The sequence below is a fragment of the Micropterus salmoides genome, unplaced genomic scaffold, assembly GCF_014851395.1.
Source record: "Micropterus salmoides isolate LMB-PRFRI ecotype aquatic unplaced genomic scaffold, ASM1485139v1 Ms_hic_scaffold_21, whole genome shotgun sequence".
In the NCBI taxonomy this organism is placed as follows: Eukaryota; Metazoa; Chordata; class Actinopteri; order Centrarchiformes; family Centrarchidae; genus Micropterus; species Micropterus salmoides.
The window spans coordinates 15,784,840-15,856,342 of NW_024041262.1; the positions used below are offsets into that span (position 1 = coordinate 15,784,840).

Genomic DNA, 71,503 nt, shown 5'->3' on the forward strand with positions numbered 1-71,503 from the left:
TTAGCCTCCATCTTTGGGAAAAACGGGGTTAATCTCATAGAGAAGGTTTAGGAAAACAATCCCCTTACCAGAAATAATTAAAGCAATCCTATAATTATCAGTTTTAGAATGATATCATTCATTTATTGGATTGTTAAAGGATTGCTTATAGGGTAATGATTTTGTTGGATAAGGGAATAAATAGCTGATGAATAAACCAACAAAAAATACAAATAAACCCTTTAGGGAAATTTATTAAATTACACGATTAGGGCTAGTAGAAAATGCCCCAAATAGGCCAATAGGCACAACTAAATCCCAATAGAAATGTTATAAGGCAAAGCTGAGTTTCCAACAGGAAACTGACAAGACAGAAAACACTACTGCCTTCACACAAAGGCCTGGGATAAATAAGGGACCCGCCATAAAGATCAGAGTCAGGGTGCAATTGCCTAAACGAGTCAATTGAACTGAGCCAAGCAGAGCGTCTTGGTTTGGGTTGCCAGGCTTGGCACCGGTGCCGGTGGGCGGGCTGGTGCCAAAGGTGGCAGAGGCACAGATTGCAGAGAAGGGCCAGAAGATGGAGCAGGACAAGAGAGAAAGAGAGGGGCAATATAAGAATGAAAAAATAGAACTGGAAGGCTTCGCCATAACGTTGCTGAAGTACACTTTATTGGCTCACCGTTTCCATTTTCAGTGAAGCAAACCAAATTGTCTGAATGGCTAGATCAAAATGTTTCTGCTCATGGTTGTCCAGCCCTGTCCTCTGCTGATGAAGACTGGCTGTAGGGTCACACCCCAACACGGTGCCCCTGTGTAATCATCCTGAGGGACACAAATGTGAAGAACTGAAGAACATTATATTTGACTAATTTGGTGGTTTTAGTGAAAAATACCCTCATCATTTTCAAATTGTGATTACATAGAGGTTCCTTTTTAGTCTTTTTCCATGCTGTAATCACATTTATAACAATTTTAAAAATTTAAAGACAAAAAACTTAGCATTTCATTTCAAAGGACGATATGTCATTAATACAATGATACACTTCAAATTGAAATTTGACTAATAAGGAGCTGAAGATGCGTATCTGTTTCCCAACAAAATAATGATTTAATTATGTTGATTTCAGTCTATTATTTCGAGGTGTCCTATATCATTATGTCGTGGGTTACAAACCACTATGCAATTACTTCCACAGTTCAATGGGAATACTGAAGTAACCAAATGAATGCATGAATGGCAAAAACTGAGTTTTAAAAATGAGCTTAAATAAATTTAAACCTAGATGAGAGTCTGGTTCATTGTGCTGTTTTATTCGGACTGACTTTTAGTGGTTTAATTTAAAGCGGAACATGTGGAGGTCAAAAGGAGTATTCAGCTTAGAAACAAGGGTGATTCCTGCAACTGCTTGTTCTTTGGTTTTACAAGTAACCTTAAAATAAAGCTGTTCTCTGCACATTGTCAGTCAGTTGGATGGTTGAGTTCACACAGGAGCCTCAGTTCATGTGCTTTCTCATGCTACATGTGGGTGACATCTACTGGTAATTAAAGGCTTGTGCATGTCTGGAGCAAAATATTGAAAGTGATGTCATCATTTTGCTCAACACTAAACAGGACATGGAGTCAGTTTATTTTTTAGTAAGGTGTCATAGATGTTGTTTTGCTAATGATAAATTTTGACTTTCTAGAAATGAATGTGTGACAACAACACGTGTCACTATGCTCATCTTCCAAAGATGCTTTGAACCTAATGTCTGTATGTATTCCATGCATTTATATTCTGATTCTGAAATCATGATGTTGTTATCTGAAATGTCCAGCTTGTCTCAGTCAAATGCAAATCATGTTTAACCCTTTTTTTTGGAGTGACCTGAATGGTTCATACTTTCATTCAGAATCAGAATCAGCTTTATTCTGTTCTTTTTGGTGGCAGATCCAAATCAGACAGTGATGGATGTGCAGAGAACAGGCTGTTTAAAAGTTGATCAGCAGCTCCTTAGGAAGGTTGAGCTTCCTCAGCTGGCGCAGGAAGTACATCCTCTGCTGGGTTTTCTTGATGATAGCGTCAGTGTTGGGCTCCCACTTTAGCTCCTGGAATATAGCTGAACCCAGAAACCTGAAGGATTCCAGGAGGGCTGAAGTCCATGATCTCCACAGTTTTGAGCGTGTCAAGCTCCAGGTTCTTCTGACTGCACCAGAGAGCAGGCTGATCAACCTCCCGTCTGTAGGCCGACTCATCACCATCCGAGGCCGATGACCGTTGTGTCGTCAGTTTGACAGATGGGTGTCCTGAGGTGCAGTGTTGGTGTAGAGGCAGAAGAGCAGTGGGGAGAGCACACACCCCTGGGGGGCGCCAGTGCCAATAGTCCAGGTACTGGATGTGATGTTCCCCAGCCTCACCTGCTGACTCCTGCCAGTCAGGAAGTTTGTGATCCACTGACAGGTGGAGGCTGGCACAGTGAGCTGGTTGAGTTGTCCGGGATGATGGTGTTGAACGCCGAGCTGAAGTCCATGAACAGGATCCTTGCATATGTCCCTGGAAAGTTGAGGTGTTGCAGGATGTAATGCAGTCCCAAGTTGACTGCATTACTTCCTGCAATATCAAATCTACTTGAAATATTTCCAGACTAAATAAAACATGTGTTTATCACATATTGTGTTCATCACACAAACAGCAGAAGTCATAAGACACCTCCTAGTGGTGGTATGAAAAAAGACAACAATGCTCACCGCATCACTGATATTGACACTGATGAAATGCACATTACAGTTATCTTTTGTGGTCATAATACTATAATCCTATACAGTATTTCTCTGCAGCTCTGTGTATTTTAATGCTGTGTGGTTGTAACATGTGATGTTGTGTATTTCCATGCATGTCTTCTCTTTTTGAAAATATTTCTTCTGTTTTAAACATTAGATGACACAAACAAATGCTCGTGTTCACTTTTCAAGGGTAACAGTTTGAACTGTAAGAGAACTGAGCCACAGACGGGCTGTTTTAAATTTCCAAGGTGCAAGTTCTATTTTTCATCTGAAGACCTCTGAGTTTGCTGTCAGCAGCAACTTTCTCCGGAGCTGGCAGAGATCCAGAGCCTCTCTCAAGTTCATGTCAGTACAGGGTGAACCTGTGGGAACCGGGATCAAACAGGCGGCGCCCTTGTTACAGGACAGTCTGCTATACTTCTCCAGTCCAACTGCATGAGAGCTGAGAGGAAGTATTTACCAAGCCAAGAGGAAAATCAACAATTAGTCTGATAACATAAATGTGTGAAACACTCAGTGAGCAAAGATTATATCCACAAAAGAAAGCGTCTTTCTCTCACCTCACACAGATTCCGTGGTTGTTGTTCTATGTTTTTCTTCGTCCTTGTGTCACCCCTTTATTTTTATCTTTAAATGCACAATAATTTACAAAACTATGGAGCAGTTGTTTGTGTTTCCATGGTCAGGAATGATATGGTCTCCTGATTTATTGACATTAATTGAAAAGAAGTTCTGTCTTTCTCTCTTTTTGTTATACATTTGCACATGAATTTCTGTCTCTCCTCGAACTTACTCTGAAGCACTTCCACACACTGACACAATGCTTACTGACTGCCAACACTCAACACTGTGAAGAGAAACTGTTGCCATGGCAATGCATTTCCCAGTGGTCTACCATTTACAGTATATATGATATAGCCTAAATAGCTATCTGAAAAACAGCAGTTTGATTTTTGACTCTACTTTGAGAAGCATTTCACGGGATTTCATGATGACTTGGTGACAAGCGTGAGAGATCCAGCTGATTGCAACCATCTTTCAGCTCCTCATCAAAAAATGAGAATGTACTACTGCACATTGTGCATGAACAGTAGCTTACAATTGCAAATAATGTGGTTTGCTGACAAAGGGGACTTTGAATTGCTGTGTTCTCAACTTTCTTAGATACTGTGCATGAAATATCTTGTTTTAAGTCACATCCAGTTTGTGCCAAGAAAATGAAGAACAGCCACCAGTAGATGATAAATAGAGAGATAAAATAGAACTTTATTCATCCCGAGGGAAATTGTCATGCAGCATTACTGCAAATATAAAATAACCAATAAACACATTTCCTGAAGTTGCTTCTTAGTGAGTTGCATATAGCTATGTGTGTACGAAAATCTCAAGTGCAGATATACTACATATGGTTGATATTTATATGTATATGGCTGATCTATATCCATGATATTGCACGCAATGTCCCTTTTGTCAGAAAATAATTAATATAATAATCTCTTCTAATTCTCTCTTATAACTGAATATAGTAATTAAGTAGTTGCTATTGTTATTATAATAGTTACTTGGTTAAACTTTATTCAGTTTTACTCAATGGCCCCTTCTTTTGCTCTGTTAATAGTTTATTATTATTTTAAGTAGGCGATCATTTTTTATTTTTTTTTATTTTACAAGACAGTCTTGTGGAGGTCGCAGTTTTAAAAAAAAATACACGTTCTCCCTGCAATAAATGCCATTACTAATAGGCCCTATGTAAAATTCAAAGAAAGTGTTTTGAACTTCTGTAACACAGATGACATCTTGACAGTTTTAGAAACGTCTTATTTCCTGCCGATCTCAGGGGAAATTGCTTTCTGGGCCACTTTTTTTAAATTCCAGTTGCAGACATTTTCCGACGGCAACTGAAAGCATCACCCCCCGCACCCCCGCCCCTCCACCTTCACTCCTAAACGGACAGTGTGTAAGAGAGGGAGGGAGGGAGAAAGAGACGTGAGAGAGGAGGAAGCAGGCAAAGCTGTCAAACGCAACTCAAGAGTCCAAAGAGACCAGAGGACTGGTGGGACAGAGGAATGCCGCTGGTCACTAACAGATACATTATTTTAAACCTATCTTTTTATACATTGCAGAACCATACAGCTTACACAGGCTGTTAAATCGGACTTTTAGTTGAACATTTGTACGCCTGGCTGTGGAGGTGACAGGCTAGATGCCATGAACCCGCTGCTGCCCGCAGACACGGAGGTGATGGAGCGAGAGGCAGACAAGGATGCGAGGAGGAAGATCCAGTTCTCCGTGCCTTCCGCCGTGCCCACCCAGTTGGACCCGCGGCAGGTGGAGATGGTGAGAGCATATAGGGGAGTGTGGTGTGAAGCCTATGATGATGATGATGATGATGGTCATCATAGTGGTGGTGGTGGTGTATGTGTCCGTCTGTTTGTGTGTGTGTGTGTGTGTGTGTGCGCGCGCGTGTGTGGAAGAATGAGGTCAGACCTGGGTCATATACCAAACCCATTTCAGGATCACCAGTGTGTTGTGTCCCTTTTTTGTGCAGCCTAAAACATAATCTCTAATCACATAAGCACTACTTTTAGACTGTGAGGTTCAAGAGCACATTGTCAGCTTTATTCTATAGACTATTTAAGAAGGTAAATGGACACAGAGGACCATGGTTTTAGCCTACCTGGCAAAAGCGGTAAAAGTACAAAGATACAAATCTGAAACATGCGTGCTTCCAACTTTCATCCTGACTTTTAAGTATCCACAAAGTGAGCATTGCCCTCCTCTGTGGCTTCTGAAGCATCAGGACTTGCCATTGAGGTTGACAGACAGTTACATAACCAGTCTAGCACTAGACTTTGCAGAACTCTGTAGTTTGTACATTGGGTATTTCTCTGTGGGCAGCAGGGTATGGGCAGCACTAGGATTAAGCTGAGCTGTGCAGCCTTAGGTTTTTTGGGGGGGGGGTTGGATCCCCTAAAAGTGATGAGGCATCTCTGCCCTTCAATAAGCATGCATGAGGAGGAAGAAGAGTAGGAGGAGGAGGAAGTGAGGGATAAAGGCACCGTTAGTAATATTAAAAATGAGATTACGTGCCTGAGTAATAATGCATTCACCACATCTGTAAAGCAAAAGATAGGTTACATTGTTAGTCATGTTAGAAGGAGGTGGTGAGTGCATTATGTAAAATAAATCAAGCATAACTCAGTTTTCTGTAGGTTATGCTGAACTTTTCCAAAGTAAATGTAGCTGAAACATGCTGAGCTGGTACTGTAGACATTATGTTAGAAAAATAGTGCAGCATGCAACAGGAATAATGTTTGCTGGTGCAGTATGGATATAGACCAGCATTTAGTCTGGTAATGGCCGCCCATAAATGTCATCAAGGTAACTCCAACTCCATTCCTCCATTAAATTCTGCTTTATTGATTTCTTCCGCTTTTAAGACAAAAGGCGTTATTGTCTTAAGAGCCTGCTGCTCCCTATTGGTGGGAATCTCATTGGAGACCAGGTGCAATGTCCAGAATCCTCTTCCCAGTAGAAGATTTTGAGATTTCATGGCACATCTGCTTGGACAGCATGTTTCGCCTGGAAAGTAAAAATAAACTAATAAATCAATAATATAGGCACTCAGATATTTCTCACACCACTGCTGTTTACAGCCCAGCATGCAGTCTCTAAGGCTTTAGACTACTTTCTTTACCTAGTCATTTGCTTTTTTTTTAAAGCATCCTCATGTGGCAGATTTCATAAAAATCTCATCATAGTACTTTTGAAAAGCTAAGAACACTATTTGGGTTAAACTAGCTCCTCCTGATCTGATGTGTTAATTTCTTTTTCATGGTAAGTTGTTACTGGTCTGAAACAAACCATTACTACTACTGCTCATTACTTCCATAGTATTAAAAGACCCCTTCCTACATAAATTCCAACCCGTAAACGCTTATTGACAGCATCATGTGAGCTGAGTCAATTTTCTAAGACGCTCTGGCAGTTTGCTAGCACAGGACCAAGTAAGATTACTGCAAATCTTCCACAGTGGATCTATTGGGAATTAAAGCAGCAGCATTCCCTGGCAAAACATGCAAAAGGTTACAAGGTTCTTGTATCATAATACGTTTTCTTATAGCAACCAAAGCGCCCTAACTCTGGTGTTGCAATTTACAGGGGATTGGATCCTTATATCACCTGTTGCTGAGATTCATAGTGGAGAAAAATGAGCTGGCGATTTGAGGCATTTCTTCAATACTTAACATACCAGCAATCCAGCTGAAGGGATAAACAGTCACTCAGCTGCAAAATAAGTTTTATAATCCTTAATTTAGGCAGCACGCATGAGAACCCCCCTTCTATTTTCCTTCCTCTTCCTTATTTTCAAACTTAACTTTGCAGTACAGCCTGCCACTTTGTTAATTAGAAATACTGCCTGATGGTCCTGTCATGTGGGATGAGACTCAACTGTCCTTGAGACATGTGTGAATGCTGAAACCGCTACCCTCCTGGATAAGTGACCCCAGCATGCTTCTGGGAAATGGTTCTTTCTTCAAGGGACTTTGACCGTAGCTGACAGTTGTGGAGGAAGTATTCAGACGCTTTACTCAAGTAAAAGTACCAATACCACACAGTAAAAAGATTGCATTGAAAATTATACTTAAAACTATTGGCAATTTATTTCAGAAGCATTTTTTGTTGTGATACAATAAACAAAAAAACGATCTGTGGTTGTTTCAGGACTGTAAAAAGCACGGCCAAACATTATATGTAATCATTGGCTGATCTACCATACCTACCTACGCGCGATCCACCCATGCACTTAATGCACATGGAAATGTGGCTTTGGAGGGAAGCCTATAGGGAGGGGGTGGAATTGTTTCAGTTGGATACTTTCAAAATCTAGCTGTCTCTTGCTAGTTCTCCAACATTGCCTACCCCAGGTTTAAGAAAAATATGTAAGTATGATTAGGAAAAGGTGTTGAAAGTAAAAATACTCTGTGCAGAAAAATGTCTCCTGTGACTGTTATTCTATCACATGTGATAGCATTAGATTATTATTATTACTCATGCACTAATGTAAATGCAGGCTTTTACAGTTGAGTAGCTTGTTGAGGTGAAGTTTATTTAACTATTTTGTATAGTACTGCAACTGTTTGATTGTACGTTTTGTAGAAATTCTGAAATTCTGTCACAGTTACCCAGAGCCAAATATGATATGTTCACAGTGCTTTGTTTTGTCCAACCACAAGTAAAAAAAAAATCAAGATTATTAAACATATTTTTTTTAAAGAAGTGAATTCTCAAAATGCTGAAAACCAAAGCTGAAACCATTTAATTGCCAATTAATTTTCTCTAGATCAGCTAATAGATTCAGCTGTACTTGTATATACTGCTGGTAGTTCAATTTACAACAAAACATCTTATTTTATATGTTTTGTGTGCACAAATCTTGATTTGTAAAGTTGTAAATAGTAAAGCTGTCAAATAACTCTAGTGGAGTAAAAAGTACAATATTTCTATAATGTAGTGGAGAACAAGCAGAAAGTGGAATAAAAAAGAGAAATATCAAGTAAAGTACAAGGTCTTCAAATTTGTACTAAAGTATAGTAGTTGAATAAAGTCCTAATATTCCACCTCTGGTAGCTGATCAGGAGCTTTTATTGTTCCCCTTTTTGAAACCATGATAGAGATTTAACTTAACAATGCCACCTTTCCTGTAATCTACCATTGCCCTGCTTAGATTCTGAGGAATGGGGTAAATGTATTATTTTCTCAGCAATGACTGCTCAAGAGATAAAAGTGCAAAGTTGGTCATTGTCACACCAATAGATTTCTCATACAGCCCTTTGAGACTTGGTCAGGGTATATCATCCCTTGTTTCCCATGTGAAAGGCAGACCCTGCTGCCCTTTCCCACTGAGAGTGACTAAAACCTCTGCAAGTGTTATGGGGCTTCAAGAAGAATATGTGTGGGTCAGCTTGTGTACAACATTTCCAAAACACGACCATAACATTAGCACTGAAATGGCAAGCAGTAGCACGGATAAAGAGACAGACAGAGAGATGAGTAGAAAGAGTGGGAGGGAATAAATAAAAAGTCCTGAGTTGAGAAGGACGAGAGGGAGGGGGAAAAGGGAAAGATAACTGACAGAAGGCATGTACAAAAAGGGAAGAGAAAAATCACCAGCCAAGGAGATGACTGATTAAAACCAAAGAGATTAGCTGTGGATGACTGAGGCCTGAATCAAGGGCAAGGACAGCTAATGCTAAGAACAAATTTTCACAGCAGGACAGCCAAGAGCTCTAAACTCCAGTAGGGTCTTATTCAACAAACCTAGCCTACATTCTGCTACTGTTAACACATTATTCCTAAATTGGGTAGCAGGTAGCAGGAAAAACACATTTGCTTGCCATTGAAGAAGATACAGTAACTCCAGTTGAATGTACAGATGTGAAGTTCATTAATCAACTCTCATCTAATTTTTTCTTTCAAAATGTTCACTGGAAAACAAAAGGTCAAATGGCAGTAGTAGGTTTCACTGATCTTTTCTTGAACCTCAAATCAAGCTCAACACAGGATTATTCGCAGAATAAATTGAAAGCACGGCAAATGGACTTATGCTTCCAATGCATGGTAGATAGGATATTTCTGCATATGGGTTCTTTAGTAGCCTACACAACCCACCCAGTGCTGTCACTGCGCAATATAAACTTCCAGATTGAATGTTAGGTTACCCTGAAGATCATCCTACCTACCAAAAAATGAGGTGGGGGTTTAATGATTTACTATGTGAGCACTTAACAGAATTCCTGTGCTGTTTAAATTCTTCTTTCTGGCATTTTCTGTGGCAGTGTGGTTGTAGCTGCTGCATTTCAAACTTTGCTGCATAGTTCTCAAACAGGCAATAAAACCTGAAGCAGAAAAATGTATAAACACATCCGACATGCACAGTTGGTGCAGTGTTTGGTCCAGCTGTCCTTACTCTCATTGGCCACAGCATGGTGTATGACTGGTTGCATCAAGTTTATTTATATGATTTGTTATACAGCCTGTATGATGGTGTGTAAAACCTTGAGCGATATTTCAGTGAATGCACACATACCATTTGTGCACCTAACAACATAAAGCATTAGGTTCGTTTTTAAAGTTTTGTGTTTTCAAGATGTATAGTCTTATGCAAAATTTGTCAAAAATGACTTTCAGCTGTGTTTTAATTATTCTTTAAACACACCACACCGCCAAATGGTGGGGTGTTTAAAGGCCATTTTGCCCATTGAAACAGACATGTTAATACATGTTTTTTCATTTTCTACAGACTTAGCCATTTGTGTAGAAGACAGTTGTCATTGAGAAATTCAAATACCAAAAAAGTTTTACTGTAACCACTTTACTTGTAAAACAGCCTATTCTAGATTTGTAAAGCAGTCATATCTCATTCAGTCATTGCTACTGTCATCCCAAACAAAACTGAATCATTGAAACCTTATTGAACATTATAAAAATACAGTACTTGTCCAATAAGTCAGGATGACTAGTTAAATAAATGTTTAAAAACCAAAACTAACTCAACTCTGTAATGGCAGAGCTATTGTCAAAAATTATAAATCAAAAATCAAAACAAATCCTTAATAATAGCAAATTTCAGCAAACCAGTAGGTTACGTACTGCTCACACACACTGAAGATTGTTATATCCCACCATTTAGCCCAGTCAAGAGGATGACTAATATATTCTAATGTGCTAAAATGTTTCTTACAAACCCTGCTACTGTAGATGCACACGCTAAAAAATGTGAAACAAATCAGTTACAAATCAAAACAGGCACTTGCAGGCATTTCAGACATGCAAAAGGACTATGTTCCCTGTAGAGGCCTGACCTTCTGGCAAGTGTGTTAACAAAACACTCAGAAAAGGTCATTGTGTCTGAAAAGGCTCTCAGACAGGTGCTTCACCTGTGGCTTGGTCCTTTGACTGCACATGCTTTTTTCCTGAGAGATGTGCGTGTGTGTCAGTCAATGTGTGTGGAACTGCTCATGTTTGTTAGATTGCGGCATTTAAATGTTCATGTTCAACCTCTAATTGGATGCTTTGTAATTCATATTTAAATCTGTTCCTTCACAATGGCAGCATATTTAATTCTAGTGTCTGAGTGATGAATATGTATGAGCACGCAGAGTGAAGAAGAAGGAGAAAAGAGTTACTCCAGCGTGGAAACTGCCCACACATTTCGTGCCTACACTCTCACCCGTGATTGGCTTGGCAGCCGCTCGTATCTCACAACGATATTATTACCACAACACATTACAAAATAGAGAGAGTGATGCATCTATTGTTTATTTCATAACACTTTTAGTTATTCTTAGGCAGAAGACAGTGGTGTTTTTTTATTGTTTATTATTTTACTATAAATACTCAAACATTGGTGTAGCTTGGGCTTAACTCATAAAAACAGGTGAAGAAAACAACACACAAGTATTTAGTATGTAGCCCCTGTAGTGTTATATTATTGGATCATAATTATTAATACTTTAATAAGGAGTACTTTCAGGTTGTAGTTGGACATGGTAGAGCTCATTAACTAACTACTTTATATACTTTGTGTAGTTTTATTAGTAACAATGCATTATATTATATAAATAATAAATAAAATGTTTCCTATTTAAAATCTCAATATAAAAGTTCCGAGTTACTATAGGTGTAAAATAAATGTAGTACAGTAATAGTTCCATCTTAAATAGAGTGGTGTAAGTATAAGCATACAATGAAATTACTCCAATAAAGTACTAGTACTAGTTAGAAAACCCATTCAGATTGAATAACTGCATTGTTAAGTTGTTATGTAACAGTTTACATCAAGTAAAAGTCAAGTAAAGTATGAGCTCCTCAAAATATACACATATCAGACTGAAACTGACTTTAGATTTTAAAGTTATCTTTCAGCACATTTCCTATCAGTTGCATAACTGTTGCTTTCCATGACTCACTCTGCTCCACACATAGAACATGGGAAGATGAGGAATCAACAGGATGGCAGATGTAGAATATCGTTTTTGAGCCCACAGTTTGTGACCTGAGTGGAGACCTCAGGTAGTATCCAACACGTGCATTTAAAAATACATCAGTCGTGACAATAGCTGCAATAGCTGGAGATAATTTTATAATGATGCCTTATGTTCATTTTACTGATATAGTAACTGAAAAGATTGCAAAACTATTTGGACAGGACAAAAAACTGTCATGATGTTGAAAGGTGTAAAACCTAAGAAACAGAACACCGGTATTTATACTGTGAACAAGCCACCACCCAGCACCAATCAGTGAAGGCAAGAGGGCTTTTATATGGGAGAATGATGTGAGATTGTTCAAGAGGGCTTAAGTAGAATTCGACATCCATCTGATGATAAAATAACACACTGGGCGAATTGAAAAACATAAATGATTGCCACAAATAAAAGTAATCCAGCTGCCATCTACGACCAGATTTAATCTTCATTCAGAAGTCTGGACTACAATGTTTTGAATGTTGTTATGTAATAATATGCATTTTCTCATTGCAAGAAAATCCACAAGGCTAAATAAAAGCCTTTTCACATCAGTCACACCCTGTTCCTTGTTTTTATGGATGGGGCTGTTTGTGTCAGGGTTTTGCGTAGCTCATACATGCACAAATATATGCACATTCAAGTCTTCAATCTCTCTCTCTCTTTGCTAAGATTCGACGTCGGAGACCGACGCCAGCCACGCTCTTCAGATTGACGGACCCACCATCACCAGACGAAGAAATTGGCCCTCATCAGGTAGCTCAGCTGGTGTGCACTATTTTGGCCTTCAAAATCCACCAAAAACTTTCAGAATTAATGAGCAGAGATATGATTTTAGGCTGAAGAGATTCCAGCTCTGCCAGTTGCCTCAATACACCAGAACACAATGTAATGACAAGTCTGTGTGTTTTGAGTGAGGGGTGTGAGTTTAATGTTTTCCTGATTGTTAAACAATCACTTAAATTTTCTATATGTACACAAAGTGAATGCAGCATTCTCAGACTTGTTGCCTGGGGGTTGAAGAAAGGCATTCTAAGAAATGTTGCAAATTTGCATCAGAGGCAGGAGGTATATTCGGTGGGAGTGGGTGCACACCAAAAAAAAAATCCAATCTGAGCCAATTCTGTATCTGTCACGAGGCAATAGGACTCCAATGCAGACAAACAAACAAAAAAGGATGAAGGAAGATATAAAGGGTGGGAAGGGCCGAGGGCAGCTGGTGGACAGGTGGTGAATGGCAAGTCTTTAAATTGACTCTGGTTAAGTCCAAAACCAAAAAATTGGTTTCTTTTGAATACGGCTGACAGTTAAATGCAATTGTTTTGTGTCTCTTGGATCACACCTTTTCATCTTAAAGGAATGTCTCATCTTGGCTTCCTTTCTACCTTCATGCTAACATTTCAAAATTAACAAAATAATAGCCATTTTACTATATTTTCTAATTTATCTGAGTCTCCGGTATTTTAATGGACTCCCCTGATAAAACATGTAGGTTACTGTGCATATGTGCGTTACTGTATATGTAAACAATGATTTGGATGTTTTAATTCTGCAGTGGGTTCTGGGGGAAAATGGAGCATTGAAAGCCAAACTGGTTCACACGTCAGCCTACCAGCCACCCTCACTTAAAGGTAAACACACTGTCTTTAATGTGTCTGTGTAATGAATTACACAAAATGAGAGAATTTGGGAGACCTAATTCTGCTGTGGCAACTGCCATGTGGTCTATATCTGTTTGGAATATGCGCCTATCCAAGTGAGAACTGTGTGTGTGTGTGTGTGTGTGTGTGTGTGTGTGTGTGTGTGTGTGTGTGTGTGTGTGTGTGTGTGTGTGTGCGTGAGTTTATGTATGTGTGTGTTTGTGTGTGTATGTGTGTGTGAGAGACAATGTGTGTGTTATGTGAGATTAGGAGCAGAGACAGCTGTGAGTCTGTGCTGGATCATCCTGGATTATAGGATGGGCACACAGCTGCAACATGGTCTCACACACATACACCCAGAGTCACACGCATACAGACACAGAAAACATTTGATATAAATATGTATATTACTTATTATTATCTTCTGTTTTGTAGGCTTAAAATGTCTACATTGTTCTACTGAAAATGTTGGTGTGATAAATTATATTTTAACATCCTCATTACAAAATGCTATACCTTCTTTTTATTTTTTTACATAAACATAATCTATACCAAATATCATTACCAACATATTGTCAAAGACTAAATTAAAAAAAGGGGGAAAAAAACAAATAAACATCTGATTGTGTTGTGGTGTGGGGACAGAGTGGACCCAAATGCAACAATCGGGAAGAACAGGCTTTATTGAAGGGGAAAAGGGGTTGAGGGAGTGGAGGTGAGGGAATGGCGGACGCCGGGGAACCACGGGCACGGGGAACCGAGGAGACTGAGACAAGGGAGCCGGGGGCACTGGGGACCAAGGAAGCAAGGAGGCACGGGGAGGAGCTGGGAGGACGCCGGGGAAGAGGTCCGAGGGGAGAGGGCAGGGTGGCGAGCCCAACTGACGGCACGGAGGACGGAGGTGAGTGGACCGGGTAAGGAGCAACGACGATCAAGCAGGGGTTGACTGGAGAACCGGGGTAGAAGTACTGTCAGAGATGAGGCTGATTGCTGGCAGGTGTGAGTTCATGTGGGTGGCCTGAAGGCGGGACCAAGAGGGGGCAAGGAGCCTCGGGCGGACGTCCCAGGGGCAGGGCAGAGAGAGAACATGGGACCTGAGGTGTACGTCCCAGGGGCAGGGCAGTGAGAGAACATGGGACCTGAGGTGTACGTCCCAGGGGCAGGGCAGTGAGAGAACATGGGACCTGAGGCGGGCTTCCCAGATGCAGGGCAGAGAGGGAACATGGGAGGTCGAGAGCCTGAGCTGAGGTCCACAGGGGGCCGAGCAGAGGGTCGACGGCGAGGACCGGAGGCCCCTGGAGGCCGACCACGAGGCCGGCGGAGAAGGCGTAACCTCTCCGGAGGTCGGGCTAAGGGGCGACTGGTATGAAGGTGAGACCTCTCCAGAGGCCGGGGAGTGGGGCGAGACCAGAGGCCGGGGAGTAGGGCGAGACCTCTCCAGAGGCCGGGGAGTAGGGCTGAAGGCCGGCAGCGAGACAGCAGCAGGGGGAATCAGGGACGGGGCTGCTGGGCTGAGGGCCGGCGCCGAAGCAGGAGCAGGGGGAACCAGAGACGGGGTTGGAGGGTTGGGGACCGTGGACAGGGAACAAGGAGGTGGCGTGGTCTGGGCCGTGGGCTGGGTGACGGCCTTGGTGCAGGGGTCAGCCGGACCACTAACGGTGATGATGCCGATCAATCCGCCGACAGGGCACGAGGAGCAGGAGTCGGCTGGACCACCGATGGGGCTGAAGCCGATCTATCTGCCAACAGGGCACGAGGAGCAGGAGTCAGCCGGACCACCGACGGGGCTGAACCCGATCGGTCCCCAAACAAGGCACGAGGAGCAGGGGTTGGCCGGACCACTGACAGGGTTGAATCCGGTCGACCCACCAACAGAGCACGAGGAGCGGGAGTCGGCCGGACCACCGATGGGGCTGACTTCGGTCTGTTCTCCGACAAGGTATGGGGGGCCGGGGTTGGCCGGACTACCAACAGGGCACGAGGAGCAGGGGTGGGCCGGACCACCAACAGAGTAGGTTTTGGTCGGTCCACCGCCGGGGCATGAAGAGCAGGCAGGGGGCTAGAGGCCCTAGGAGGCCGGGAATCAGGAGGGACAGGCTGGAGGCTAGCGGTGCTAGCAGGCTGGGGATCAGGACCAGACTGGGGGCTAGCCGGCCGGGGATCAGGCTGGGGGCTAACGGCGCCAGCAGGTCGGGGATCGGGCTGGGGGCTAGCGGCACTAGCAGGCCGGGGAACAGGAGGGACAGGTTGGGGGTGAGCGGCAGGGGCCTGGCAGGACAGGAGGACGCTTCCCAGCCTGCAACTAGCAGGTCGGGAAGAAGTCCACTGGGGGCTAGCGGGTAGGTGGAAAAACCTGGCCAGCCACTCAGGGATGGAGTCTCTCAGCCACGGCCTCTGAGAGACTTTTACCTGGCCAAAAGTCAGAGGAGCCCTCTTGTCGCCATGACTCGAGTCCCTCCACATCTCCTCCAACTCCAACAACTCCATGCAGAGTTGATTCGCTGCCTCCTGGAAGACGGTTGCTGGGTCCATTTTGTGGCTTGATAGTTCTGTTGTGGTGTGGGGACAGAGTGGATCCAAATGCAACAATCGGGAAGAACAGGCTTTATTGAAGGGGAAAAGGGGTTGAGGGAGTGGAGGTGAGGGAGAGGCGGACGCTGGGGATACACGGGCACGGGGAACTGAGGAGACTGAGACAAGGGAGCCGGGGGCACTGGGGACCAAGGAAGCAAAGAGGCATGGGGAGGAGCCGGGAGGACGCCGTGGAAGAGGTCCAAGGGGAGAGGGCAGGGTGGCGAGCCCAGGTGACGGCACGGAGGACGGAGGTGAGTGGACCGGGTAAGGAGCAATGACGATCAAGCAGGGGTTGACTGGAGAACCGGGGTAGAAGTACTGTCAGAGATGAGGCTGATTGCTGGCAGGTGTGGCAGGCAGAGGAGGAGGCTGACGAGGTGCAGGTGCGGGTCGTTGGCTGGGCTCAGGAGCGGAGGGAGAGAGAGAGAGAGAGATGGAGAGCACATGCAGGGGGAAAGGAGGAGACACAACACCAGGGAAAAACAGAATCACAAGCAAAAAAACAGAAATAAACAGGACACTCACCGTCAGCCGGGCTGCTACCACAACAGATTGCTTGAAACACTTAAAATGTGACTGCCCAATCCTCCAGATTCTTTTAATATATCCATTTTGTGATACGTTATACCTCTTATAAACAATAACACAATTGCTGTTGAAATTATGTAGCTCAGTATAATGTAGCTCACTATATTATATATATTTTATCTGTCTGTCATGAAACTGCCACTGTACTGTACGTAAAGAGTGAGACTCCCTGAAAACTTCTGACCTCCAGTGGCATAACTTCGCACCTTGCAGCAGTGATGTACAAGTGTACTCCACGACTACATGCCATCACTGTTGGGTGTGGTTACAGGCCAATGAGAGGGCTGCCCCTTAACACCACTTTTATATAGTTTTACTGAACCAATGGCTCATCCTTTAAAGGTGCCGTAGAATGCTCATTTTCAGATTCATACTTGTATTTAGGGTTTCTACTAGAAAAGGTTTACATGCTTTAATGTTCAAAAAGCACATTTTATTTCTCATACTGTCCACTGCATCAGCACGTCATTTCCCCCTCTGTTTTGAACACTCAGTTTTAGCTCCATGCCTCCATTTTTGCCGATTTATAGTTTATATGTTACTGGTAACTTTAGCAGTTAACTACTGCTAACAGCAGCTGCTACTAAGGTAGCTACTCAGATAGCCATGCAGCTAGCCATCCTAGAAGTTTTGGACTGCTGGTTCAGAGCCAGCTGATAACAGGACCTACTGTTAGCAACAGCTAGTTGTAAAGGAAAGCTATCTGTCCATCAGGAAACTTCACAGGAAATCACAGAGTTGAAGCAGAGCAGCCAGAGGACATCAGAGGGAAATCCAGAATTTTATTTTTACTATTCCTTCATAACCGTAAAAGCACTTTCTGTGAGACACACTGCACTGCATAACCTACAGCTTTAAGTGAGTTTCAACTCATTCTATTTTTCTCTTCTGTGTTGGTTTGCTCTCACAACTCTCACAGCATCACAATAGGCCGTAGCAGGCAGCAGTTTTCAGAGAAAAAGCTCTACAAACCCTCTGCTCAAGACCAATATTTTAAAGACAAAATCAGAGCTAAAACAAGAGTGAATATTGGACTTCATCACCAGTTTATGTTGCTCGTTAACAACTGGATGTATTTTTGTTGCCTCCAAGTGGCCAAAAGATCTAAACACAGACATACAGTACATAATCTCTTATATCCACCTGTCAATTAATTCATCCATTATATGTTTTTTAAAGGCTTAAATTGATCTTTGTTTTTAAAATTGGCACAGTGCTACTTTATTCTATATATTGATCTGTATTTTCAGCTGTTCAGAGGATGGCCCAGGCCCACCTGTCCTCGCTAGACATGTCTTCTGTGGACAAAGAGGAACCCTCTTCTGGGGATGAAGAGGAGGAACATGAGACGGAGAGCCAGCAAACAATCTCAGCTACAGGTGGGTCAGACAGCACGGTCTTTCACATCTTATACTTGCATATGTACCCTACCACACATAGACATATTTTACACTTTGAAAACTCCCTTTCTTGCCAGATCTAAAGGAAGAAAGCAAACCACTGAAAGATCAGTGTGCTGCGCCCGACAGTTTGACAGGAAGTGCTGATCTCAGCCATCACCACAGAGACAAAAAGGAGGCAAAAGAAAGAGAGGAAAGAAAAGGAGAATGACAAAAGAAGAGGACTCCAATGGAGAACTGAGTGTTAGTGAGGAACAAACTTGCATAGCACACATATAGGCCATGTGTGTGCATGCATTGGTGTATGTATGAGTGTATGTTATTTTGGTCTGTGAGTATGTGCTTGCATGAGACAAAAGAGTTGAGGAAGAGTGTGGAAGAGAGAGAGAGAATGTGGAAAACAGACGGGCAATAAGGAAGGTCAGAATATTAATGAGCAGGTATGAGGAAACGTTTATCTGGAGACTTGTGAAGGACATCAGATTTAAGTCAACCAAGGATGCCAGGGCTAAATTCCAGTCAGCCAAGGACACTGCGCAAAAAATATGAGAACTGCTAAGAAAAGTGGCATTTTCTCAATACAAATAACTTTTTTTTTTAGGTTAAACAGGATTAAACAGAATTCTAAGAGTTGCTCAAAGTATATCCATGTGTGAAGAATCAGATTTTGAATCACCTTTATTCACATCATCTACAGGGCATGTCATGCAGTGATACTGGTGCTAAAACACACACCTTAAGAACAATTAGAAAGAGCAGATGATGCACACAGCTCAAGATAAAATTTCTATCTAATGCATACATGTAAACATGTAAGATTCAATCATATCTGTATTGATATGATCAAAGTGAAAAAATGTCTTAGGGCCCTGATGAGGTTCCTATTTTATAGTATGTGTCATACAGTTTGAGACTAAGGTCTTGCAGTTATTGTATGTGATACACAGATATGATACACTTTATTACATGATATACTACATTATAAAATACAGTAAAGAGTGATAAGATGACAAAATCCTATTGGAATGTAACCCAAAAACTATAAGGATGCTTTCAAACTGGTAAAAAGAAACTATTTCACTTTGCTTTCCTCAACCTTGTAGACATTTGAGCATTTGAGCGCCACCAAAGCCACAGCAGACCAGATCACATCATATCAGACTAATCTGACTAATCATGATAATGCAGGACAGTTTTTCTGGTTTGATTATGCACAGGCTTTTTGTAACATGGCGATTAGCATGCATGATCTGTTTGGGATGGCAGAGAGGATGTTTGGTAACTGAGAAAAGACCTATTTTTTCAAAAGCAACATATATTATAAGTTGACCTTGTAGATAAATTGTGTTTTGTGTTGGTTGCTAATAAAACACTTATATTGTGCAGTTGTTGTTCGTGTGATTGTATGTCTGTGGAGTTAATCTGCAGTAAGTTCAATGTTCCAATCATATTTCTTTTCTGAGAAAAGAAAGACAAAGTGCTTTACAAGTGCTTTATTTGGCATTTCAATACCCAAACGGAGTCATATGTTTGAATACAGTAAATGAGAGTGGGTTTTATTAAATAAGGGCCCTGAGCAAGTTTTTGCCCTTTTATGACATTTTTTCTTGTGCATTTGTAAAGCCTTGGATGTACACCACTATTTGTGTTCTTTACATTGTCCCTAAAGATGTCACAAGATCACTAAAATTTGAAAAAAAAAAAGCAGTTGAATTAAACACATTTAATATCTTTTAAGATAAGCCAAGAACCAATTTTGGTTATATTTTTGTCTTTGTCCACAGTATAAACTGTTTTGCCATTGTAAACTTAATTAAATCTATCAACAAAGTCTGGACAATCATTTATATCTGTTTTAGAGTCCTTGGCTAATATTTGATAAGCAACTCAAGATGCCCAATGTTCAGTACTTCTAATTACACATCATATTCTCAGATTCAGATCTACACTGATCAAAAATAACAAAAACACTGATACCATAGCAAATGTTAAGATTAACATGGAATTGCAACAATATGCGACGATGGATGATTTTGAAGCATTTTATACACATAGCTATTATTTACATTTACACTGCTTACACTCATCTCTGCCTCCATCTATTTCAATGTGAAAATAAGTCTATGTCAACATATTAATGTCAGTCTGAGATAAGAAAACATCATGAAATAAGCCTTGTTTTAGCATTGCTTCTTTATTCACATTATCACATTATACAAAACATAACAGGAAACTCAAACCTCTTAACTGAATAATAGTTAACTGAAAAGAAGTATATAGTATATCAAAATATACTGTTTGTAAACAGCTTGAAAATTGCTTTGTTTTGATATTATATGAAGTGTTGAAAGCAAAAATTGAAGCATTACATTCTTGGTGCTGTAGTTGCTGTGTTTGAACTGCAGGAGGCAATGTGCAATTACATTTAACACTGAGAGCTCTTCCAACAACAAAGGGGAAACTCATGTACATATTCACCCTCAGAAAAGACATCTACAGAACCAATACAATTAAAGGAAAAACATGAAATAGTTCATTCAATTGAAAGTCTGTTGGAATATTTGTAAAATGCATCACTGATAATCCCATTTTTATTTGAATTGTTTGTGTTTTTAACCATGCATTTACCTCACGTTAATCCATAATATTTTCATCTGGATAGTTACTGCCTTTTAATTCTTTCTTGCCTTTACGAAAAACACCCCAGTCACATCATCTACCCCCACTCTCATGTCCTGAGACAGTGTGTAAACCTCCAGCCTGATCAGGGTGTAGCCATTCTCCTTCAAACTATCACAGACCTGGGCCTCATTCAGTGGGACCACAGGGATCTTCACCCCAGGCCCCCCAAAATAGTAACTCTCTCCCAGGGCTCCAATGAGCAGGAGGTGGCCACCAGGCCGCAGGAGTCTCCCAATGTGGCCCAAAGCCCTGGTAAAGGCAGCCAGGTCAGGGCTGACACTCTCCAGGCAGAAGCAAGACACGAGACAGTCGGCCCCTGCTGAGGGAAGGGCATCATGGGCCAGAGGCTGAGGGCAGTGCACGTCAATGGGGAGGATGTCTGTGATGGCTTGACGTAGCTTTGCAGCTTTCTCTGTCCATGCTGAGGGCCTAGTAGAGACAATATCAGTGAAACAACAAATTACATAAAAAACCATATTGGTCCAGATTGAAATATCGCAACAACTATTGAGTGAATTGCTATGAACTTTTGTACAGACGTTTGTGGTTCTCAGAGGATAAATCCAAATAACTTTGTTGATCAACTGACTTTTCCTTCAGTGACACTGGCAGTTCAAAGCTAGTGAATTGGTACGAAATTTACTGCAGGCCTTCGTGGTTCCCAAATCATCATGTGTCCTACTGACTTTGGTGCCAAAATGAAGTTAGCAGGTGGTTTTATGTGAACTTTCTCAACAACTACTAGATGGAAAGCCATAACATTTGGTACAGACATTCATGTCCCCCCTCAAGATGAACTGTAATCACTTTGGTGATTCCCTGACTTCATCCATCATGAGTTACATTTGTCTAATACTTTAGTTGATGAACAAATACCTGCAAAACGAATGCCATTCTCATAAGCCTCAACTGTAGTTTTGTATTGAATACTAATTAGCAAATGTAACTAAGATCGCGTTGCATCTGCCTCTGGGACATGATCTGCCATGCACTCTACCTCTAATTTAGTGCCTCTCTAACCTGCTGCCACTTCCTCGCTCTCTCCATCTCTCTTCCTGTGTGTGTGTGTGTGTGTAGGTGGGTGATTGCTTGCTGGTGCGCCAAAGTCAGAGCAGAGCCACAGCAGCTGCATCTCATATCTGTAATCAAGCCTCCACAAATACTCAGCCCTACCACTTCCACTCTGTCAGGTTGTAGATTCTACTACTAGTTAGTGTTGCTACACGGCAAACTAATTAATTACCAGTTTTGCTATTCTGCATTTCGTACTTGTTGGCTGCTCTCCAGAACTCATCCTGCTCGCCGCTTCCCTTGTAGTCCAGCCTGTTCTGACTCCAGCCCCTGTTTCCTGCTTCTCCTCTGGTCAAGCTCTGCTGTTCTACCCTGTAACCCTGCATTACTCTGTCTACTTGGATCGTACTCTGGACCTGCTTCCTCTGTCCATAACTGCCCCTGCCCTAGCTTAAGCTTCCCCTAACCTGCTGCTCCTCTGCTTCATGCTTTTATATATATCTTTTTACATGATTCCTCTGTCCTCGTATTGTCTGCGACTGTGTTCACCTGTTCGGCAGCCCCGTGTAACAAACATTGTACTTGCTTAATGTCAGAATGCTACACCTAGTTTGGTTTGTGAATATGTCTTTGTATGCCTTCTTATCAAACTGACTTTCCAAAACCAGGCACTTATGTTATTGTTACATTAGGCACAGTACAATAATTACTCTTTGCTCAATGAGAGGGCCAGAATAAAACATGAGATCTTAGGACCTTTTAGAAGATGACTGATTAATTGTTGGGACAGTGAAACCAATTTTGAGGGAGAAATGGTGACATATTTCTCTAGAACATACTGAATTTACAAATATAAATAATTTCCTGATGTTAATGCTTGTCTAACACCCATCATAATTCATTAATTCTCAGGGATTAATATTTCAACATATCTCAAGTCTTTAAACAGAGTTTACAAGGACCTGGTCATACCGTCGTCCCTCCAGCTTGCAGACATGTTGCAGGTAGGGTGTCCAGTCCAGGCTGCAGCCTCCCTCATCTTGAAGCCAGTGCCTCAGCTCCTGCCTGTTGACCTCCAAGAAGTCTGTGAGGAGCACCTTGCTGAAAACCTCACAGCCACTCAGCACCTGGTATAAGGTGGGACCCGAACCTATGTCCACCAGCAGCTCACCACTCACATCACCTGGAAAGGTAGAGGAAGAAGTGAGACTTACAAAGAGCTAATTGAGACAGCTCAAAATACCTTGCTCTTTCTCAAATATCTCCATATCAGACACAATAATAGATTCAGAATATCAATTAAATAAAACTTATCAACAATAAATGAGGAATTAAATCAGATCCACATCAGAAAAAGATGATGAGATGAGACCAGAGAAGAAACAATAACCAGCATCTGGAACATTTGCCTGTTGCAGAAGTCGAAGTATTGATTAAGAATTAAACACAATATTATTATTGAAACCAACGAACTCTTTTATAATATAGCAGTTAAATAGTAGTCGTAGTAGATTATGACACTGTGTGTTTAATTTTTATAGCTTTTTATTAAGCATGGAGTGTTTTGGACAGAAGTTTCCACGATCCATCACCCTGTCTCCTTACCTTCATTGAAAGCTCTATGCAGACATGCCAGTTTCCACGGCACAATGCTGTCCTTTCTTTCAAAATCAGCCCGTGGTGGAGTGTAGTTATACTGCAGATATGCTGCAGGATCAAATCTCTGGTAGCAGGCTGCCATGTCTGCTACTCCATTCACTTTTCCCTTTTCTTCCATCCTTTTCTTTCTCTAAAGACTCTACCTAACACCTCTGTTTTGTCAGCCTTCAGGTGCACTGCTACCCCATCAGCTGCCTTTATATACCTGTGTATGTGGGTGTGTCTGTGTCAATATGTGTGTTTCTATGCTTTGGACTACTCGAGTTTCATGAGCAGAGATAGCAATCCTGTTTTTGGGTGCGTGTTGCTGCCTGATAGCATTTGTTCTGTTCACTTTCCCTGCCCTGAGGCACTGATACCATCAGATCAGGGGGCTTCCTCCAACACTAGACCCACTAATGGACTCCTCACATGGCTTTCAGGTCTTCCACCCACCTCTCAGAGGCCCTCCATATCTCCACAATCATTCCACAGGGCCTTTTACACACAAACAGTAGACAAGGTTTGTCTCAGGCAACCCTGTTTAAAAGGCACAAGTAGGTCTATCTCCGAGACAAACAGGCTTGTCTCTGTCTGCAATTTCACTTTGGTGATGTTATGCTGAAAAAAATAAATCTGAGAGGATATAAATGTTGGATAATTAAATCTATGAAGTTGAAGTTCGTATCTTTACATGAATATATCTAGTTTTGAAGTTAATCAGCACTTTTTTCAAAACCCAAAGCATTTTTCCTCTATCAGATGTATTTATGTAAGCCCAACCAGTCTTTTTAGGTACTCCCACACAACAAACAATGATCTTGATGTATTTACTCCACGGGTCGAGCCACGGGTTCCAGAATATTTCCTCCAATGTTTTTCCCAACTTGCAATTTAAAAAAGACCAAAGATGGTCTGGCTAAACCAGCTAAACCACAGAATTTGAATCTCAGTGACTGGCTGTTTCTTTGGGCATTGCACATGGGATTCGTATTTAATTTATCTTCTAACATTTTTATGTGCACAAACTTGTAGCTTTTTGCTACTGATGATTCAACTCAAGAGAGTGACCTTTCTGCCACCCTCAGTCCAAAATAGACAAACCCTATTTCCCCAGTACTTGCACTCCCCTGACAAATAACAGTAGTGGCCCACACACATTTTACCAAAGTGAATAATTAACTATTTGAATTGATATTTTTAGTATAATATAAGTTATACTCAGTTGCTAACTAGAAAATGTGAGTAAAAGTAATTTGGAAATGAAAAAATAAGTGGGTTACAAATAAAAATAGACATTAAAGTAAAACTTAACTTAAAACTTAAAAACTCTATAGTAGAAAAAATTACTTAAGAAATGCTAAAATTAAGGTGACTTTACTTGCAAATGTATTCTTGCTTGATCTACGTAATAATCAGATTTTTTTTTAAGTAGATCAAGCAGGATATTTTTATCAGTGTAGTATTGACTGTTAGTGAGATGGGGAATGGTGAAGGCAAGGGAAAGGAAAAGTCTCCCATGTTGACAGGCAATATTGGATTATTGCAAAATCAGAGATTGTCATAAGATGCAGAAAGAAGCTGTTATCAATCTGAGCAATAAATTTCAAACTATCAAAGGTTCCTTTAAGTCCATTAAAAAAAGGAGCCAGATGACAGCCAAGAAAAAATATGAGGAATGATAGATTTTTCTAAGAAGCTCATGTGAAATATTAAAAATCAGTCTTTCAATTTAACTAGGCTTTTATCTGGCCATGCAAAGTAGACCCCAGAATGAGGAAGGGCTTATACAGTATCCAACTCAGTCAGTTTTCGAATATCAAAAATATCTCTCTTGTAAAGAAATAAACCAGTTTTAAAGGGCTTTATAGTTTTATTGAATTAAATACAGAACCTTATAAATAATAAAGACTTCTGCTGTTTGTACACAGGTGGTTTACATTTAAGATGCATGTCAAACTTGATAGTGTTACATCTGTTCCACTACATGAATTTAGTGTTTGTGCAGACTAAGAATGTCTCAATCAACAAACTCCTCACATCACTGTTCAGAATTATGGTCATTTTATGCCATGGGATGGGACAAATCTTATTGCTCCTGTAAAATGTGTTGCTATATTTTGAAACCACTTGCCACAGTGGCCAGCTAACAAAACACTGAGCTTTATCCCCTGATTGAATTAATTTCCCATCTAGTCCCTGTGTATCCCAAGGCAGCAGCTGAACCAATGTGGAACATAGCCATGTAATGATCAAACGTCTTCTCCGCAGGAGTCTCTTAACACCTCGCTCATCCCTGGCAGCTGAACCAGAATACCAAATACACACACACGCTGACCCTCATCAGACATCCAAATATTACAGTGTCCAAGGCAGACAAGGTATTTGAGCTGGAATTCTGCCATGCAGGTGATAGTTAAAATTAGGATATTTGAAGATTAAAATGAGAGTCAGACTCAGTAAAACGGGTCGAGAGTTTTATTTTCCAGGAAAATGTTACAAAATTCCCTTTGGCATTACTTCTGAGTATGCAAACATTCAGTATTCATGGTTTTTGGACAGTAGTGTTATCATAAAAGCTGGAAAATGTAGCATTTGCAAATACAACTCCAGGAAGAAATTAAATATCTTACACTTAGAAATATAAGTATGTAATTTATTTTTATTTTTAATATAACAACACAAGCCTTAGTGAGCACCAATCTAAAAAGCTTTTCATGTTAATGATTAAATCCCTCTGCCACAGATAATGTTCTGAAAATAAAACTGCATAAAAGGTACAACACTGATTATGCATGGCATGCAACAAAAATACAACTTTGTGCTTCGTTTGCATTTGTTGCACATTTAGTAAGTTTTCCAACAAAAGATACTTTGTTATCTTCACCACAGTCTTCCTCTCACTTGTATCTAACATAGTGGTCTTCCTCCTCAATATGAGCTAGGCCTCGTTACACCTTCAGCCCAATGGCAGAGGTGTTGGAGATATGCGGATGGGGTTGTCTGATTGACAGTGTTTTGGGATGTGGGTAATTCTTGCCAATGGCCCCTGAGAGGAATCGCAGGAGGAGTCTCCTGGCCTCCCAGTATTTCGCTGGGCACTCTGCCTTCATCACTGTTGACCTGTAAGAGGATCACAAACCTCTGTCTTAGGAAGTTGGTTAAGTGTCATCACAAACAGGATTGCCCATAGGCTATCATCACATTTAAACCCTTCCTTCTTTTTATAATATTATTCCGTGTGAGTGACATTGTCACTAACCTGTGGTGATGCTGTGGTACGATGGTGAGGCTGTGCCAGTGAGCCATGTAGCTCTGTCCGCTCTGCCAGTCCTCCTCCAGGACGCTACAGTCCAGCTCAGCTGTAACTGCACCTCCCACACTGCACATCCCTGCTGCCTCCACCAACCAATCCTGTCTGGACCGGATCAGTCTGGAGGAGAAGTCTGAAAATTCTCACATTAAATGTACAGAGAGGTGCTCCCACACTGTGTATTGCTTCTATAATTGAGGACATAGCAACATTTGAAGTTCTTATCACGCCTTTGCCAGACACCCATACTTTTAATTAACATCTTTGCTGCATGTTATTTTTGTGACTAACAGGCTTATTCAAAAATAACTGAGAAGAGAAAAATATGGGCTATATAGCTGGAAGGTGCTATATTATATGTTGTAACATATCACTGTCCAGTTAAATTTTAATGTTACAACAGTCATTTTGAAATTACCATGCTCATGAGTAAATCAGTCCGTGGTCAATTAAATTTTCTTCTATCCTAACTTGCCATAATTTTCTCCTTTTTGACAGTTTTCCTCCTGTGTACTTGTGTTTTGTGCTTCTCCCTTTCTGTCCAACAGATCTTCTGTGAAATTTGTTCCATTTGCACCTGATGATTTAGTCTGGATGCTACTAATCATCTTGCTGACAGTGCCATTGATTTATGTAACATTGTTTTATAATGTTTTTCAAATTATTTAAAGTGCAATTTTGGGTATTTTATTTGACCAAAAAGGATGAAAGATGAGAACTATTAAAATGATTTAGAAATGTCTTAATGGATAGTAAAACAGCAAGGCAACTTACTTTTTCTCTTTATATTGCAAATTTTCTGTTTCCTTCTAGCAATCTTATCCTTTGTAGTTCGTCTTAGTCAAAACTTTTCACACAGAAAAATGTTTATCTTCAATGGAGACAGTAGGCTACAGCTCCTCTGATCTTTTCTGCTCTTCTAACTGGTCATTTTGACTATGTGGGTGGAGCATTATGGGGGTTACATTGTTAGAGTTATTTTAGAATGGCTCTAGCTACCACCTAGACATGCTGATATTTGAAACAATCCCCATGCTGCCACTTTGACCACAGAGATAATGAGAATGAGGCACAATGAATCAAGCACTCAACACAACATAACCCAATTACTGTATTATCACATAAAGTACCCTAAATAACCCTCAAATTCTATTTTTCTCATTTAGAAACCTATATGACAACAATACTAAAAGTCTGCAGCCATTCTAGTGGCTTTGTTAAACTGTACTTAGGCACAGTATAGATGCTTGGAGCTAAATGTTAGCATCAGCAGGCTAATATGCTTACAGTTACAATGCTAACACACTGATGTTAAGCAGGTACAATGTTTATGTTCAAGTTAGTTTAGCGTGTAAGCATGCTAGCATTTGCTGAGGATGACAGGAATGTCATCAGTCATAAACCAAAGTATTGGACAAAGTGTAATTTTGGCCTGATGGTGGCGCTATATGAAAAATCAGTGGGTTTAAGTTAACAATTCATTCTGATGGGGACACGCCGGCCCTACCAAATTTCATGACAACCCATGCAATAGTTGTTGAGATATTTCAGTCTGGACAAAGTGGTGGAACAACTGACCACCAGATTACCACTGTCATCCCTAACATGAGTCTAGCAGGGCTAAAAATATTAAAATGAATACACTATAATGATCTGTTACTATTTCAGCTGTCATCTGTGAATGCTGTAATCATTTTGTTCATGACCAATTCAAAAGGATCGAAATGACCAGAAGTGCAATAAGTTAAAAGTTTGTGCAGATAGACACACACACACACACACACACACACACACACACACACACACATACATATAGTTAGTGGATTAGTAGAGCCAGGAGTAAGGTATGGGTCAGTTTCTTCCCCTGAGCTTGATGGACAGATAAAAGAGCGAAGAGGAGCAGAAACACAACAGAACTGATAAAGGACAAAAGCAGACAACAGAGAAAAGAACAGGACAGACATAATAGAATAATACACATTTAGCCAGAGCTACAGGAGCCAATTTAGGTATGGTCCTAGGGGCAGTGGGACTCCGACAGTGTCAGTCAACTCTGCTCTGAGTTACTTTTCATTTTGTCACAGCAGGATCCTGCAGGTACAGAAAACCTCTATCACCTTGTGCTTTTTTAACCACATGGTGCAAATGAAAGTCGCACAGGTTAATGAAATAACTAAGTAGAAAAGTTGGTTCCCATAAACCCATGTGTTTCTAATAATTTCAGATTAACAAACTGACAATAATTACAAATGAAGAGTGAAGACTGTGGTGGCCCTGTATTTTGCCACATCCTGTAATGTAGTTAATTGTGAAAAAGCAATGTAAAATTTGAGAGTATTCTTATGTACAGGGTCTGGATTTTTATGTGAAGACCCTGGGCATCTGTCTGAAAATGAATTGATAACTGGACACTTGCCTTTTTCTTCCCTCTCTTTGTGTTTCTTTTTTTAACTGCTACTTGCTGACCAGCAAGTTATCATTATTTGATTACTGCCTCCATTAAATGCTGGTTTTCTCTTTGACACGTTCCTGAGAAAGATCTTGTAGAAATGTTGCCTTGAAAAGAGAGTTGAACTGTTTATTTGGAGTCTAGTAGTGTGCAGACCTTTCTCCTTGGTGCCCTGCAGTTATACAATTTTTTTTATCTTGCACCTGAATATTTTTGCCTGGACGTGCGCACAATTGGTCTCTTAAAGCTGGGGTAGACAACACTGGAGAAACTAGCAAAAGACAGCTATATTTTAAAGTATTCATCTGAAAAAATCCCAGGCCTCCCTCCAAAGCCACTCCCCCAAAACAAAATTTCATGCACAGAGTGCATGGGCAGAGGCGCAGGCAGGCAGGTAGGTTGTGGTAGGTGGGCAGGCAGGCAGGCCAGTCAGAATTAAATGATTGGCCGTGCTTATTACAGTCCTCTGACTGTGTCAGAGCATTTGATTTATTGATTGCTGTTGGGATATTGTGGTGTATAACATATGTGCATTTGATGTATAACAGTTTAACATAGCACTGTAGCAGCTGGATAGAGGATTAGTGACCTTTTAAGGGGAGAGCAGAGGTCAGTGGTTATGTGGAGACTCAGACCCTTATATGGTGTCTAACAGATGCCTACACATATCCTATAGAACTGTGCCCTTATATGGATTGGTGCCTTAGTTTGCAGACTCAGACCCTTATATGGTGTCTAACAGATGCCTAAACATGTCCTATATAAGCTATGTTTGAAGTACAGAGAGACAGAGTGGTCATCGGGCTGGGTCACTCTCCAAGCCGCTACAGAGCTTGTAATTGATGCTGAACTCCTTGATGTTTTATGATCAAGAACAGTGTCAAGCGGATTTCTTCTCAACACATCATCGCAGCATTATTGTTCGGACACCACAATATAAAGATAACAGCCATCATCCAGTCTGTCCTCTGTACATCCATCACTATCTGATTTGGATCTGACACCAAAAAGGACAGGGACAGACTACGGACAGTCAGGACTGCAGAAAAAATCATCGGTGACATCCTGCCCTCCATTCAGGACTTTCCTTACATTTCCAGAGTCAGGAAGCAGGCAGGAAACATCAGAGCAGATCCATCTCACCCCGGAACATTTCAGTCCCATTTCCCAAAATGACCTCACTGATGTGGTGGCCGGTATGAAATCCTCCTCAAGCCCTGTAGATATTTGACCCACCGCCTTACTCAAAAATGTGATTGGGACTGTTTGGGTCATGTTTGGTCTCTATCATTAACAGTTCCCTCAGCTCCGGTTTTGTTCCACTTTATTTCAAACATGTAATAATTCAACCTCTCCAAAAAAAAAACAATCTAGATCCATCCTGTCCAAAAATTATAGGCCTATTTCCAAGCTGCCATTCATCTCATACTAGAGAAAGTTGTTGCCAATCAGCTCACTGACACTCTCACTACCCACAATATACTTGACAAGTTCCAATCTGGTTTCCGTCACAATTATTCCACAGAAACAGCACTTCTTAGGATCTCAAATGACATAGTGATGTCTTCTGATGCAGGAAAGTGCTCTGTTTTGGTGCTGCTCGATCTTAGTGCAGCATTCAATACAATCAACCACAGTATCCTGATTGATAGGCTTAGGAAGTGGGTGGGTATCTCTGGGAGTGCTTTGGACTGATTTTCCTCCTACCTTCCTCCTACCTTTCCTCCTGCTTCTCTGTGTCACTGAGAACTCACATGTCCAAAACTGCTGCTCTATCCTGTGGTGTGCCACAGGGTTCGGTCTTGGGCCCGATTTTATTTATATTGTATATGCTCCCCTTAGGCAATATTATTAGTAATTTCAAGGGCATTTCTTATCACTGTTACGCTGATGACATCCAGCTGTATGTCTCTTTTGGGTCAGATGAGTATGACAAACTGACCACACTATGCAACTGCCTCACTGCCATTAAAAGTTGGATGGCTAAAAACTTCTTAGAACTGAACACAGACAAGACTGAAGTCCTTATTGTTGCACCCAATAGCATAGCTCCCTCGATCACTCAGCATATTGGATCACTTTCATCAGCAGTAAAATCAAATCTTAGAAATCTGGGTGTAATGTTTGACGCATCAATGCACTTTGATCGACATGTTAAAACTCTGACCAGGTTGTGTTTGTTTCATTTAAGAAACATTGCCAAGCTCAAATCTGTTGTCTCAAAACCAGAATTTGAGATAATAATCTATGCTTTTATTTCTTCCCACTTAGATTATTGCAACTCCCTTTTTACATCTCTTAGCAAGTCGTCCTTGGACCGTTTGAAAATGGTCCAAAATGCTGCTACAAGGCTGTTGACCAGGTCCAGTTGGAGAACTCATATTACTCCCATTCTGTCCTCTTTACATTGGCTCCCTGTTAAATTTAGGATTTAATTCAAAGTGCTTGTTTTAACATACAGAGCGCTGCATGATCAGGCACCCGGGTACATCTCAGACATGCTGCACCCGTATATTACCACTACCCCATACACATCTAAAAACTAGAGGTGACCGTGCTTTCCAAGTGGTTGCACCAACACTGTGGAATACTCTTCCGTCAGACCTACGCTCTGAGGTCTCAGTCGAAGCATTCAAAAATCAGCTGAAGACTTTTTTATTTAAACAGGCCTTTGTCTCCCTGTAAACTTTTAACTGTGAATAGTCATGTTCTCTTTCAAATACAAAATGCCTTAATTTTGATTATTTATGCACCTGTTAACATACACAAATACAATGATTATGTTGATTGATGCCTTTATAATGTTTGATGCTTATATATTACTGTCTGGTTGCTCCACTGTTTTATTGTTGCTTTTGTTATTATTATTATTATTGTTATTATTTTTGTAAAGCACTTTGTGACTTGCTCTGTGAAAGGTGCTATATTAAATAAATTTTACTTACTTACTTACACTGTACGCCAAAACCAACAGACTCAAGAACAGTTTCTTCCCACAAGCCATCACTCAGATGAACAGCTGACTCTGACTCACAATGTCAGGAACCATTCCTGTACAATAACCCAGTTACTCTGCCACCTATTTACTGGCTACCACTTACTATATATTCATCATTCTCTATTTCAGAGCTGTTATTACTGTTCATATTCATATTGTATATTGTATATACTGTATACCAAATCCGCCTACCTCATGTACATAACACCACACAATACTTATTTATTCCAGCGTTCTTTGCACTCATCACACTATGTACATGTATGCTTGTATGTGTACGTGCACCTGTATATCACATCCACCTCCGACATGTACATAATAATAAAAATGGTAATAATATTTTTTATCCTGCATCCTTTGCACCTTACACTGTTCATTGCACTACTGCACTGTTGTCTCTGTCTGTTGTTATTCATGTTCATGTTCACTGTAGCCTGTGTTTGATTATTATTGCCTTATTGTATTATTGTATAAGTAAGCACATCGTGAGCATTGTCCGGAGTCAAATTCCTCATATGTGTACACTTACCTGGCAATAAAGCTGATTCTGATTCTGATAATTTCAACAAATATAAGAAAAATGCTTTTGAAATAAATTGGCTAGCCTAGATTTAATCTAAAGTCAACATGCTAAATACAATACCTCAGTGCTTTTTATATTCTGCAAACATATATACATTTCACCTCATTGCAAAACTCAATCTAACCTTTTTTCTGGACTTTTATAGAAAGATACAGTAAAGGAAAAAGTAGCATGATGATAAAATAATTTTTTTGCACATGATCCTGGATAGACCTACACATTTGTAAACACATGTTCTAGTGGAAGTTTCCAATGATACCAAATATGTCAGGCTGAAATATATATACTACATACTGTAACGTGTGTGTGTGAGTGTGTGTGTGTGTGTAATCATAATATCTAATTACAATATTTTAGCAGAGATTTATTTTGAAATGTCAGACTTTAAACCACACTTCCGTTCTTTTTCCGCATTTCGCCGGCCGGCTGGCCTGACGCAAGATCCTGGCTACCACTTCACCGCCAATTTTCGAAGATTTCTCTGTAGAAACATTTTGTTTGAATGTCAACGTCAACAAAAGCGATGAATTAATTGTTATTCCTTTAACTGTAGCGGAAATTAATGGGTGTATGGTAACGTTAGCGTGACGGCCGGTTTTTAGTTCACAATTAACTTGGTGACAGTTTCATCAGCAGCTCTTTCAGTTAGGGGAGGAGCACATGTAGACTCCGAGTCCACCTCTGTTTAAGGATTTCTCTGATTAAAGATTAACTGGTTGAAGAAGATGAACACGACTCAATAGAAGACAGGACGGCATAAACTGGGACTTGAGGAAGTTAAGTAAGAACAATTATGCTCTTAATTGATTTACCATCTGGGGAACCAGTAGGATATTCTGACTGTACACTGGGAGACAAGGGACCAACCCTCATGTATCCATTTAAATATACTACTCATCTGTAATTTCTCAGGTAAATACCTCAATTTAATGTATTTTGATGATGATGATTTTTAATGTGTTTGTTTCTCACTCTCTGTATGTATCTTTGTGATGGGAAAGGCATTAAAGTAAACATGTTGCTGCAAAGGCTGACCCTGTATTCAAGAATGGATCTCCAAAGACAACTATGCCGGTCTCTCACCAGACCACTGACACAAGGCAAGCCATGCTACAGTACCACATTGTTATGCAATATATTCCATGTAAACACTGTATAGACTGCAGTCCATCATTCAGCATCCTGGATTACAGAAAGTAAGTTCTTACACCAGATCTTTCTTTGACAATTGACTGAATATTAAACAATTTTCCACATGTGATTAATTGTTTAAGTCAAACATTTTCTTATCCTGGCTTTTCAGTTTTGAAAGTTTTATGCTGTGTGACGGTAAACTGAATTTTTAGGGTTTGACAAAACAAGCCACTGGATGGCATCGTCTTCAGATACAGCAACCTTTCATAGACCCAACATTTCATTAATTGAAGAGTCTTGGTTCTTTTTGGCTACTGAAAAAGCAGATAGCACACATGATTGTGTCCATGACGGCAGGCACTTGATGAACTGCTGTTTATCAAACTGCAAACTTTGACTTAGATGTGCTTTCTGACCTACTCTGTACAAGATGTCATGCCCCCCCACCCCCCCTCATGCGCCTCATGCGCCTCATGCGCCTCATGCGCCTCATTGCTCCAGAGATGTGTAATGTCAGCACAGGCTTTTCTGCTGGCTCTGCTGATGTGGCAGTTTGAAGGCTGTGATTATCTAGTTTCCCAGGTTACAGATGGATGTCGGGGGGGGGGTTCTCTTTGTCACAGTCATGTACTCATTGAAACAAAAACCCAGCAAAACATGATTGTTTGCAGTTGTGTAAAGTTTGCTGTATTTTGTGTGGAATCTTATATATCATTACATTGGTACACCCACAAATTTGTTTGTATTTTTTTTTAAAGCATGTGTTGTAAACAACTACATTGCACATTTCTTCCTATTTTGCTTTTGTTTTCAGTAGATTTTAAAAAATAAAAATGGATCTCCTAACTAAGCATCCCTCATTGATTGATCTATGTTTTTTACTTTTTAGGCATCATTATGTTGCTCAAAGTTTTATCCTTCTGTTTTGCAGATGAGTTACATTGAACAAGCAATAAAACAATTCCTTTTATTTCAATGTAAAAATAACATCTTCTCCCTCTATACAGTTTCCCAGGGGAGGGCAAATGGCAGCTCCTTTGCACACCGCAGTGAACTGCGTCAGGCCAAGAGGATCGTAGTAAAGCTCGGCAGTGCTGTGGTCACCCGTGGCGATGAATGCGGCATGGCTCTGGGGAGGCTGGCCTCCATTGTGGAGCAGGTGAGAGACCAAATCCCCTGTAACCTTTCATTGTTAGAAAGAGGAGCAACAACTGAAAAGAAAATTCTGGATGACTTATGTCCAGTGGTGTCTCGTCCTGCAGATTGTTTTAGTTTTAGTTTCCCAGGTTTTGAGAAATCTTTTCACAACAATACATCTGGTAAATGGACTTTTGTTGTCATTTAAAAATGTAATATTCAGCACCAACATATTTCTCTGGAAACAATGTCCTTGCTACTATGGATAATCCACCAAACATGCTGTGAACAGTTTTATTAGTGATTGTTTTTTTCAGTAGACAGTAGCTCCAATAAAAAAAATACCACCACAAGCAGCACTATCTCAGGGACAGATGTCTGTAAAACATCGACAATTAAAGCAAAAAATAACATCATGGCTAGTTACCACTATGTGTAAGTAAGAAAAAAAAAATTTTCTTACTTTTTTAATTGGGGTGAACTGACCTTTTAAAGCTGAATCCTCAGTAAGTCTGGAAAAAATATATATATATTGGCCCAGCTGTGGTGTATGAGTCCTAATTGGGTGTATTGTCTTCCAGGTGGCCATGCTGCAGAATCAAGGAAGGGAGATGATGATTGTTACCAGTGGAGCAGTGGCCTTTGGCAAGCAAAGATTAAGACATGAGATCCTGCTGTCCCAGAGTGTCCGACAGGCACTGCACACGGGACACAATCAGCTCAAAGACATGGTAAGAAAAGGTGGAGGAATGTGTTGGCGGTGTTAAAGTATGAGCCAACACAGAGGGAAATAGAGAAGAATTTGCTGCTGCTGCTCTTTGTGGATTGAAACTTAGAGGTGACCTCGATGCTTTGGCACTAAGTCATTATCATGAAAACCAACACCAAATACATTTCTGCTGGAATATACTAAGAACAGATTCAGTACCAGTGACACCTGTCCAATATAATGCAAAACAATACAATAGCCTGCAATAAATAGTACATTTCTGAAGCTTGATGTTCAGTGTTTCTTGAGACTGTCAGCTTGATGTTGATCCAACTCTGTGGTAAGTTGTTTATGCTATTTATTGATTGCCCTGCAACATACAGTAGGTGTTCTATTTCTATTCTATTCTATATTCTTGTTAGACAGTTCATTCAACCAAATATTTGCCAAATGTGCGTGCTAGATATTATGATCATCAGGTAAGTCAGCTTTTAGATCGTAGCAGGTGTTCTCTCTCATACAGTAGGCCTATACCTTGTGTATAAATGATGCCACCACAGCCAGGGTATGTGGCTACATTTTTTAAAACTTTTTTTTTTGACACACCAGCTTACCTTGCCATACCTTACTGATAACCTAAAGGACACCTATGCTGGTGTGGCATAGTTTGATTGAAGTGTCTTTACTCTGAGAAATGATGTAACCAGACGTCTACTGCATTTATGTTGCAGTCTTTGCCAGTGCTGGAAGCCCGGGCCTGTGCTGCGGCTGGACAGAGTGGCCTAATGGCCCTATATGAGGCCATGTTCACCCAATATAGCACTTGCACTGCACAGGTACATATACTTAACAACAATAACAAAATACCAACTTTGAACTTCTCAAGAAGTGTATGTATTGCAGAGTAACTTTGTTCTGTGCTCTTTCCTCCCTCCTCTTTTGTCAGGTCCTGGTGACAAATCTGGATTTCCATGATGAAAAAAAGAGGCAGAACCTGAATAGCACACTGCAGGAGCTGCTGCACATGAACATTGTGCCCATCATCAACACCAATGACGCTGTGGTGCCCCCGCCGGAGCCCAACAGCGACCTCCAGGGGGTAAATGTGGGTACACACAGTAGGGGGGCTTTGCTGGTGATGGTGATGTGGCAGCAGGGGTGCTGAAGGATTTTGTAGAGACAGTGTTTATATACTGTCGACAGTCACTTTTCATTGGCTACACTATTTCCTTTTATCAACACATGCTGAAACACCTCTGCCACCCTGCCTCACATCATCAGTTCTGCCCTCAACCATTAAGCCATGTGCATGCAGTCACTGGGGAAGAGGTGCTGTCAGAAGGGCTCGGGACTAACTTCTGTAGGTTAGACGCCTACTTTACCTGTTCTTCTGCAGAAATAACTAATACGTTTTTCTTGGAGATAATTCTGCCTGAGATAGATATATATATATTATTTTTTTTTTAACTGCCCCCTCAATCACTTCATCCTGGCGCCGGTGTGTGGATGGATGGATAGATAGATAGATGTATGTATGTGTGTGTAATAGAGGAAAAAAATGTATATACATTAATGTTTAGGTATTTTCAACTTTCCTGTAGCACTTAAGAAAAGGCTCAGATGGGTAAATGGCAGATGGTTGACTCTGTGCCACTGGGTTTCTGTCTTTAAAAGCTTATATCAGCAATCTTGTGGTTCTGTAGGTGATCAGCATTAAGGACAACGACAGTCTGGCGGCCCGACTAGCTGTGGAGATGAAGGCTGACCTGCTCATCGCGCTGTCTGATGTCGAAGGTATGCGGGTTACCACAACAACAGTCCGTGTCAACTGTTGGGTAACAACACCATCTGTCTGGGTTCTTCACTGGGAGAGAAAAAACACCACTCTCAGGGTCAACTGAGAGTCATATCAGGGAGACAAACACAGACCTTCTGGCTTCATGTTTAAAATGAATGCTGATAGGGTTGCTGCAAGGTATTAGTGATGGGAAGTTCAAATCTTTTTACTGACTCGAATCTTCAAATCTAAGCTTTTTTTGAGTCATTTTGTTCATTTGAATTAGGCTGCTTATTGCGGCACTGCAGCTGTCTTGTGGGCGATTAAAAAACAGCGCAGTTCTCAAACACAGAATGCCTTGTTTGCTTTAATTGACAAAGTATAATGCCCAAATTCACCTCTTGATCATTCTCTATCATCTTTCTATAAAGCCCCATGGGGCCACAACCAAATTCAAACCATGTAAAAACCACAGAAATATGTTGCAATCGCCACAACTCCTGCTAAGTCCATTTTCACATTATTTCCTGAGTATACAACCAGACCAGCCATATATATATATATATATATATAAAAAATTATAATTACTAACTAAAGTGCACATTCATATAGTATTCTAACGTCCTTATCCATGAGTAAAATCTATATATTAACATCAGATTTGCTGGGAATATATTGAAGTAATAAGCTTCACACATTATATGAATAAAACACACCATTAATAAGATTTAACAAAATTAATAATAATCTGGATAAAGCCATCAAGTTCTTAAAAGGATTCCAGCACGGAGGAAGGAACAAAGAAATATTAACGCATAATATAAACGCAGCAGTTTGGCAGGTCTGGCCCCATCAGGTCCGGATTCTGCAGACAGAGAGAAACAAACATGAGCAAAACATTAACGTTGCTATGTGGCTGTGTTTTAATGTTTTAATGACCGGGTCCGTTTGTTTTGGCGAGAAGACTACCTCGGAGGTAGTTTAGCTCCCAGTAGAACTCTGTCAGGGCACTGAAGTGGAGCGGACCCAGAACAACTCTGATCAGCTGTTAGCTGTAAACACTAGCAAGACTAAAGTTACGGTACAGCTGTGTTAAAACTATTGCACAACATCATTGCATTGTAATAATGTTTTGCTTTATTAAATATAATTAACACATAATTAACAAAATAGATATATAATGTCAGTCTGTTAGCTGACAACCAACTTGCCTCTCATTCTCCGGTGCTGGCAGTAACTCAGGCTGCAGAATGAACAAAAGACTCTGAGGACCCATATGAGTGGTGAACGAATAGTTCATGTCTGCTCCACAGTGCCGAGCTGTCACGTGACAAATGAACAACTCAGATCCAGAGACTCACTGTTATGAGTTGCAAACTAATCAATTCTGTTTCCTGTGCTGAAGGAACCCATGCAGCTGCGAGTCCAAGAGTCCAAAGTCTAAGACTATTCACGCATGCGTGAAAATCAACAAACTACTCAGTCAAACTACTCGTTCCTCCTGAGTCATATACAAGATTAGGTCAAATGACAATTACAAGGTGTGTGCACATGTGAATGATGTCAGAGGGTCATTCAGTATCAGTTGAGTAGATTTAGAAGGATGACTGAGAATCATTATCATATCAATTTTATATGTATTTATTTGTCAGTTAAATGACCCATGTAATAGTGTACCTGCATAGTGTTTTTGGAATCATGCATGAGCAAGTAAGTTGTGTAATAATTGCTGATTTCTTAGGACTGTACAACAGTCCCCCTGGAACAGATGACGCCAAGCTCATTGACATTTTCTACCCTGGAGACCAGCAGTCCGTCACCTATGGTACAAAGTCCAGAGTTGGGATTGGAGGCATGGAGGCCAAGGCATGTTAAAATTACTCAATCAATCACTCTGTTAAAAAACTGTTTATTTACTTTCATGTTAAAAGCCTTGTCTTAGTAGATATTTATCAGGTGGTTAAAGTGCAAAGCTCTTGTACTATGGATTTTCTTTGTTCTACTACTCGTGTTTCGAGAACGCTCTGTTCCCAAGAATGATAATGAGAGATGTTAACATTGCATTTTAGATTTTAAACCTGATATTCTTTCTAGTCTCAGACCACTCTTGAGCCACAATCAGTGGTGGAAAGTAACAAGTACATTTACTCATGTACTGCATTTAAGTACTTTGGTATTTCCATTTTATGCTACTTTGTACTTTTTCTTCATTACATTTCAGATGGAAATACTTTTTACTCAACTGCATTTAATGTAGTAGTAAATGAATGCAGGACTTGTAATGGACTATTTTATACATTGTTGTACTGGTACTTTTACTTAAGTATCTCTGATTACTATTGCTATCCTGCTGAACCATACAAAGTCAGCTATACTGTTGCCAAGTGTTATTCATATAATGGATAACATGATAAATAATGTAATGTACGTAAAAGGTAACATGTGAATTTGACATTTGTGTTGAGATTGACTTTAACTAGACTTTTTAAAGTTGTGTGTTTGTGTTTTTCTGCAGGTCAAGGCTGCCCTCTGGGCCCTGCAAGGTGGCACCTCCGTGGTCATTGCAAATGGCACCAATCCCAAAGTAACTGGTCAAGTCATTACTGACATTGTGGAGGGCAAGAAGGTGGGAACCTTCTTCTCTAAGATCAAACCTGCTGGTGAGTTTACCTGCGCTGCATGTTTTCTCTCGCAACCTCTTCACACATTAGTATTATTGCAGCCATATTAAAGCTGCACCTTCTGTTAAAGTCAGTCAACAATTAATTGGGTTCACCTTGCTAAAATGAGCCCGGTCTAACAGTCCTGCAATAAATTCCACTTTCAGGAAGGTTATAATGTATGGTTGTGCTGCAACTATTTTAAAGAGGTGCTGATTCAGCTTTGCTGTAGTTTGTAGTACTGTTGAGTTGTTTCGCGTGTTTCTAATATTTTGTCTACCATGTTAATATCAATGAAGGTAGACTAAGCACATCATTATAACTCAATATAGTTGAACAGCACCACAAACTACAGCCTCTAAAATGATCATTAAGTTGAATCAACACCTCTCTAAAACTGAACATGAACCTTCATGACAGTATGATTTATTGCAGGGCTGTTTTGTTAAATTAATTAGTTTTATCTAAGTATACCTAATAATAAACTGGCACCTGATTGTACATTGAGTGAAGTCTGTCCTGTCCCTTCACCAGGTCCAACTGTAGAGCATCAGACAGAAATGGCACGTTGCTCTGGAAGAACCCTGGCATCGCTGCTCCCAGACCAGGTGGCACATTGTTTTAGGCACAAAATGTATACTCAGTTAGCATAAATAGTTTGTGTTGTTTAAGTTTATTTGTAGAAATATTTTAATATAGGTCATTAGCACTAGTTAGTCCTAAGCTTATCTTTAGCGATATGGAGAAACACTGACCCCTTGTGGATGGAGGTGCTGTATGTATGTTCATCCTGCCTGTTTGGTTAACTGTGTTGTCAGAGGAGTGAGATCATCTGCCGTCTAGCAGAGCTGTTGTACGAAAGGCAGGAAGAGATCCTGGACGCCAACAAGATGGACATGGATCTGGCTGTAAATGCAGGTAAAAGAGTGCCACATTCAGTCAGTTTGTTAGGTTTAGAGAGGATATAGCAGTGTGAAAACTGGAAAGTTTGAAGCAGTGGAAAGTGTGTGGACGTGTTTAAGGTCCTTCCAGAGAAATAGTAAGCTCATGTATCTAAAACAGATTTTAATCAACAGATTCTTCTCTAAAGGGAAATAATCTAATTTAATTGTCATTGCTTTCAAAAAGGTACACCAAACTTACCCACAGATCATTTTGTAAAAATGTCATATCTCTCCACCAGAGGGCGACTGTACCACTTTCCCTCTCTGTTGATTGCCTCAGTTAATGAGAGTTTGATCCCATATCGCCTGATAGCAAAGTGTAACCTTGCTCTCCCTCCTTTCAACAGGCCATTTGCCACAAACTATGCTTAAGCGTCTAAGCTTGTCACCAGCCAAACTCAACAGCTTGGCCTTAGGTCTGCGCCAGATAGCTGTGGCCGCCCAGGACGGTGTGCGTCGTGTGCTGCGCAGGACCAGGGTGGCTCACAACCTGGAGCTGGAGCAGATCACTGTGCCCATTGGAGTTCTTCTGGTTATCTTTGAGGCCCGACCTGACTGCCTGCCACAGGTATCCAGTCAGAGTTACCATAATACAGACTGACCTTCTTTAAATTTAAAGATTGTTGATATTTCATAGGTAAGTGTTTTTAGTTACATACAGTATTAGAAAATGCAAGCATAAATACATTAAGATGCCACATGGAAAACACTTTTTTTGTTTGGAAATGCATATACATACACATTGATTCTCATTCGCTCATTACAAACCCTTTGTGTTTTTCTCCAGGTGTCAGCATTGGCCATAGCCAGTGGCAATGCCCTCTTGCTGAAGGGAGGCAAGGAGGCAGCCAACACCAACCGTGTCCTCCACCAGCTCACACAGGAAGCCCTTTCCATTCATGGAGTCAGAGAGGCTGTGCAGCTGGTAAAATTTGTTTGTTAAGACAAACCTTATAAACTCAGAAGTCTGGATGAAAATTCATCACCTCAATCAGTCAATTAGAAATCAGCTCATGCAAGCATGTACAGCATGTACATGTAGCTATTGGGGTTAACAAACCTGTGTTTTGTTACAAGTTGAGCACTCGCGAGGAGGTGGCAGATCTTTGCCGACTGGACAAGATGATCGACTTGATTATCCCTCGAGGTTCATCCCAGCTGGTGAGGGAGATCCAGTGGGCAGCCAAAGGCATCCCAGTGCTTGGTCACAGCGAGGGAATCTGCCACGTCTACGTCGATGCAGAAGCCAGCGTTGACAAAGTCTTAAAAATTGGTTTGCATATATAAATCTCCCTGCTGACGACTACCTTAGAAGTTCATGTGTACATTACTCCTGTTTTTAGTCAATGAACATTAATTTACCAAATGTCAGTAAATTGTGGCTGTGGTACTGGTAGACCAGTTCTGCCAGACATGTATGTTAGATTCCAAACAACTATGAATATGTCAGTAACTGACAACTGATATTTTCCCATTCAGTCAGAGACTCAAAGTGTGACTACCCAGCTGCATGCAATGCCATGGAAAGTCTGCTGATTCACAGGGACATCCTCAGGACCCCAATGTTTGACCAGATCATTGACATGCTGCGCAGTGAACAGGTAAAGCACCAAATGCATGTAAATTTCACATAAATTCACATAAGCAAAATAACTCACCAAGAAACTCGATTATAGTTGACCTTTTACCAGAAAATAATATGGTATTCAAATTGATATACTTTAGTAGTCATCTAATTTTAAATGTACATTATTTTAATATATATTTTTCTACAGGATGATTTATTATCATTTTTTCATCTGTGTGGTGTCACTAGGTGAAAATTCATGCAGGCCCTCGGTTTGCCTCCTACCTGACATTCAGCCCATCAGAGGCAAAGTCCCTGCGGACAGAGTACGGTGACCTGGAGTGCTGCATGGAAGTGGTAGACAACATACAGGAGGCTATGGACCATATTCACAAGTATGGCAGCTCCCACACAGATGTTATCGTCACAGAAAATGGTAGGTTGCCCAATGTGTTAGTGCTAGTATTTTGTTGTTGTCTCTTTTCCTTTTTTCCCCCTTTTGTTAAACATTGTCTAACCATTTGCATTTTAAAATAGCAAACAATAATGACTCAGAAGATGCTGTCTATTATTTTGGTCATATCTTTGTACCCTCACACTTGTTGTTATCAGGATGAGTGAGTGACTCCACTGTAGGGGACACCCCATTTAAAATGTAGAACAGATACTAAAACACATTTTTAAAGACTTGTCCCCATCATAACTTTGGGTCACGTTTAAACATTTTTGTCTTTCAAGTGAGCCATCACACTGCATCTTTCTAACTCATGTTGACTGAAAGAATTCTGTGCGGTGTTCAGAGTATTTTCTGACTTAAAGGATGTGGCCATATTGCACGTGGGCACATTGCCATTTTTATGACATGTTCATTTGTCTGGCAACTTCATGAAATGTTGATGGGAACTGAAGCTGTCCCAAAAACATCAATGGGTGTCTTTTACTGCTCACATAAATAGTGGTGTTCGTAACATGGATAGACTGCAACGATAGGAACCTTTTTTAAGTAAAAAATCTGGTACATAATAAAAATGCACGCAAAGACCAAGGCACAAATCCCTCCATAAAAGGTTAAAATACAAATATGCAGAAGATTTCACATGTTTCTTTAGGTGATCAGAATAAAACAGTGAGCAACATTGGAGAGAAAGTGTTCTGTTCACATTTCTACATTGAGGATTAATCTCACCTGCAGTGGAGGATGTGCTGCTGCCATCTGGTGACCACAGAAGGTACCCCAATTCATTTAAATGCAGTTCTTTGTGTAAGCTAATGTGAAAGTAGAGAGAGATTTATAAGAATGATAGATACAATAGATAGAAAGATACAATAGATAAGTAGATAAACTGTATACACTATAGATAGATGGGTAGATAGATACTGTGTTTATTCAGTAATACAATATTTAAGTATTTACTTCTAAAAGACATAGATGATTTTAAAGCCAAATAGCAACTCAAGGATTTCTCCTGATGAAATTTAGACTTTAGACATAAACTTGCCCACATCATTCTGTCCAAGATGATGAAAATGAGATTTTGTAGCACTGGGTGTGTACTAAAATGACACTGGCAGAGGTATTTGTGATTGCAGTGGCGGCAATGTTATTGCCTGTTATTTTGTAATGAAATCCTCAGAACTGCAGATTTTCTTTCAGCTTTTGCTGTTATTTGGTGCATTAATGCATAATTTCAACTAAATTTCTATGGCATAACTACAATAAATAGTTTTTAGTGACACATACTTCATTTTAATGCCTGAAAGGTTATTGGATCGGAGATAAAAGGTTCTGAACCAGGAGCACCGATAAGCTGTCTTTCTCTTACAGTGGACACAGCGGAGCAGTTCCTGCAGCAGCTGGACAGCGCCTGTGTTTTCTGGAACGCAAGCACACGTTTTGCTGATGGCTACCGCTTTGGACTGGGTATGTCTTATTGCTATATCATCTGGCTTTTGTTGCTGCTCTTTCTGTTAAATCTTTTTCAACACCCTACATGTTCTTGGTTACATTCATTTGATGTTCTCTCTCAGAGAACTGCACACTTTTAACACGTGATGTGGAGGTTACCATTCTCACTTCTTGTCTTTCTTCCTCTGTATTTATTTATTTTTCCTAGGAGCAGAGGTAGGTATTAGCACGGCTCGTATCCATGCCCGGGGCCCTGTGGGCCTGGAGGGGCTGCTCACCACCAAGTGGGTCCTGAGAGGTGACGGGCACACAGTAGCTGACTTCTCTGAGAATGGTACAATGAAGTACCTCCATGAAAACCAGTCTGTCGGGCAGCCTCTTGCAGGGCTGAGGGACAGCAACTAGACTAGACTTTAACAACACTCGCTCGGCCTTAGCATTGGTCAATATGGTTTGCATTGCCCACCAGCAGCTGGATATTGGCTGATGTCACTGGTTTTAAACCTCTGAAGCACACAGCATAGAGAGAGACGCTTTACACACCAATGGTCCATTCTATCACCACAACCAGAAAGTTGTCCCTGTTCATACTATACTGTTCTTGTACTAAGAGTTTATAAATGCATTAAATTCTACCTCTGCTTATGATACTTTTATATGAGTTACATAAGACACCCTCATAGGCTCCTGTAGGAGGTATGATGTGGTGGTTACAACACATAATACCTCCACAATTAATTGGGGAAACTGTGAGCAAGAAGGGAGTTTAACAAAGATTACTTTAAGATACAAGTACACATAAGTACACAATTGATATCTGGACACTGAAGGGCTAGCCACAATGGTTCATACTGATTGTGCTGTAAGTGCTGTTGTTGTTCATGTAACATCAGTTTTTCTCTTGCTTTTCCAGGTTGAATTTTCTTTGTGTCTCTGAATGTACAGGTATTTTGAATAGATGAGTTGCTGGTGTAGGTAATATTAGACATGAACTAATGCCACAAGTTTGCATTCAATAGTAGAACTTTTTACTTTATTTAAGTTTAACCAAATCATGGTGTGTTACAGATTCTAACATGTCCTGTATTGGGGCTTGATTACATGATTAAAATGTATAGTATGACAAACGTATACAAAAGTATCTGAAATGGACCCCCTTTGTTTTAAAACAGTGCACTCCAGCTTGGATGCATCCATTGTATTTACCTTTTTTTTTTATTTGATCATTGTTACAAGTTGTGCTCATTTTTCCATGCTTTGTTGCTTTCCTGCTTGTTCCTAGTTGCGCCCAAAGCCTCTGTCAGAGCAGGAACAGTAATTGACAAGCTGCCTCCTTCAAGCTGGAGGGGAGAACGCAACTGCTTTTAAATTACACTCTGTAACATTCCAGCCTCTGAGCTCCTATCTGATGTCTTGCAATGCACACTTAAGGATTGGTTGGTTTGGGTTGTTTAATAGTATTGTAGAATAAAAAAAAAAAAGTTGAAAATAATATTTTTTTGTATATGCTTCATTCTTTCTTTGATTTATGTAGTTGAAATGTTGAGGATTTATACACATATGTTCTTCTCTGTCCTGGCACTAGTGTTTCTACTTTCACAAAGAACACAAATTAATGGGGAAAAAAGTCGTACTGATCTGAAAAACAGATGTCTAAAAAGGCCTTTTTAACGTTGCCCATAGGGGAATTACGCATTGCTGGAAGTGGGGCAAGGAAGATGGAAGACAATACTATAGAGGTTTAATTATCCAGCCATCAGAAATGAAAAGAGGGAGAAGGAGAACTGAGACTAATAATGGAATCACAGGCTTATGTTCTGGGTTTCTCTGTTTCTTTCGTTTTCTTTCTCTTTTCTAGCATCTAAAGAATTCATTCTCCAAAACGCACTACTTACCCTTCAATCAGCTTCCCATCACCAAGTCCAAAGGGTTCCGAGATGAATAGGGAGACAAAACTCGGATCTCACTCTTCTGTCCTTTTTATGTGTGAAGTGATTGAAAATCTCATCTAAATGACTTGAGGTAGAAAAGGAACGATCCAGGGACATTAATTATTGCCTGTCTGATGCATAGAATTGTATTTTACAGTATTGCATGCATCAAAGTTGTTTGATACAGTAACTATATACAGTAGCTATTCGGGCATATGTGTGTATACCCAGTTGCTGTATTAACACCAGTTTTCTACTTAATACATAATAACAGGACACTGAGAAGCATGTTGTCATGAAATTGGGGGCTTCCATTGCCAGGTCACTGATCGACATTCCTTTGTTTTATTTTAAAGCAGAGAAGCAGATTTTGCATTGAAATAATCATATTTTGGCAATAAACTGCCACCCTGTAAATCATATTATCAAAATTCCCAGCTAAACAGCAGAGAAACAAGAGAAAATTGCTTGGGCCATACATTTTTCTCGAAATCCTAGACAAATAACAAAAAACTGACCCCAGCTGAGACGGACCATGTCAATAGGAAATATATTTTGTTTGTTTTTGTTCACCCGATCTCTCTCCTCAACTGATGTACCAATTTTATTTATTTTAAAACTAAACTAAGTGCAGAATTCAATAATGTTATAAGTACAAACTGTAGTAGAACTCTGACTGAACGGAATATATAAGGCTGTTTGAAGAGGTTTCAGGTTATTTGCCTTTACTGATCTTTTTATGTGAAGTTTGGTTATGGTTATTACCATAAACTTTAAACACAAATGACCATAGACTTGTTTTCTGTACTTCTATATAAGTGTATAAGTACTTACTTTCTGAATTTGGTTAATATACGAAGCTATTGCCCCTTCATGACCTCAAATTAACTTTCAGTTATGGCTGAGGCCTGGCAGCCTGTACATTTTCTCTGATCTGTTATCTGACATTGCCCCCAGACCCCAGCTGATCAGATCCCATGTTGCACCCTGTTGATGTTGTGTTGTCTGCTGGGTATTGTTGTCCACAGATATAAAACGGATGATGAGGGCAAATCATTGGACTTGTACAGCAAGGCTGACAGTCCTTTAATTGGACATTACTCAAGGCCAAAACTCATATTTCTTGTTGTGCTTGATCTTAAGAGACTCTCAAATGCACTCCCTGCTGGGCTTCAATTTTTTTTGAATCAATAATTAATGGTCAGTTATTTATTCATGTGTATCGTTGCCAATTACGCAGCGTCTAATTAACAATTTCAATAATTGATATTTTTTTCTGAAAGGGTTCAGTATCTTGGGCTGATGAAAAATGTATGAGCGGGGATGTGGACTGGGTTTTGTTTTTTGTTCTGAGAGAGCTTGATGCTCGGGGCTAGTACCAGGCCACTTTGACTCCAACTCTTTGAGTTGGCGCTGGCCCTGTGATGTGGATCTAATATGGGCATCTTTCATGGACCCAACGCGCTTACTCTGTACCATGTGATCTCTTAAAGACTCCTACATGCTCATCCTCAGATACCCTTTTTTGGTCTTTAATATCAAACTTCAAAGAATAAGCTTCTGTTTCCTTGATAATTTTTCTTTGTGTATGTAGAATGACGATATCCTGGCAAACTGTAGAAACTCTTGGTCTGACTAGGACCTCAGTGGTTACACTTCTAAATCTAACTCTGTGGCCTGATGAAACTAAAGTTCAATCACTATACTAAAGATTTATGAGAAGCCATATCCCCTGATCTTTTTTATAGTGACAGCTGTAGTAGTCAATAGAAAATGAACAAAGGCTCCCTTTAGTTAACTTTCATCAAGTTTTCGTTTATTGTGATTCCAGTAGGACAAGAGGTTGGGGACCGGCGAGGCAAACCCTTTTGCTATGGGACGACCAAAGCAAAAAAGATCATCACTATTTATTGTGAGCATTGCTTGAGCACTGAGGTGGGAAGGAACTTAACCCAACAATGCGAAGCAACCCAACAAAACCGGAACCCAACATCAGACACACCAAAATCCCCATCATTAAATGTATAATTTCAGGTTTGGACACAACAGTGTTGAGACCACACTGAAACAGTGCTGGCATTAGGGGAACAAGAGGGTGGAAAGGTTAACGTGGGGCTCAGTAAGGTTAAAAAAGCTGTGAATCAGTTGCTCTCAGTGACACGTCTCAGAGATCCAAAGGTTGGGCTGGTGCTTCCCCACTCGCTGTGCCTCCTGTACTCTCCAGGATGCAAGAAGTACTGGCGTCCCCTGTAATTGGGGTGTTCATGCAGAATCCAGTAGCCCTCAATGACATTGACAGAGGAGATGTCACGGGTGTGGAAACGCTCATTCAGATCTGGGCAGTCTTCCATTAGCTCCAGATTCTGGCCCGCAAAGTCAGACCGCTCAAAGATCTTCATCCTGTAGTTCCCGGTATACTAAAGAAGAAATGATGAGAGACTAAGACGATACTGCCATATAATCTAAGCATTTGTTCAACTTTATATTACCACAGTCAAGTAGAACAATAAACAATTTGATTAACTTTTTTCCTTACTAAACTTGTCCTGATCCAATGACCCAGTTTATTTTTACTACAGTTATAGGTCAAGCTAAAAAGAGATCTTTTAAAATAGCTGCAGGTACTGGCACTGAGTGGTGAAATCAGTAGGACTAGGCTTGAGAACTAAATGATCCTAAAATGGCACTTCTTCAGAAGAACTTTTAGTGAGAACATTGCTGCAAACAGAGTAGGGCATCAGTTAAAACTCACAGGTGGCACCATACGGCAGGAGCGGATACAGTCATTGAAGCCTGCCCAGCGCTGGTAGTCCGGGTACTCGCCCTTGTGCAGCATGTACTGGTAGCCGCCATAATTGGGCTTCTCGTAGGCCACCCAACAGCCGCTCTCCACTCTTATCGAGTTACAGCGGCTGAAGTGACTTTGCATCTCAGGACAGTCACTGCTGCACTCATAGTGACGACCCTGGAAGTTCCTGTCTTCGTAGAAGATAATCTGCACATGATGGATAAGTGGACATCATCACCACAGCACTATGCCAAATACAAACTAACATACAGTTTATATGTATGACTAGTTCTCTGTTCTTCCACTGTTCAGACTCTTAAACAATAATAACTTTTAGTCTGCATGGTTTTCATCACCATACCATTTGATATGAGCCAGGTTTGCAAATTAGCTTCATCCAACAAAGTTCTTGTTACTGAAGAATTGTAAGTGAAGAATTTTTGAATAGAGAAGTTTAAGGGAGTACGAAAACATTTCCCAAATGATTTACTAGAAGCAAAGTTAAATAAAATATAGACAAAAAGTCTTGGCCTAGTTTTTACAGGAATTAAGACTCTTGACAGAGTTGGATTAATTGCAATTTTACTATCCTCAACAGATGACAAAGGCATAATTTAACTATAGTTATAACTTACTAAGTCTTATTTTGCATGTTGTTTGCTTTCATTAATTCAAAAATTTACCACTAATATCTAGCATTTTGTTACATCCCTGCATATGTTTTGAAAACATGGTAAACTTTAGAGCTACTGACCATAACACTTCTACCCACAAAAGCTTGAGTTAACATTAAATGAAGGTCTTAAGCATTTTATGTGAAAAAAATAAATTCTTTTTGAGTGTGTGTTTGCAGCATTTATCATGTCAACTGCCATTTTAGATGCAAATTATCAATATATCACACATCAAACATTCAAGCTGCTTTTACTATATAGATTTTAAATTGCACGCTTACCTTGCCCATTGTAACTGTGTTAAGTTCACAGCAGACCAGACATCGGGCTGTACCAGACCTCTTTATAGACCCTGCTGGGATCAGGGCTTTGCAAATGTGAAACAAAGCTTTGTCGTGTCAGCAATGTACGCTCTATAGACTGCAGAACACTATACTGTTGGACTGGTGAGCTGCAGCAGCCCTTTTGTCTCTGTCAAATCTCTGTCTATGGAAAATACTGTACAACTGCACTTTCTCAGAAGGCTACAATAAGAGTTGCAGCATCTGCCTTTATTGGCATGAATGACAGAAATCTACATGCAGACTGTGAGCATTGGCAGGTCAGCAAAGAGAAAAGGTTTGCTTTCTTTCAATAGGTATTTGACAGTGACAGATCATTAAGCAGCCGGCTTTTAACGGGGGAAGATTTACGCTAAGCAGGAAGCAAATGTCCTGCTTGACCAAAGAGTGTTATTGTGTTGCATGGATTTGTTCAAATAAGCTCAGAAAGGACATTGTTTTTTTATCAAGTGTTTAATTTGAGTTGTGCATAGTTTACATGAGAGTCCTCATCCTCCTGAATGAGCCCACCATGGGGTTGTGGCAGCCCCAGTCACCACAGGCCCTGTACTCTCCAGGGCGCAGGAAATACTGGCGTCCCCTGTAGTTAGGGTGCTCGTAGAAGATCCAGAAACCCTCCATGATGTTACAGGAGTAAATGTCACGGTAGTGGAAACGCTCATACACGTTAGGGCAGTCATCCATGAATTCCATCATCTGTCCCATCATGTCAGGCCTGTTGTAGATCCTCATCTTGTAGGATCCTCTATACTGTATGTGACAGAAACCAGAACATGATTATTATGCTAATTTGGTAGAGAGCACTTTGGTAGAGCTTTCTGTCCTGAGCTTTTTTCTTATTTCTTCAACTTTGAATTCAAGTAAGTACTTGTGCTACTTTCTTTAAGTAAATAACTACAGATGAGAAAGAGCAACAACTATTCTGCAGCATGACAGAATTTGATATTCCCCCCCCCCCCCCCCCCCCCCCCCCCCCTCCCTAAACTGCCAGAAACACTCAATGTGACTAAGAGAATTAGAATGAAGGCACCAAATCTTATGTGGGTGTATTATATTCCTTTTAAAGGCTGACTGTGTCTCCTTGTGGGCCTTCCAACAGAGACTTTATTGCTATGACCTGCCTGAGTATCTGTAAATGACATCAAAAGGCCAGTGATTGACATCCATTTCTAAAACAGCATTTGATGTACAAGGTGAGCGGTGGGGGTTGGCGGGACTACCACTTCTATCTTTCTGTTTGATTGACTTACAGGGGCGAACATCTGGCAGGAGCGGATGCAGTTGTTGAAGCCCATCCAGGTGTGGTAGTCAGAGTACTCGCCAGGGCCAAGGATGTACTGGTAACCCATGTAGTGAGGCTTTTCATAGGCCACCCAGTGACCGCCGCTGACACGGATGGAGTTGCAGCAGTTGAAATGCCTGTAGGTGTCCATGCAGTCACTGCTGCACTCCCAGTGGCGGCCCTGGAAGTTGCGGCCTTCATAAAAGATAATCTTGGGAAAAGAGAGAGAAGCATGTATCACTTAAGTTAATGTTAGGTGTGTACATTTACTAGTTGCAATACTCATGAATGCACTGTAGGGGACACTGCTCTCCCTTGAACAAAATTGCTTTTTCAAGAGTCCTTTGAGTGTACAAGCCTCTCCAGTCTGCTGTTCTTGTATATTATTTTCTGTGCTTGACAGGTGAAAATCAAGGCAATTGAAAGTTGTGTTATAGCTGACTTTTATTTAAAGAACAACTCATTGTATGCTCGCCCAATCTGAACACTGTCAACTTCTCAAAATTAAGGAGCCAGAAATTGTTGCTGTCATACAGATGCAATGAATATGTCATCTACGGATGCCACGTAATTGTTGATCTCCACAGAGGCTTCCCTTTTAAACACCTATATGTGGGTTTTTCCACCCCAAAATAAGTCATTCTGTTTTTTTGTAGTTATTATCTTTACTTGAATGACTACTTTTGCATCCTCTCCTCCTCTCTGCTGCATTTTCTATATTTGACACATGTTCCCAAATCATGCCATTTTCCTTCTTCACCTCCTCGTCAAAGCGTTTGCCATATTGCATGTGAGCTCACCTTTCCCATGGTTGCAGGGCTGTGGATGTTTTGCGCACCATGGACACACTTACAGGTCCTTTTATACTCTCCCACTGATGATGAGGCCTCTGACACGTCAGGGACTACTACTCTTTACCTTTTCAAACTACTGTTCCCTTTTGTCTGACAGCCCGCGGGTAACTTATCTGTCTGCTAGAGTTTACCTATAGAATTGACAACCCCCCCCTCCCAAAAACGCCACACAATGCTATATGCTATTCTGTGTTTGTATGACCCTTGTTCCGTCATGACCTTGTGATGCAGCCTTTTGAAATGTCACACAAAGGCCCTTTAGGTATGTGGCCCCCAACAACAAAGCCTTTAAAGTGTACATTGGGTTAGGTCATTTTTGGGGGGCTCGTTCTAAAAAAGTACTTAACCATGTCAGGATTTTCATTTCATGTCTTGCTTGCGTGGAAAATTATAACATAGTTACCTTTCATTCAGTCCCAGTTGAAGTGAGTTTGGATTGTTACGTTCCCTAAGTGGTACAGGTCACAATGTAATTGTTATTCAATTCCTGTTAAAGGGAAAGTGGTGTTGATACTGTGGACTGAGTCAAGCTTTTGTGTTGATGTAATCTACAGTGATCTGTTGTCTCTTGCTTGCTTCCATAGCCTGCAGTTGTACTATGATGCCAGACGGGACTGGTCTGTTTGCAGATGTACCGACAGAACTGTGTAGTGTGTTTGTCTGTGTGTGTGTGTGAGTGTGATATAAAAGGCGGGGTTTGGGGCATCTGTGTGGTTGAGTCTTTGTATAAAATGATAGATGTTTGGACTTGTCTTTAGCTTGTAAGCATAGCCCAGAGCTGAAGGGGAAAAGGCCAGAATGATTTGCAGCCATGCATTGTGTTCCCAAAGCCCAGCTGATGCCAGAAAGGTCAGTCTCATCCTTTAGCCTTTCATCAGGATAAAGGGCTCGTGCCCCCTCTCCACTTTGTGTGCTTTTTGCAGCTTCAGTTGTGTAAAAAGGCAAATGTTTTCAGAAAGCACAATAGCCATTATGTTCCTGGGGGGAAAAACTGCTACTGTGGTAGTATAGCCGGAGCCATACGACACTATTTCAGTGTTAAGGAACAGCGTTGATAAGCTTTTGCTCCTTTGATCATTCATTGACTTGAAACTCTCATAGGCTTCAATAGCTTTCATGTTTGAAGCTGCACTCTTTTTCTATGACATAAGTAGATCATTGATATCCTTTCATCACAGTGTGCAGTGTAATTGTGGCAGATTATCAGATGGGATGTTGTTTTGTTTTGTGTGTTTCTCAAGCAAATATTTACTCAGGGAGGAAAGGTTTTATCAGAACATATAAGAAACAAATGTTTAGATTTTCCTCATATGTTCATTCATAGATTAATGATTTCTTTCATCATGCCTATTAAACATAAAATCCTTGTAACCAATCTTGATGCAAGAGGGCAGCAGAATGACAGGGAAACCATACTCTGGCTGGAAAGCGCTTTTTCAAGCTCTGCGTGACACAGTAGCAAGCATTCACTTTTCTGAGGTGTCTTTGAATGGGACTCTAGTAGCTCCAAGGCTGCTGCTCAGCGTGACCTCTAACCTTTCTATTGAGGGAAGAACGGTAACTGCGGTGCAATACAATGTCTAAACCAAGAACAAAAACTACCAGTGCCATCATTGTCATTGTTCTGATTTTCATCACTGAGGAACATCAGCTAACCCTAACTCATTAGTCGGGACCTTGGCTCTCTCCATATCTCTGTGGCGTCCAGAAGGGAACATTGTTTCACAGGCTCTCAAATGATCATCTTTAGCTGTGCTACAAGACATCTCCTCCCCACCCTGAAGGGAAAGTAACATCACAGAGGCCCTTGCCTGCTTTCTCAGTTCCCCCAGGAGGAGAAGAAAGCTACCCGCTGTGGAGCATTCCACTCTTCATCTCAGAATGACGGAAGAAAAGGAAAGGAGAAGGGAACAGAGTGTGGGGCTAGATTTGCAGCTCCATTGTGTCCGAGGATCTCAATGTGCAATCTGTGTAATCGCGTGGGAGATGACGACACTATTAGCCCGCCGAATGACTGTCAGTTGGGGACCTCTGTGATTGATGTGCACCCCACAGAGATAGGAGAAACTTTGACAGATAGCAATCCCTGCACTAGTTAACTTGCAACCTTTTTCATCTATCTGGCTTCTAAAAGAAAAACCCATCCGTGGAGCTGATACCTAATTAGAATGTGAATGTGCAATTCACTCAGTAAAACATATTTCAAGTCATAGGAGACTTCTTTCAATTCAAAACAAATTGTGGTCCCTTTCCAAACCATGGTGTCTCTGACTCCGCTGTATACAATAAGCCTAACCCCTAAAATGTTGTTGGGAGAGATAGGAGAACAGCCGCGCTTGCAGTGCCTCCAATGTGCTCTTTTACTGAACAGTCATTACAAAAACAGTGTAGTACTGAGGTGTAAACAAGGGGTCTATGTGAGTTTTGCTCCTGAGAACTGGCTAATCTGGTGCTGAAAATGTGGTATGATCGGAAAGCGCTCGCCAAAAAGCCTCCCACGCCGGGAGTAGAATGAGGACCTCTGTTTTGCTGAGAGATCATCCTCTCCATTCTTTCTGTCAGAAAATCTCCAGGCATCCTCCCTCTCTTGTCACTGCCAGCGCACAGGCTCTATCGGGACTGCCAGACGCAGGATCCACTATGAGCCTGTGCCAGGGCCAGGATTTACCGCGATGCGTCTGATGTGCTCCATCTTTTTGCTGGGGGATAATTAAAAGAGGAAATGGTGTTGGAAGAACAGAGTGGAAAAGCAGGAGGAGGGGGCTTGGACCGAGCAAATGGATGCAGCTGTCAATTATGTTGAGTTGTTGATATGTTGTTTGTTTTCCGCTCTTTGAGATTTTGGGTTGAACCGCTTCCCCATCAGGTTTTATTTGTAAAGTTTCTGGTAAATCTCCACTCCATATGTGTAATAAAAAAACATTTAGGTTAATGAAGAACTACTCTTAGCAATGAAATCACCATATTTTCCCTTAGTTTGAATTTGATGGCCTGCAGGTGATCATTTTGGTGCAACAGTGAAAGAAAAATCTTTCACAAACATCTACTCAACTACTGTACTTCTAAGATTATACCTGCTTTATAACCTGGGAGAAGATCCCCCTTAGGACTGCCATACCAGTTCCACATTTGTGATAAAGTGATACCAAATTGGCTTTAAAATATCACAAATTTATTATGTACATAATGTCTTGTGTTCAGAATTAAAGTCGAAGTTGAATTGTCTTTTGCAGCAACCAGTTTCTTGTTTATGGTGGATTTTTCTTCATGTCAGGACAAGCTGTCTTTGAGGAAACCTGGACTGTTCAAATCATTCAAGCAACTTCTTTACTTGACTACATCGATTTGAGATGCTCCACCATACAGCATGACCCAAACTCTGTGAAAAGCAGGACAACTCCTCAGTCTCTCTGCAGACACACCAGGGGGAGTTGTGGCTTTTAGTTGCTCTCACTCCTCATCTTCACACTCTGTTTTGACGTGGCGTGTCTCGCATGCCCCAAAGCTTTAAAGGTTTAAAGAGCAACTTTTCACCCTGTAATCCAGGTGCCTTTCAAACAAGTCACGCTGTTTACTGACACATGACAAAAAAGTTCAACCCCTTCTCATCTCTCTGCTTACAAGACTGTAACTCACCTCAGAGCCTGGTAGTCATTCCTCCAGAGCGCCGTGAACAAACAGAGCCTCGGCGAGAAGGGGCCCCTGCCTTTCACCACTCACTAAATTTGTAATCAGATGTGATGCTGTTGTTCACTTCTTCAAATTTGTCATCAAAGCAAATGTGTTCTGACAACAGCTAGTGACAAGTGCACCAGAGGAGAGGCAGCAAATCAGCTTTTTCACACCGCGTATCAATTATTGATCATTTTACCCCCCACCCCACCCCTTCCTCCCCACCCCAGCAAGTAGACACCTTGTGATAATGAAATACATCAATTTAAAAAATAAATAATAAAGTGGGGTCGGCTCCATTGTGACAAAGCCTTAAGAGCTTGATTGACTGCCTGCACATTTTCCTCATTGGCAGTCAGGCAGATCAAAGGAGGGTTCTTCTTATTGCCCAAGGCCACTTGCAATTTATTTAGAGGAGCAGTGCTGCTGTCCCAGCAGGTAACATTATTGGGCAGAGACACTCAGGATAATCATAGCTTTGAGGTGCCTCTCAAATCCCACCTCTGCTGACTCTATCATGCATGCGCCAAAAATACATGCATATGATTTACAAAAATCCTTCGTTATTATATTAAATTAAGCAGCAGATAAGACTACATTAATGTCCTTGCAGGGAATATCCAGTTGCTCAAAGGCAGTGACCTTCGCTGCCCTAAATATGTTAGGTTATATTAGTTTTGGCTAAACATGTCAAGATGTTTTTTTTTTTAACATCATCTTGGATTACTGGATTATTTGAAAATATTTGATTTTTATGTTAAAATTTACAATGTGTTTCTCTAATAAAATGTTCTCAGCTATTAAACAAAACATCAAAGCATTTTTTATCTAACAATTTACAGTATTCTCACAGGGGGAAAAGTTCCGCGATGTGGCATGAAAAGAAAATGTTTTCAACGCATGTACAATAAATATGATTGATTGAAGGAATTAATCATCTGATGGGATGAACACATGGAATTATAAAAAGTTTGGTGCTACCGAGTATGTTAAAAGTCTATGCTAAAAATTTTGTTTGTAGTTCATGGCCCACCATATTAATGTTACTTGGATTTCCAATTTTTCAAAGGCCTTTCCTGTGCACCACATAAATTATACAAAACAGAGAGCATAATAACGGGATGCGTTTTTTTTTGTCCAGACCAACTTGTTTGCTTATGAGCACACAGTTTAAAATAATATAAGTATTAGATCACTTTCCCATAAGACCCAGTTAAAACAAACTATTGTAATTATAACCAGATTTATTGTCCAAGTATTTTCGCCTTTTGCAACTTGGCTACCAGAAACATTTAAGTTCTTAAAATTCACAGTGATTCAGTTTCATCAGATTAAGAGATATTATTGTCAGCCTAACAAACTAAACCAAAGAAAGTGAAGATGTATTTTAATTGTTTTTTTTTTGTGTGTGTGTGTGTTTGTGTTGCAGCCATTAAGTTCTCAAGAAGAAAGAAACAAGATTTAGAAACTGTTGAGATAATCTGGATTTAGTCCTGCAACAGAAGCACTTTTTAAAGGGGCTGAATATAATATAAAAGCTATATATTTATGTAAATTAGTTTGATTGATCTTATTATAAAGGAATTTGATAGGACTCAACAGATAAGACAGGCTTCTAATATTATTTGAAATATGAGTTTCCTTGTGCAGCCAGCTTTGTGAAAAGAACATCTTGTTTAAAATAGAAACCTTTTACATTTTAAAAATACAAAGTGAGTTAACTCTCACATTTTACATATGGGGCCTTTCTTTTAGTAATATCCTTGATGTTGACAAATGTTAGCTTTTATACAAATCCTAAATATGTTGGATAAATATATTTAAATATATATAGTTAAAGCCATGAAACACAATTGATGTTATGTATTTAACTTAATATCAGTGAACTGCAGAACTGCACATAGCAGAATTTACAATTATACAGTAGAAATTACTATTTTATGATTCAAATGTTTGTAGTTGTATTAAATTTATTTTTTGTTCTCTCAAATTGAGTTCCTGCTTTTTCACTCTCTGCCTTCAGATGTCTCTTCAGGATTTGTAAGGAAATAGCCACCCTTAACTCTTGTTTTTGGCCAAAGTTGGTCAAAATATATTGTAGTTCCTTTTAATAGTTCTATTGCATTTCAATAGCACAAGTTTTACTTGACCAGTTTCAGCAGATATCCCAGTTAATTTGACAGGTATTTCCAAGCACTAGAGGGCACTAGAAGCCAAAGCAATGGCTAACCCTTTTATACCACAGCCATATCTCTGAGTAGCTGGTATGTGTGTTTGTTTGCTTGCATGTATACATTTGTAAGTAAGCTTGGACACGTATATAGGCATGAGTTAGACAATGGCATCAATTCATGTTGTTCAGTTCTGTGTGTGTGACTGCCATGGCTCCTGTCTGTACTGAAGCCTATCAGTGCTCAGACTTAGTTTTACCGAGGGAGAACTCAAAAAACAAACACACACACAAAAAAACAGTAACTAACAGGCTGACATGACCTGTGTCCCAACGCACATGCTGCTTGTCCACTTGTTTGTAGAAGCGACACACACATTCGCTGCACACACACTGCAGCGTTAGAGTTGACTTTAGATTGCTAGTTTCAAACAAACTTAGACAAGACACACACACATTCGTGTACACACACACATGCATACACAGCATGGTCAAACAAAGTCTCAGACAGACAATGAACGGTTAGCTTTGTAGCAGTTTCAAGCCAGTGTGTGTTTTTGAACTGCAGATGTGGATGCTGACTGAAGGATCAATCCACAAACTGCAGGACTGCAGAGATGGCAGTTCTCCCATAGGGTCTGGCACAGCCCTGGCCTTTTTGTTGTACACCATTTACACTGTTCATTTGGCCATGTGGCGGAGGTGGTGGTGGTGTGTGTGTTGTGCCGGGTGATCATTTGAGTACATCCTCAAGCCTGTGTGTGCACATTGTACGCCTTATGTCATTCGTTTGCTTTGTAGGCAAAGGTTTGCGGATACACAGTGTTTTAAAAAGATTTCATCCTGGCACATTCAGGACAGCAGAGCAAGAATCTTAATTGAGTTGTCCATTTTCTGCTCAGAAATTACAGCTCTTATGAATCCTATAGAAAAGGCTTTTCTCAGTGGCAAGCACTGGTTTCCATTTCTACTGGGATCTGTGAAGTATGTGAGATGGAATCAAGAATGTTATTAGCATTCATGCACAGTTGTTTTTGTGTTGAAGGATAGGGTAGTGAGATGCATAAAAAACTTGACTTCATCTGAGTAAGGCCTCAGAGGAGCAGGAATGAGGCACCGCTGTCCCTGGACTGTGGTGAGAACGGGCCCTCAGCACAGTCCCTGGAAGACTGAAAGCTCCACTCAAGGGAGTTTCAACCAAATTAAAAAACAATGATACACCAAGGGAGAATCTAATGCCAATTCCCATCATCAAGACCCACATTCTTGACTGTTTTGCTTTTAACTTTTGTTTTTTTTTTTTCTTCCCCTCTCTGACTCTCTCTCTCTTTTCCCTCCGCACTGTTGTTTTCTAGTTTGTTTTCCACCCGTACTCCTCTGGCTGTCGCCGAGCGCTACAGCCACTTTCAAAGGCTCTGCTGTCACGCGCCGCCTTTGAGTCCCGTTTGAAATTTTAACGTACATGTTGTCAGGGTGCCGTCAGGAGTGATTGACAGGTCTGTCCCAGAGCAACACCGGGCTTGGCAGGCTGGCTGTCTTTTGTCAGAGGCAGCCGAGGAGAAGCAACAAAGGAAAGGAGCAGAGGAGGAAAAAACATACATAAATAAAACAAAACTGCTCTTACCCATTTCTCAATACAGACCAAATTAGATTAATCTTAAGGCAGAGAAAGGCAAGCAGGCAGTTGTGGAAAAAGACTTGATATTTTCTCTGGCTTTGTTCCCTGCTATTGATGGTGCACTGCTTAGACACCCTCTCAACAGGACACCAAAGGCAGCACAGCAAGAGTTGTATAAAGAGCCAGCTGTACATATTAATGTTTATTATCACCTCCCTTCAATGCAGAGAATTTTGTCCTGGCCACTCCTTCGTTTGAAAATATACATGTGATGTTTGTGGCCTTGTCAGCCGCTGTGTTTAAAATAAAAACTGGTGACCACATTGAATCATCTACCTCATAAGGATGACTAAAGTTTTCAGCCCTGACGGTGGCTTTGGAAAGGAATTCTGTGCCTGAAAATTAAAATAATGTGTATGTGAGAAATTGATAACATGTTTTTCGATCGATAATGAAGACGCAACAATGCCAGATTCAGATATATGACTGTCAAAACTGTCTTTCCAGCCCCCTGGTGTGATTCATAGATGGAGGAGTGTGCGACAGCACAAAACTCCATCCTCTACCTTTCCTCTATCTCCATCGCCAGCGACACATTTTGTTCTGAAGCCAAAAAATACACGACAAGAGACAAAGCAGTGTAATTGTTTATTGGGATGTATTTCCTAGACATTTGATTGGATGACTGGATTGGCTTATTCACTCTATTTTGAATTCTTTATGTGGCTAATATTTTCCCTCAGTTACAGGTCACTGTAAGCATTGCCAGAGATGTTGTAATTTCCTTTTTGGAGATAAAAGTCATTGATTACTTCCTGCCTCTTTAGACAATCCAAGAACTAAAGTGCAAGATAAAAATATTCAGTGTTACACAGAGTCTTTGAGATTCATGTCAAATGTCAGTGTTGGGTTTGCAGGGCAGTATAGCTGGGCTCGAGGCCCACAGTGGCAAGCAACCAGTCTGCTAAAGTGTCTTTGAGCAAGACACTGAATCCTTTCCAGCTCCTGTCTGATCTCTGACCTCCCAGCGCAGCAAGCGCAAAGCACAAAGAGACATTCTCCGAATAAAATCAAAAATAATGAGAATAGAAATGTAGGTTCATGTGAAAGTTGTGCAGAAGTTTGTTTGAACAGTGCAATAGAGCAGTAATGATTGATTCAGTGGTGTACATGAAAATGAGGGCATTAACAAGTCTCACCGCTTTGAAAATCAAGGACATTGTCGTCCCATCTCCCTTTTTGTACAAGTACCGCTTGGTGTGAAGGGAGTTGAACAACAACAGCCACAGGAACTGGAACAGCAAAATATGACTGTACACCCAGTGTTGAGCACGCTGTTCCTGTCAGTCCGGGCCGATGATTATGACATGAAATCTGCGCGGGCCACAATGAGATGTAAACATGATGCGAAAAAGCGAGGGGTGCTGCAAAAAGACCTTGAGGCAATTTTAGATCTAAAAGTGACCATGGATTGAGGGAACTGGCTGTTTATGCGGAGCTCTGGGAGGGTTTCTTACAATGAAATAACTTAATTTTGAGTTCCCGCAGCTGTACATATACAGGAAAACTGCTTTTTTTTTAAGGTAATGTGTGAATTTGTTTGTCCTCCTGGCTCTGTGTTGCAACCCGCCAAATTAGGTATTTTTACAGATCCATCTGTTTCAGCCATAGACAACTTGTGTCAACAACTATAGATTTGAATCGGAGATGATAGTGTAAGCCTTGTAAAGAGCATGGGTTTTGCTTGTGTGGAGTACCGCACATGATGAGATGCGTGACTTTCTCTCACTCGCTGAAAGGTTAGGCTTTTCCTTTTGCTGGTATCTTTTTAAAAGAAAACATGTCTGCTCTTTGATAACTGCTTGACATTTGACAGTCTTTTCAGGCCAATCAGACAAGTTATTTTTTTTTTTTATGTTGGCCATCTGGAGGGGCAGCAACAAGGAAAACACATACAGTATTGTCACTTTCCTCAAGCCTTTCAAAGGCAGTCTTTCGCCACTGCTATCAACATCAGATACCATGAGTTGTGTGCTCATTTTTTCCTCTTTCATTTGTTTATTTTTCTCTCTTTTTTTTTTTTTGGACTAACTCAGTCTGCTGAGACCTCATCGCTACCTTCAGAGCTTAACTCAAGAAAAATCACTTTCCAGTGTCAAAAGTGTCAACAGCCTAACCTTACTGCAGCTTTGCCACAATGTGAACCTTCTCCTCTCCACTTCTCTGCAGTTCTCACAATCAGCTCAGCTGGCTGCACTGAAGAAGCACTCTGTTTTTTCCCTTTGGAGCATTGTCGCTATATCTTTCTTTATAGTTTCAGAATGTGTTCTACTGTAAATTATCAACTGTATGTTATCTTGGAGGAAAAGCGAAGAGCTAGAGGGAAGCAACAAAGCCACCAGTCTCTCTGGTTACATAATTCATGTCAGCCATATTCAAATAAAATTTATCACATTGTCAATCATCGGGAAGCAAACGTGTGTGTGTGCCTGTGCGTGTGTGTGTGTGTGTGTGTGTGTGTGTGTGTGTGTGTGCAAGAGCACTGATAATTCTGAAGTGATAAATTAATAACGTCCTACCATGGGAGCATGTGAATGAACATGTTTAGTCATTCTGTTTGACAACAGAAGGAAACGTCCTATTCCGTGGGGTAGAAATCAAATTTCACACTTTTCATAGATATTGTTCTCTCCTCCGAATGTTTAAAATATAGAGTCTTGCTCTGGCAGGGAAGTGGCTCAAACAGTACTTTGCACTGAAGTAACTTTTGTTTGGCCATAAACCAGGAGAACATTCTCTCAAGGAGAAAATCAGTATGTGGTCTGAATGTCCTTGGTTTAAGATGGAATTGTTTATTGACAAAAACACTGGTTCATGACTTCTGAATAAATTGGAGAACCTTGGAAATAAAGGTAGCAACATATGGTTGTTTATATTTGTCTTTGCAGTTAGCTTTTCTGTACATTTCTGTTTGTTGTCTTTTCAAGGATACTGTAGACTTTCTAAATAAATAATTACGGTACATCATTTTACCCGGCGGTCCTGTGGCACATGTCCTCAAAACCAATACCATACTGTACCAGCCGTTCCACACCTGCTCTCCAGTAAGCTCTGCTTCTTTATGATGTGCCTATAGAGGAAGAGCTCTCCGAATGCATAGGCTTGAACATGTGAGGACTGACTGAATGGATGATTAAAAAAGACTGAGACACACAGACTTCGCCACTGATTCCAGCTCTGAAGTCAGCCAGCCAGGTGTCGAGTGTTTGGGAGATATCGTTTGAAAAACTTGTAAGAGATGGAGAGAGGGAGTGAGTGATTGAGACTCTTGAGCGATTATGAGCAAGAACAATGTTGCCACAGATAAACAAGCCCTCACATCTCAAACTGGAAGTCTAAAATGTTGAACGTTTGAAACTTTTTTTTTCTCTCCAAATAAGACGAGCCTCCCTCTCATCGGCATGGAAAGCATGTGTTTTCAGCATGTGTACCGGCACAGACAGCCTACCACCATATGCACCTTCTACCTACTCCATTCTGTCCTGCTTTGCACAAGCACGCCAATAGAAGCACTGCTGCTATCTAAGCGGAGGTATACCAAACAACTCATTCTCTTTTTCCCTTTCGTTTCCTTTTGTGTAGGGCCAATCTGACCCCTGTCTTGCACCAGGTGTGCATTTCCTTGATCCCGCTCTCGTTCAACCCTCCCCTTCATATTTACACCCCTGCCGCCCGCAATGAATGATTCACTTGGAGAGGCTCCCTTCCTCCATCAGAAAGCTTTGCAACCATACACTACAGCCCAGCCTCGATTTCTCTGATCTCACTATGTTGTGTAACGCTTGAAAACCCTTGCGTTCTCGTACTTGTTTCTTTTTTTTCCACGCTCTCTCTCTTGCTCTTTCTCTGAGTTACATTCAGTATTGACTGTTTATGCTTTTTAATGTTGTGGAGAGGGCCCGGGGCTTGCGGATGGGGGAAAAGCGCTCTTCTTGACACACTTACGCCCCCATAGTGAACTCTAGCTCCCAGCACTCTAGCAAGTACACAGACCTTATTCTTTTTCCTCTCCCTCCCTCCTCTGTCTCTTTCGCTCCCTCTTTCTTTCTGCAACTGGGAGCTCCTCTGAACATCAGCACCCCGTGTTGCTCCACTCCAAAGATCACCTTATGGAAGATTAAGATGCTCAAATGCTCAAGCAAAATATTTACACAATAACCCCCCTTTTGCATCAAAGCAGAAGCAGTGGAGTGATCTCAGGGGGGTGTTAGAGTGCGCCAGAGAGTGCAACAGTCACCTCTGAGCAGAGAAGGCCTCGGTCAAACCTGACAAGGAACAAAAGTGATCTCTCCATCTTTAGGTCCTCCATGTGTCTTCTATCTGTCAGCCCACCTTCAGATCCCCTTTTGACTCATACTCTCTTTCACACACTTACTTTACCGATCGATGGGCTGAAATCTCTTCAGCCCAGTTGTGATGAGGAATGACTACCACAGATGATGCTTAATATGAACATGCAGACTTAAATAGTTATTTGTCTGCTGGTATATTTAACTCACTTCTCTTTTTCACTTCTTATCTTGCTGCCAGAATATATTTCTTCCTTTGTCAGGCAGCTTCATTTTGTGTGGGTATTCTCAGTAGAACACTTTAGAAATAAATTGCTGTATACATATAAAATGAAGCCACACCTAGGGAGCCATATGTTGACTGTTGTAGGCAGTGTGGGTCAGCCAAGTGTCTTGAATAAGTCCCTGGACTCCATCTGCACAGCTACACAGCAAAGAGGTTCTCAATTCAACATAAAGTGTCGTCGTGCGCCTGAAGCTAATACAGAGCGACAGCTAGCTGCTTGCTGAAAGGCCGATGTCTGCTCTTTGTGTCAGCGCTGATACCTGCGATGGCCATCTTAACAGTCTTCAGTGAGTGTGGGCAGCCCATATATTATCACTGGATTTTCTTGTGTGTTCCTTCTGCTTTGATATCCAGTGATTGACTCCTCACTGGCATTTTCAAGGGGAAAAAAAGGAAACTTCAAGTCCCGTTCATCTTTCAAGTCCCGTTCATCTGCTTAAAGAACATTTCATGGTCAAAAATTGCGTTCAGGCGCCGCTTGTTCTAGAGGCAGCCACTAATAGAGTCGGTTTGAAAGCTGTTTGGAGTGTGTTTAATGAACACTGGTACACAGTCAGATCCATCAGCGCCGGCTCTTTGGCGGTGACAACCAGATCCTGTAATGTCGATGTTTGGAGATAATGCTACAAATTAAACAAGCACATCTGTCCCATTGCCCACAAGGGAATATACGTTACAGTTCACGAAACAATGAAGTACAACTCCATCCAAACATGTGACCAGATAGATAGCAATGATAAGAAGCACTAAATGGGATTCTAATGTGAAAAAAGCCAGGGTCTGTTTCTGCTCCTTAATCACAGAGCCCGGTGACAGACCAAAGAAGATGCTTTCACCGTCAGACAAAGGAAGAGAGAGGCTGAATCTGCAGTGGCTAGGACAGAGCCCCCCTCTCCATCCCGTGCACCCCTCCCTTTTCAACTAAAGGAAGACATCATTATGAGTAAATGACATGAGGCGGTTGGTTCTGTTCCACTCCTGGTCCCCCAAGGACTCTTTTGCCCCACTGTGTAGCCTGTTCCCATCCTGCTTTGCTGCTGGCCACAGGCCTTCAGAAGCCCAGGATCAGGCTGCAACTCAAAGAGATGGACGCTCGCACATTATTGATTGGACACTCGATAAAAGGTCATGGGGGCCCTCCTCTGCTGTGGGGTCCAGCGCTGTGAGTAAGCCCCTCTCCATCCCGCCACACACACACACACACACACACACACGCACGCAAACACTGTCCCCTGCATCAGCCACCTGGGGGATAAGCAGAGCTTGCAAACAAGCTAATCATTCTTTCCCTTTTTCTCTCTCTTCTCTCACACACACACACACACACACAAACACAAACAGCTCCTGAGCGGCTGACAAATGTCAGAATGGCTTGTATGGGATTTTTAAGAAAATTATTTATTAATTGAACTGGTTAATTAGGTCCCTGAGGCTTGCACGCTAATTGAGAGCCACAGAGCTGGCGAGGCAAGAAAGCCAAAACAAAAGCGATGGCTCAAACAAATAGACAAGCGCTTGAGAACTGCTAACTCTCACAGTCAACACACACACAAAACATACACATACACACAGTCCCCCATAAATTAACGAAAAAATAAACAAACAACTGTTTACATTTTTTTTTCTTCTTGGGCTTCCCCTTTTCCTCGCATAATTTTGTGACCTGCCAAATGTTCTCCTCTTCTTGATGTTCCAGCGATGGAAAGAGACGCGCAGCCACTGAAATCTGCCACATTGCACAAAGCATCTGTCTCCACACAGCACCCTGCATTCATTAAGTTTGCACCAATTAGCAGCCATAGCTCATAGCACAAACATCCATTTGTGCCTCCCACTTTGAAAAATCTTCCTAAAGTGAGTGTGTCCCTCAATATGCCCTTGTGTCACCCAACTTTATCTTCACAAAGTCTCTTTTTCTTGCATAATTAGAGAAGAAATCCATTTCTTCTCCTATCTTCTCTCAGGCTCTGTCTTTGTCCCTTTTTATATTGCGCTCGAGTGCACCTTGAGAGCGAGTGTGCTTTTGTCAAGAAATCACACCAAGGTTGTCTGAAAGACTTATGAGATGGAGTCATAGGCGGAGGTTGGTTTGGGGACCAGAACACAGAGAGAGGCACGCTGACACTTCGACAGTTACACCTGTTTCAACAATTATCCTGCTCTCTGATAAAAGCTGAACTCCTTGCATGTGTGCTTCGTCGAGCTAACTGAAAGTTTTCATTGGTGCCAAAGTCTTGTATATTCTAACTTCCAAGCCCCAGTTTCATAGCATTTGAGGGTTGGGTTATTGTGAAGGAAAAAAGAAAACTAGCTGATGCTGAACATTATAAATAGATCTATGAGCCTTTTTGTACTTTAATTTAAAGTGCAACATAGGAGTATAAGATTTTGATCTGTGGAGCAGACTTATAAGACACATGGAGATTAATTGGTAACCTCACAGCAGTGTTGATTCTCCATGTCAAATGATGGATCATTTAGTGAGTTCTGGTAAACACCTGTGTTGACAGTGATAGCTGGGTCTAATGATGTTTTATAGGGCATATATTTCAAATTATTGCCACGCGGGGTGTATTTAATTTAGTACATCCTGTGCCCATCCCATATATACAATTAAATTGGTTAATGTATTATTATACTGTATACACTATGTACATGCATTTTCTTTCAGAACATATATGTAAGGGCAGTTTTAGGGTGTTGGCATGGTCTTGATGTGAACTTTCGCAAAAGCTGCACACATTGTAATTCAAATCATCGTAGCGTGTTGCAGTCTCTACAAAAGGTCAATGTTTGATATCAGGGGTAATTTTGAAGGCCTTAAAAACAGTCCTCCTTAACATTCATAAGCATACATGACCCCAGCAGCTAGAGCACTATCACATTATGATTACCCGCTTAACACTATCGTGTTGTGAAAAATGCCCCCCCACCCCCTCCTTCCCCAAGTAAACTCTGCTTCTGACCCGCATTTCCTCACTCTTAAGGGACTGCTTGCGCTCTGTCTCGGTAGGGAGAGTTGGATGATGGGGCACCAGGGTCAGATGCTATTGAGCGATGCTTCAAATAAATGTATGAATAAATTACTTGATAAATGAACGGCTGGACTGAAATCACTGGAGAAAACCAAAGATTTGAACTTTATCGAGTAGTTGTGGAGAAAAAGGAGGAAAACAGCCAATATGAAATTGTGCTCTTTTTTCAGTTTAGAAGCTTACAATTCAAATTTCTTAGCAGAACAGCACAGTTTTGATTGATTAATGAAAGGCTCTACTGAAATCAAAACAAAAAGTCTGAGACTGAAGCAGCATGTGTAGCAGAAAAGGCAAAAATCCTAAAATTGTTCTCTAGTTTCAGTTTGATCAACTGAAAATCAATTGCTTAGTAGAATATCGAACTGTAGCAGAAAATAAAGTCAAGGCTAACACGTATAACCCATAAGTCACAAAAACTCCTTACCACACCATAAGAGAGATAAGGGTAAGGAGTTCAGACATCCGGAGGGAGCTCAGAGTAGAGCTGCTGCTCCTTTGAGTCTGAAGGAGCCAATTGAGGTGCTGCAGGCATCTGGTCATGATGCCTCCTGGGCACCTTCCTTTGGAGGTTTTTCAGGCACATCCGACTGGTACGAGACGCAGAAGACCCAGAAAATGCTGGAGAGATGATATATCTCGTCTGACTTGGGAATGCCTCAGGATCCCCCAGGAGGACCTACAAAACAATGCTGGCGAGACAGTACTCTGGACAAGCAGAAAATGGATGGATGGAAGTTACAACATACATTCAGTAAAGTCCAAATCAAGTCTTTAATAAGAGAAGTCAAATTACAAATTTTTTGGCAATGTCCTATATTACATTTTTTGAACCTGCAGACAAAATGAAAACTTTTATCAGGGTGTAGGCACTGAATATGTTCAGTAACTGGAGGCCAACTTCAAAGCAGCAAACATATCAGAGCCAGCAAGTGTACACAACACACTTTTCTGGAGCCTCTAGGGCTTTGAAGTCCCTGAATCCAAAGACTACCACGTATGATACAGATCTAGTGCTTCGGCCAACACAGCTTGCTGCGTGTGTCGATTGTGGTTGTATGTTGTTCATTCATTCGTGTGCCACAACTGTGACTGGCAGGTGCACAATGTCATGCATCAAAAAATCAAAAGACATTTTCAAAATGCCACGGCAGCCGCGAATGATGCTTATTGTTCACAAGCCAACTGACAATGAGTCAAAGTCAAACCTGGATTCCATAAAAGATGAGTTGTAAACACAGCTGAAGTTGCACAAAATGGAAGTAAATTGAGTGCAGCTTGAGTGTAAGTTGCCAACTCAAGTCACATCTCTGGCCTAACCTGCATTATAGTCTTGTATAGCTGCTTTAAAATGCATGAAAAGGCCAAGCTTAATGTTTTTGAAAGAAGCAACCAGTTATGGCGAACTGCTAGCGGCAACAAGCATGGTCCAACAATTACCATATGGACAGTAATTTTATAAGTGCAGTTTTCTATTTGCATTATTTACAGCTATCTTTTCTCTATTTGCTGGGACATGTCCAGGCTAAAACATAGATCACAATCTGCCTGCTTCTCTTCCTCTTTGGTATATTTAGATCTAAAAGTTGTAGTATCTACTATTAAATCCATTTAGAATGTGTTTGTAGACAAGACTTTTATTTCTTTTCATTTTTATTTTTTAATCATTTCTTGCTTGTCTATTCAAAAAAGGCAGCAGCATAGCTGGTAGCTGCCACAATAGAAGTAGTCATGACGAACCTCATCCTTGCTTTGTACTGTATTTTTCTCAAACACAACTCTAGATTAGCCAATGTGCAGCAGTAGCTTGTCAAAATATAACATTTCCTTGCAACTTGTAAACAATAGACCAGCATACCATCAGCATAAGTAGCTACTTGTACGTGGGTTTAAGACAAGAAGTATGCTTAACAGTTCAAAGTGATATCACTATGAAATTTAGCATCATTAAAAAAGAAAAAGAAAAGTTACACAATAGGCCCATTCAGGATGGAGTGCTTCAGTAAGTCTGTCATTTGTGATGAACAGTTTGTGAAACTGAATATAGGAGAATGTGCATTTGTTAGTTGTTTTGCTTTTATGTCTGTATATTTTGTGCACAAACACTGTACCAGTCCAAATGATCTTTAAATCTTTGAAACTGATTGTCCCAATGTACATGGTAGCAAGGGTTTTCAGATTGTAATGATTAGAGAGTCACAGACGTGTGGTCTTTAAAAAAAAGTATCTTTCTGTTTAGATCTAAACCATCATATTGAAATGAGAAGAAAAAGCTATAAACATCTGTCATGTTTTAGTGTGATATTAGCCACAATGTCATCTATGGCTGTGTCCATGCACAAAAGATTTAAGGGTGTGCTGTGACTGTGGATGTGCCTCAGTCTTTAGCTGATGAAAATCCCCTCTACACAGCAAGGCCCAGCAATCTCAATCCCCCTCAGACTGGCACCGATCGATTGCTGGTTATTGACATGACACCTGCCGAGCCGGGCTTTAAGCCATCGAAAACCGATGTGGCACATCAAAAATAGGGCGCCAGCTTTCATGTTTGTAAACAGTATCGATTTGCATAATAACCTTAAAAATTAGTTCCCTGGATTAGGCAAGGACAAACCTGTTTCAGTGTTTGTTATGATGCTTGCAGCATATGCCTAATTAGAGAAAAAAAGGCAGAGGCTGTGATCGGCTTGAAAAACAGGCTGTGATCGGCTTGACAAGTCGGTGCATCGCTGTCAACACCTTTTGGTTTGCCACTGTTAATGAAAGCCATTTTCCATTAAATAATAAAATAAAGATACACCTCTAGACTCCTCGGCAGACAAAAGCGCTGATGCGTCACTTTTACACGGATGCAAATTATTGCTGTGTGTCACAATCATTTATTCATGAGGAGGCCTTCTATCTCTTGGCGGGTTTACCTGCACCACGGAAGTGCTCTTTCCTCCATTGTGCCACGGTACTGAGAGAGATGTCAGCCTCCAGGAGTGATGAGGAGACAGATGTACTAAAGAAACAACACAAGCACCGCTCACTTCACCAGACGGGTCCAGTTTAAAAGCACTGAATTATGTATCTTAGCGGCTGCCACAATCACAGAATGACTTGTCAGCGTTGAATATCTCACTTTCCTGTCTCAGACAAACTGTGACCTTGTTGGCTACTAAGGAGCATTGATTAGCTGCAGATGCCTACAGATCAACTATTGCCAATTATAACGACATTTACAGACGTAGTCGTTTACTGCCATCAACGTCATGCTTGTGCCTTTAATAGACAATTACAGTTCACATTATATCACCAGAAATTAGACCTGCAATTCTATAATTCTTGTGTGTTTTAATGCATTTGCACTCCAGTGCTGCAACACTCAGGCATCACAACAAAAGATGCTACAAGGCAAAGATGAAGAAGCCTTCCATTTCAACTCCCAGTTGTGGACATTTTTCGTATAATCCATTGCAACACCATTCCTGCAGCAGGAATTCCCCAGTGAAAAATGCAAAAGATGAAAAAAAACAAAAACACGAGCTTATGGAAAAATAAAGGACTAGTGGTGTCTGACAAGCCTTTAAATCTAGGACAGTCATCCCAAAGAGGAATGCATATACTCATTGCAGGGACATAAAAGCAGAGTTTTAACAGTGCTACGAGGGCGATGGAGATGGTAGGCCATTAGTTAGATGCCGTTCTTATACAGTAGCCTGTGAAGACTTCTACAGCACCCTGCATGTTTGACAATGTTGCACCGGTTTTTATACTGAAAACTTTTTTATAAGAGCCAAACATATTTATTCTAGACGTGCAGATTCAGTGTCAGAAAAGACTTGTAGCACGAGATAGAAGGTTTTCATGGATTCATTCAGGGAGTGTTTCCAATTTGCTACAGCTTTACTATTTGCTTTAAATCAAAGGTCAACACCTATGCTTGTCTTAGCAAGATAAATCCATGAAGAACAGACATACTGTATGTATAGATGTAGAAACTGAGAAGGAAAGCAAGAAAAGCATGAACCATTCAACA

The 71,503-nt window shown here is 40.9% G+C and overlaps 5 protein-coding genes across 9 annotated transcripts; 2 read left to right on the forward strand and 3 right to left on the reverse strand.

Annotated features, from left to right (window-relative positions):
- Positions 1 to 4,748: 4,748 nt before the first annotated feature.
- LOC119915409 (protein phosphatase 1 regulatory subunit 1B-like) lies at positions 4,749 to 19,803 on the forward strand. The gene is made up of 5 exons (XM_038734928.1): positions 4,749 to 5,083; positions 12,448 to 12,531; positions 13,331 to 13,406; positions 17,828 to 17,956; positions 18,055 to 19,803. The coding sequence occupies exons 1-5, from the start codon at positions 4,955 to 4,957 to the stop codon at positions 18,186 to 18,188; spliced, it is 552 nt and encodes a 183-aa protein (XP_038590856.1). The 5' UTR covers positions 4,749 to 4,954; the 3' UTR covers positions 18,189 to 19,803.
- A 353-nt stretch (positions 19,804 to 20,156) lies between these two features.
- On the reverse strand, positions 20,157 to 23,609 carry LOC119916634 (phenylethanolamine N-methyltransferase). The gene is made up of 3 exons (XM_038736689.1): positions 23,276 to 23,609; positions 22,643 to 22,853; positions 20,157 to 21,088 (listed from the first exon to the last, which is right to left on the reverse strand). Exons 1-3 carry the CDS (start codon positions 23,445 to 23,447, stop codon positions 20,650 to 20,652), a joined length of 822 nt encoding a protein of 273 aa, XP_038592617.1. The 5' UTR covers positions 23,448 to 23,609; the 3' UTR covers positions 20,157 to 20,649.
- Positions 23,610 to 33,113: 9,504 nt separating this feature from the next.
- On the forward strand, positions 33,114 to 45,974 carry aldh18a1 (aldehyde dehydrogenase 18 family, member A1). 5 transcript variants are annotated; one of them, XM_038736194.1, is made up of 19 exons: positions 33,114 to 33,432; positions 33,653 to 33,751; positions 34,793 to 34,944; positions 35,504 to 35,653; positions 36,363 to 36,467; positions 36,578 to 36,736; positions 37,335 to 37,425; positions 39,150 to 39,274; positions 39,924 to 40,068; positions 40,603 to 40,676; positions 40,887 to 40,986; positions 41,360 to 41,580; positions 41,800 to 41,937; positions 42,090 to 42,285; positions 42,492 to 42,613; positions 42,829 to 43,015; positions 43,772 to 43,808; positions 44,405 to 44,500; positions 44,694 to 44,819. In XM_038736194.1, exons 2-18 carry the CDS (start codon positions 33,667 to 33,669, stop codon positions 44,478 to 44,480), a joined length of 2,163 nt encoding a protein of 720 aa, XP_038592122.1. In that variant the 5' UTR covers positions 33,114 to 33,432; positions 33,653 to 33,666; the 3' UTR covers positions 44,481 to 44,500; positions 44,694 to 44,819. The 5 variants fall into 5 exon arrangements, with proteins under 5 accessions (XP_038592122.1, XP_038592120.1, XP_038592123.1 ...); XM_038736192.1 differs by lacking the exon at positions 43,772 to 43,808 and having other exon boundaries at positions 33,114 to 33,563; positions 44,694 to 45,974; XM_038736191.1 differs by lacking the exon at positions 43,772 to 43,808 and having other exon boundaries at positions 33,115 to 33,432; positions 44,694 to 45,974.
- A 2,583-nt stretch (positions 45,975 to 48,557) lies between these two features.
- On the reverse strand, positions 48,558 to 49,423 carry crygmx (crystallin, gamma MX; the record flags this gene model as incomplete). The annotated part of the gene is made up of 2 exons (XM_038736197.1): positions 48,558 to 48,833; positions 49,169 to 49,423. Coding segments are annotated over 2 exons (531 nt in total), but the record flags the coding sequence as incomplete, so codon positions are not given.
- Positions 49,424 to 50,693: 1,270 nt separating this feature from the next.
- crygmxl2 (crystallin, gamma MX, like 2) lies at positions 50,694 to 52,000 on the reverse strand. The gene is given in 3 exon segments (XM_038736196.1): positions 50,694 to 50,969; positions 51,470 to 51,712; positions 51,714 to 52,000. Coding segments are annotated over 3 exon segments (573 nt in total). The 5' UTR covers positions 51,768 to 52,000.
- Between the last annotated feature and the right edge of the window lie 19,503 nt (positions 52,001 to 71,503).

Coding starts and splice junctions, on each gene's coding strand:
- LOC119915409 (XM_038734928.1), top strand. CDS start 4,955: ATGAACCCGCTGCTGCCCGCAGACACGGAGGTGATGGAGCGAGAGGCA. Junction 5,084..12,447: donor ACCCGCGGCAGGTGGAGATG/GTGAGAGCATAT, acceptor CTCTTTGCTAAG/ATTCGACGTCGGAGACCGAC. Junction 13,407..17,827: donor CCAGCCACCCTCACTTAAAG/GTAAACACACTG, acceptor CTGTATTTTCAG/CTGTTCAGAGGATGGCCCAG.
- LOC119916634 (XM_038736689.1), bottom strand. CDS start 23,447: ATGGAAGAAAAGGGAAAAGTGAATGGAGTAGCAGACATGGCAGCCTGC. Junction 22,854..23,275: donor GCATAGAGCTTTCAATGAAG/GTAAGGAGACAG, acceptor CTACCTTTCCAG/GTGATGTGAGTGGTGAGCTG. Junction 21,089..22,642: donor TGCAAGCTGGAGGGACGACG/GTATGACCAGGT, acceptor TGTCTCTACTAG/GCCCTCAGCATGGACAGAGA.
- aldh18a1 (XM_038736192.1), top strand. CDS start 33,667: ATGTTGCTGCAAAGGCTGACCCTGTATTCAAGAATGGATCTCCAAAGA. Junction 43,016..44,404: donor TGTTATCGTCACAGAAAATG/GTAGGTTGCCCA, acceptor TTTCTCTTACAG/TGGACACAGCGGAGCAGTTC. Junction 44,501..44,693: donor TGGCTACCGCTTTGGACTGG/GTATGTCTTATT, acceptor TATTTTTCCTAG/GAGCAGAGGTAGGTATTAGC.